The sequence below is a fragment of the Apteryx mantelli genome, chromosome Z, assembly GCF_036417845.1.
Source record: "Apteryx mantelli isolate bAptMan1 chromosome Z, bAptMan1.hap1, whole genome shotgun sequence".
NCBI classification, from domain to species: Eukaryota; Metazoa; Chordata; class Aves; order Apterygiformes; family Apterygidae; genus Apteryx; species Apteryx mantelli.
The window spans coordinates 64839732-64911820 of record NC_090020.1 but is presented as its reverse complement, the minus strand read 5'-3'; the positions used below and the strand labels follow the sequence as shown (position 1 = coordinate 64911820).

The window sequence follows — 72089 nt, the reverse complement described above, 5'->3', positions numbered from 1 at the left end:
CTTCTCAGTCACTAGTGCATGTAAGTTCCTGTCCCTTCATGCCTCCTTTGGTGCTAATAACTGAGCTATGGGATAAAGGAGAGACTTGTAGACTAAGACCAGAGAGTTTCTTTCAAGGGAGGAGTCATTTTTTTCTATGTGGTTGGAATCTACATTTTCTGCAGAGAAGAGCCATCATTTGGATATGCCTTCCTGCTGATGCACTCCAGTAGAGCAGTGAGAGCAGTGGAAGGCACACAGAAGAAGCTCAAGGTTTACATCAGCAGAGTCTGAGAAACAATGTTGGAAAATGCAATTTGTCTGACAGAAATCTACTTTCAGAGAAATTTTTGAAATTTTGACAGAATTTCAATTAAAATGAAGGATTGTATTTTACTGACATTATGTATTACTGCAATGCTCCATATGTACTGCTATGAAAATGTAATCTCCTGATAAGAAAAAAAAAGTGATAAATCTCTTTTAGGTAATAAATCATAGCTTTGTACCAGCAGAGGTACCACACTTATCAACTGGGACTGGTGAAATTTCTTAGAAAAACACGAGACTATCTTATGGGAGTATTTATCTCAGCAAACAGTGCTGCACTGCACTATTTCTATTACTGACTGTGCAACAATAGCAGGTTATATCATTACTAGGATGATCAGAGTCTTGTGCACACTACTTTATATTTAACAATAATTCTACATAGAAGGGTATATCAATTGGTACATGAAACTATATGCTCAATACTAAGGACAAGCTTGTATAGGATAAGGAATATGTAAAAAACTGGCCTTCCGTAAGTGCTCATATTCTCTTCTCGCTCCTCATTCCCCAGTTTTCCTGGGACACAAAAAACAAATTAGGACCATAGAAACAAAATTGATTAGTAACTTCATTTTTCCAAGTGCTAGTTTTGACTAGAAAGGCAAGTTTCTCCTACCAGAAATAGAATATAAAGTTCTCCTTACAGCAGTGATAACTAGGGTTGAGAGTCTTGTGTTGTCTGGCTCCGAGAAAGTCTGCTGAACATTGAACTTTCAGCTGTGGGGCATAATGCTGCACAGTCTTGATGTCCTAATACCAGTCAGGAACACAATCTAAGGATTATTAGTCTAAGTAAAAATGAACTTGTAGGAGATGTTTTTAATTTCATATTTTATACAGGCCTAGTTAGCATTCTGCTTCGATACAGCAACAATGTTGTCTATTTAACTAGGCTTTATCTACTGGGCAATTTCCTATATTTGGTGGTGCTGAGCCATTCCTTTGGTACAACTTGCTTCAAGCTGCCATTTTGTTGTTCATTCTAAATATACTTTTCCCACAGTCCTGCACTGTCTAACATTATCACAGTCCTCCAGTTTGGTAGGTAAATTGAGTGATCCAGGTTTTGTTTTCAAACTGTTCTGATGTCAGTGGTTTATGTTTACATGTGCATTGACAGATCGTTATGAGGAACTATTACCAGTAAAAATATATTTATGTGAAGAGATTGAAAGTCCATTTTCAAGCAAAAAAGCAGTACATTGTTTTCCCTGGGTCTCCTAACTGGCATCATCATTCAGAGACATTCTGTTTCCCTCTTGGCTGGTGAACGCCGGACCATTGTGGAAAGATGACTTAATAAGATGTGATGAGCTATAAGATAATAAGAAAATGAAGTTATGAGATTTTTTTAACTCCAGGGCACATAAAATTAAGTATCTAACTACAGGCTGTCATTCTCAGAGCACTGAGTGCCCACAGCTGCCTTTATTAGATTTCTGAGAATTAAATACTTCAAAGACATCTCTTCTTCTTTTCTTTCTAATTAGGACTTTTTAATAGGTAATCACAACTAAGAACAAATAAGCTACAGTTCCTGTAGCATAATACCTGGAAATTAAACACCCTTCTGTAAAATGTGTGGCAACTTCATGGGTTGTAACCTGTGGGGTGGATGCCTGGATGTTCCCCATTTAATCATTTTTCAGTATGTTATTTCTTTTCACTATTCTTTCTTCTCTGTGGCTGAACAATTTGCCAAAAAATTCACCTCATTGTGTAATCCTTTTTACAAGGCAGTCAATACAAAGAATTTGTAAGTGATGAAGGGAGGAAAGTTACAGGATAAACTTTTTTTTCATCATAACTGGGTCCTCTTGTTTCCCTATTTGCTTTGCATCAATGGCTGTTGTCCTGTGAGCAACAGAGAGAACACTGGGGGAAAGCTTCTGAGTTAGGTGCACGTGTACTGCGTATCCTGGGATTGTCTGGGTTTGCCTGCTGTTTCTTGTTTCTGATTTGGGTGCGCTTGTTTCTGATTTAGGTGCACTTCTGCTGCATATCCTGGGATTGTCTGGGTTTGCCTGCTGTTTCTTGTTTCTGTAGTTGAGGTTATAATCTAAGAATTAAAAATGAAAAATGATAGTAACTGTGACAACCTCACTAATTACTAAGTAACTGCATTTTAATGCTCCTGAAGGGCATGTCAGTGGGTTTGTATGTTATAATTCTGAAAAAAAGCTTCCATTTCTACTGCCAATATATTGAAAGACATGGATTCTTTATTTAGACATCCTAGTGCAGGCAAGCCTAAATTATCATGTAAATCATATAGGTGGTGATTGAACACACAGTATTAAACTCATGGCTAAAATTAGAGCAGTCATGAAGTTCAAATCTAATCTGTTAATCCAGGTGTGAGAAAGAGTTTAGACTGGAGGAAAAGGATTTGTCATAAATATAATAGAAATGTAAGGCTGCAAGTATCTGAAAGAGGTCATCTGGTCTGCCACCTGCTCAGAGACAGGATGTACACCATTTCTAAGGGATATGTAATCTCTTCTTCAGTCACCTTCATTGGAAGATTTTGACAAACTCTCTGTATAATCTGGTTGAGTGCTTAACTATACTTGAACAGAAAGTTTTATTCCTATAATGTACCCTGAGTCTTTCTGGGTGTAAACTGAACTGATTGATTACTTCTTGTCCAGACCTTCACAGACACAGACAGCAATTGATTGCCCTACCTCAATCCTTTTACATATGGGAAGATTGTTAGGCTATCACACTTAAGTCTTCCTGGATTAAACAAGCCAGTTTTTCCAACATCTTCTCAGAAATTGTCATCTTTCAGATAACTGATCATCTTCTGTTACTGTCCTCTGAACCCTCTTTCATTTGTCCCCATCTTTTCTTAATTCCTGCTGTGTACAACTGGCAGTGATATTCCAGCTGAGGCCTCACTGCTGCTGCATGAAGCAAAGCAGCTCTCCTGTTCTTCCACACAGTACTCTTTATAAGTACATCTGGCCTGCACTATGTTTCTTTTCCAGGAGCATGATGCTAACTTGTATTCAGTTTGGTTACACTATAAAACAGGAGAATTTTCCAAGCACTATTACTGTGTCTTGGGGTACTGCATCTGAACATTTGATTTCTCATTTGTGAGTCTAATATTGTCATTATCATATTTAATCTTGTTGACATATTAATTCTTGGGAATGGTAACTTTCTTCCACACAGCCAGTGTAGCAACAGGCTGCTTGTGCTCAGCAACCTGCCAGGCCGGCTGGTGCCTTTCAAATACTCTCTTTTCATCTTCTGCAAGAAGCAATACAGGATAAAGTTCCTCAAGTTCGAAGAAAGCTTCTCCTCTTTGAGGTCACATTTCTGAGGTAATCACAATACTATCTCCCCTCTTGTGTCCCTTTGGAATGCTCCCTCTTTTTTAATGTCATGTTAAGAAAAGGAAAGAATGCAACTGTCACAAAGACTCAGGCTTGGAAAAAAAAAAATCTTGCGATGGGCTCTTGAAGGCACTCTACAGAGTACTGTTACAAGCAAGTCCAAAGGGGATAAAATGAACTTCTCTTATCTTCCATAAGCCTTTCTATCGCTTGCCTGAATTTTCACCAATGCTGCACTGAAAAAAAGAGAAAATTATTTATACCTTTGCCATAGAAATAAGAGAAGTAAGAAATGATCTGCCTTAGGGAAGGCTCTGGGACTCAGAGGACTTTCTACAGCATTCTGCAAGTATATATTCAGAAGTTTAGTAACAAGAAATTAATATAAATACATGTCTTCAATCTGAAAGAGAACAACCTCAAAACATTGGCTACTCATTTTCAGAACTAAACATAAAAAGCAGTTTTCTGCCCAATATACTTTCACTATGTGTGTGCTACTTAGTACAAGTATAAAAAGGTTAAATATATTTAAATATATTCTAGTAGGTAGATTAAAAGTATTCTAGTTCCATTTCTTACTTTGTGCATTTGATTTAGTCAACTTCAAAACATTTGAATTCAATTATCTATATTCAGGTGCAAGAACTTTATATCAGATTCACATTGCACCGAAGGGTGATGATACTTCTGAATAATTCCTCTCCTTTTACATCAACAGCTATTTCTGAATGTAACCATTCCAGGCCTTTCAGCTAGGTACTGCGTTTTCTTCAAAGGCCCTTCTATCCATAACTCAGTATGGCTGCTTTTGTGATTTAAGCTTCAGAGAGAGACAGAACTCCCAACACTTTCTCTGAGCGGAAAAGAACTCTCCAAAGCACTAATTCCTGCTGGAGCCCTCCTACACTAAAGTGAAATCTCATCCCATTTATATTTTGACCCAGACTAATGTCTTTTGCCATGGAATCCATGCCAATGCAGCTTATTTCTTAGAAATAAATAGTATTTCAGTGTTTATCCATGTCGCCTGCCACAAAGAGCCAGGGTTCTTTAAGCGAGTTTCCCTGCTATTCACCAAATGTAAAGAAATTCTTGATTTCAAATAAAGTTAAAGTAGTTGTTCAACTGTAACTGTAGTGAGGTTAACACCTACTTTGACATGGAAGTTACAGCAGTAACAGTAATTTCTTCTAATCCTAATATTTTCTCATGTTGTTTTGGAGAAATAAGAAGTGGTAAGGCATTTGTCCAGGGACTAGAACACAGTATGGTTATTCTATTTTATAAGTTTCTCAGTTTCTGAAACCCAGAAAAGAGGAACACGGTTTCACTCTACCCCTTAATCTATTATACAGAAGAATGATGCATGGCCTGACTTAAAACAGAAGAGAGGGCACTAGTAACTTTTAGCTTTTCTGGTTATTACAATAAGAGATTACAATGTCTATGATTTTTTTATTTTAAGGACAAAACTTTAGGTTTGCTGTGCTCATAACTCAGAAGAGTTCTCTAAACATAAATAGCCTTTGTTATGATATTTTTAAATCTTCATTATGATAAATGTAAGCAACTTAATTTGTCAAATGCACAACTGATTAGAATAGTCTGCATATATCATTTCTGTCTAGTTTCCACAGGTGAATGGTTAGGATATGCTGTTAGATTTCCAAGGGTATAAAAATTGATATATCTTTTAAATTTATTTTCCTATGACACTAGTGGAGACAATAACATGCGTATGTCCATTTGCAAGTAAACTTCTTAAGTTTTCCAAGAAACCTGTTAAGCAAAGATAGATATCTATTTTAATCAAACTATTTGAAGAAAATTTCATTTTAAGGAAATAATTTTATTTAGTAATGATGGATTTTTTTATAAAGCAACTTTTATTATCTCTTTCTGTTTTAAAAGATTTTATGCAGGTATGTTCTTTAAAACACACAGGAAAAAATATGTGCCTGACTTTGGACCCAATTCTCTCTTGCAGAGGGACAAAAATGAAGAATGCAGTTCTAATGACTATGACAAAAAAGCATTTGGCCCATTATTTTTACTTGATAAAAGTATGCATCATTATAGTCACAATGTATACCACCCCTCTGTGTGCCAGTTGTACAATTAATGTACTATCAGAAGGATCTCTACTGGCAAATGTAATACCAGAAGGATCTTTACTGGTAGAAGTCTGTACAGCCAGTGGTTAGAAGCAAGTTTGGGTTTGCTGTATTATCATATTCACTTCATATGCTTCCCTTCTCCTAGGATATGTGGCATCAAAGTCCACTGACCTACTGCAGACTGTCTTTCTTTAGAAGGTCCTTTTAGCTTAAATTTAGGTCCTAACTGCTTCATGATCGAGGAACTGCCAAAAGCTTTTTTGTACTTTTTCACTTCTCTGTCATAAGTTGAAGAGCAGGCACATTCAGGCCTGAGCTCCTTGTTCTCTGTGGGCATTGCCATGCCCAGCGCTGGTTTGGGGGTTGCCACAGTATTACAGCATGTCATTCTGTCGAATCATGCAGAGATTACACTGGCTTTATGAAAGGGAGGGTAAAATCATAAATAAGTATATGTTGACAATCTATATGAATTAAAATTTCAGCACAAAAATTGTGCTAAAACCTTTGGGGTTAAGACAAAAATACCTCACGTTTGAACATCTCCTATTGCTAGTACTGAGTGCTAATGATTCAGAAAGTCACAGAAAGTTATAGGATAACTTCTAAGAAGAAGTGAAGAAACCATTCCATTTTTACAGGGCAAAATAAGTCCACATGACTCGCTGCAAACACCTTACTAACGGGGCAAAGATAGATTCTAATACTGTATTAGATTAACCTACAAGGTAGATGCATTCTTGCTAAGATTATTTTCACAGGTAGTATGACACAGGATATTTCCTTCTGATTGAAAAGTTATGTTGGATAGCAAAAGGATTTAGGAAAGGTATAGTTATCACTCATATGAATAGTCAGACTGGAACAATGTTTTATTACAAAACCTCTGAGATTTCCCTTGATGATGTGGCAAGTAGGGGAAAGGGAAAAAATGAAGAAAGGAAGAGCCAGATGAGGACTAAATATAAATATCCACAGTACAGTTGTTCTGGGCTTACCTGTAGGCAGCAGGAGGCTTGCACAGGCTCAGCTGCTTTTGCTCATGTTTTTTCTGAAGTAGTTGCCTATCTAGCAGGAATTCAGCCTGTGTTTCATACAATCAATAGCAAAGCATAATGAAATATGACCCTAGATACATAGCTGCCTTGGGCCAGACACTCAGCAGCAGCATATGGAATGAATAAGAGAGTACGTAATGTATGAGCCAGAGCCATAATGACCACACTGCTGTCTACTGCAATAAGCACATTCAGCTTTGTTATTTTTCAGTGCTTCCATAATTTTGTGACTTTTGAACTGGTGTATTTTTCTGGACAGCTATTTCAATCTTAGTTACATGTTATGACTAATCCAGTCAATGTGCACAAACAGTTATGAATTTGGGGAAGAGCAAAAGACGTTGTCGCTGTGGCTGCAGATGTAGACCTGGAATGAAGGGCATGACAAGAGAGGGAGGTGACCTTTTTCCAAACCTACTTTGTTTGTCTCGTGTCTTCTGCTTTGAAAAGACCAGCCTACATTCACACAGTAGTTCACTTTTTGATTACCTGGTATCCAGCTATTACCTGGAGGCAATGCTCTCCTTTTCTGCACACAAAAGTTTTTTAAGAGTGCACCGAATACTGGAATAATAAAGCAATAAGTGAAATAATTTTATCAGTGTACTTGCATTTGCTTTAGGGGCAAATTTACTTGACAATTACTTTTCTTCTTATTTTTGGCTGACCTTCCAAGCTAGTAGAAGTGTACAGTATCCAACTGTATGCAAAACTTCTGTATGTGGAGTGGTGTTCCTGATAACGGTAGAGGTCAGTTAGCCTCAGGTTTTCCTATTGTCTTTGGTCTGAACGTGCCCCTTTAGGCCAGTTTTATGCATGCTGCTAGAAGGATTCTTCTGAGACATGATCTAGAATTACCTCTAGAAGCCACATGGAAAAGAAAATAATAAAAGAAAAGCACAGTTGTGAAAACATGCAGACAGACATCTGTAGCATGCAGATGTGATGCTTTTGGAAAACCCTCTGAGAGATCATAGAGACAAGTGACCAGAAAAGCTGTATAAGGAGTTACCAGAGTGCTGTGGGATGATATGGGTGACCAACAGAGCAACTGCAAAATTTTGCTTAAATTTGCTCTGCTAGGAAAACACTGCTGAGAATGACTTAACGCTTTCAAATCTCGTGATGCTATGAATATCTGTATCTCACTGACAGCTCTATTTAAGCTGGACAATTGACATATGACAAGTGTGTTTGAGTTTTATAACAGTTTCAGCACCTGCATTCTCTAATACAGACAAAGCCATTATGTTCAGATATATTTAAGTCAGAAAGCCTAACCATCTATGTTGTTTCTAATCTATAATTAGTTAATTATAATCCAAAAAGTGTTGTTATTCAAATGAGTCATCAGTTCATTTGTTGAAGATAACAACCAGAATTTTACAGTAGACATTTAATGCAATGGAATTTAAAATGCTTTTGTGGAAGACACGTCTCACTGTTATTTCTCATCTAGGTGAAAACAGAGGACAGGATAAGAGACTGAGTGACCTAATCTTGCGACAAATTTTAGGAGAAGGTTAGTTATGAAACTTTTGAGTGCCTCTTTTAAAACCTTTCGTCACTCTGATAAGGCAGCTACAGAAAGTTAAGAATATCACAATAATTTATTATTCAAAAAAGTTATATGAAAATTAGCTTTTTATATTTAATAAAGCTGTGGCAAATACATGAAAATATTGTATCTCTCTAAGTAAGGCAGTTCTCTTGTTTTTATCACTTTCTCATATTACTGCATAGTGCTATTACTCATGAAGTGCTGTGTCCAGCAGAGAGTAGCTTTAAATAGATGAAAAGATGCTTAAAAGACAAAAAGAGCAAGAAGAAGGGATTTGTAAGACAGCTCAGCTGCTTTTGTAAAGGTACTGCACTGGACAGAAAGAGTTTATCAGTCTAAGTGGGCTACTGGGATCTCAAATGACTTCAGGCTGTCTTGTTTATTTACTGATTCTTAAGTGAAAGAAACCATACATATCAATATGATTACAAGTGTACTATGATTAATCATATTTACTCACGAATGCTATGAAATAGTTCAAATATTTAATAATCAATGACTTTTAAATTATTAAGTAGGTAGACTGGTATGCATAATCTGATTTTTACATTAAAATACAGTGAATTAGAAATTTTAATAAATATGTTTGTGTCTCTGTGAAATGTAGGCAGAAGCTAGTGTTTGTGGAAAAATGAATAATTCCCACTAACAGTTGAAACAGACCTATTACCTTAACATTTTCCAGTATATTTGATATCTCATTAATTCAAAAGTAGCCAAAGTTTTGAACTGAATGTAAAAACCTAAGTAATTATATTATTTGTCTGTTTTGCCAAGAACACCATGTGCTAAGACACAAGAAGTAGGCATGTATAGTGTTCTGGGAATTTTGAAAATGTTTTAGGAACCATGCATATACTTCCTAAAAAATATTCAGAGAATTTCTATCCTAGTAAGCCAATAAACTTGAATACTTTATGTAATTAAATTTTCCTGTAACTTAATTAAAAATGTACAATTAAATTTTATCCCTCAAAATTTTTATTCTTCTATTTAATATTGGATATGTCTTGTTAACTGAAATTGTGAAAAGAGACATATATTTTCAATATTAGATAAGAAAGACCCGGTACTCAGGAGTGCAGTTTTCTTTGCTGATGCTTTTCCTTTTAAAAAACAACATTTGATTAAAAAAACCCCAAACTATTAGAGATCTTTATTTGCATAAGAAAACTTCCTTAAATGCTTTGCCATATTTTTAAATTATTTGAATTTATTTACTACTACTGGTGTTCATCTTCTAGGCCCACAAAAGCATTTTCTGATTTGCTCTTTGCTCTGTGAAGGTCTCCATGTGTGTTTTGTGACAATAACAAAAAACTTAGTTTTAACACTCTATACAACAAAATAATAATTTAGGGCTTTATTTTAAAAAGTCAATTTTAATTATACTATTTGTATTTAAAGTTAAGAACATTCTTAAATGATTTGCTGGTCTAAGGCTGAAGTACTTCATACATTTCAGGATTAACTCCAGATTGATATGTATTTAAATTCTATGTTACTTTAGACAGGCACCTGATTTTATAAACTTTTACGGTTGTGTAAACATTTCAAAGATTCACCTTCTTTACCTCAGCAGGATGACTTGTCTGTAAAATGAAACATCTATTTCTGTAGCAACAGGACCCAATTTTACATAAAATTATCTCTTATTTACCTCTCAAATTTTCCAGCTTAACTTTTATAGAATAGACAAATAGTCTGAAAAATAATTTGTCATTTCTTATTTAAATGTTTCAAATGAGATGCTTTTTGTTTACTCTGCACCTAATCTTAGAACATTAATATTTTTATTTTTTCATTACATAACATAAAAGCATCAGAAAAGGTCTCATCAAGTTGATCATGAATATCAGTTAAACAGAGACCAAGCAATGGCTGTCCAAGGTTGACACAGGTACTTCTCCAAGACAAAGCTGAATTATAAAATGTATATTTATGTAGTAGAATTTATATAAAAAGAATATTATAAAATGTTCATCATTGAAGGGCTATGGAAGTATAGTGGATAGAAGAATTTTTTGTTTAATTCAGAGTCAGTCCCCCTCATCTAATTAGATGTAAATCTAAAAGATTTCTTGCATTTTGGTTTTATTTCAAAACACCTATGGGTTATTGTATCTTAACTCTGTTATAATTAAAAGAGGCCTTCTTAAAGGCACTGGATTCTTCATGATATTACATGTATCAATGCTTTTTCAAAGAGGTATTTCTTTCTGGTGGTTGGCAATAGTGTAAATTAAATGGATACGAACTAAACTAGGAAGCCAAAATAGTTTTGCTGAACCATTCTTGCTACCTTTAATATCGTAATTCCACTATAACCCTAGTAAGGAATGCATTCCATGAGTAACATGACTAAGACATAAATTTCTCGTGTAAAAAATGAAGCTGAGCAAGGATAAGTGAATTGCCTATAGCCAGCTTTTAGGAATAATAAAAGTGTTAATCTTTCACTCAACTCCTTTTATTTTATGCCTTAGCAGTTCATCAGAAAGGTGATTTATACCAGTTAGAGTCACTGTAAGTACCAACCCAATTGTGCAACACAGTTGTTGCCTCTTCTAACTTCTGGTCAGTTCCTTCTCTTCTGGCCCCTTGCGTATTCCAAGTACTATTTTCAGACACTTTTTTTTTTTTTTTTTTTTGAAAGCCTGTAGGAATTGGGAGACTTAAAATGTTCTGTCTGGGCCTAGGTGAGTCGCTCAGTGTGGAACTGAAAGTGGAGGCAGGGAGACGTGAGGAGGCCACGTAACAGCCTGGGTGAAGAGCGCGCAGCTCTCGGGGAGGATGGCAAGGTGTCAGTTTTCATTATGTATTTAGCTGTTAAAGTGTGGATTTGGAGATTATTTTTTAATAGACTGACTTTGTTGGACAATAAGCAGTTGCATGTTTAGGGGTATTTATTGAGATGTTTCTCCAGATGACTAGAAAGCTGTACAGGAAGGCCAATTTTAAATGGGCGGCGGCTTCATTTGGGACCGCCCTTGGAGGAGAAAGGCGAAGGACAATGTTTAATAAAAGTCACTTGCCTGAGGTGCAGGAGTCGTTACAAGGAAATGAACACCAAGTATGTTTTATTTTTAATAAAGTCGTATAAAGGCATGGGGGAGTCACGAGGCGAGGGTGCATAGATGCTTTTGACGGGGTGGCGTTACTTGCATGGAAGAGCTGCCGGCAGTTTGGGGAGCGAATATGAAGCATGCTTTTAAGCTGCTCTACTTGGCACAAGGGAGCCTTACGAAAAGATATTAAGTAGATAAAGCTATTACATTAAAACTTAAGGGCGGCTCGGTCACCATCTGCTGCCAAATAAGCACGTTGGTCTGCAAGCCGGGGACAGGCGAGGGGACGAGGCGCGCACAGGTGGCCTGGCGCTGTAACAGGCCTTCGGCGGGCCGGGCCGGGCCGGGCCGGGCCGGGCCGGGCCGGGCAGCGGCGCGGAGGGAGGGAGGGGGCTCCCCGCCCACGCCAGCCCCGCCGAGGTGCCCGGGCCAGGCGCCAGCAGCCCTGCGGGCGGGGGAGGACGCGGGGCGCCCAACGCTGGGCCTCATCGCCTCGGGGTGGCGACAACGGGCGGCGCCGGCGCGGCAGCCTCCGGGGAGGCGGAGGCGCCCGAGGGCCGCCGGAGCCGGGGCGGGAGGCGGGCGCCCCTCGGCACCGCCTCGGGCGCCCCCGTGCCGGGGCAGCGCGGCCGGGGCCCGCCCGCCGCGCGGGCCGAGCGCCCTCTTCCGCGGAGGCAGCTCGCAGGAGGAGGAGGCAGCGGGCGGCCGGCGAGGGCCGGAACCGCGGCGGCGGCGGCGGCGGCGGCGCCGCCGCCTCCTCCTCCTCCTCCTTCTCCTCCTCCTCCTCCCCCGTGAGCTGGTCCCGCCGTGACGCCGCGGCGCAGGCGCAGCAGCTCCCAGCGCCTGTTGTATCCGGCCGGCGCCTTTTCTCTCTTTCCCCCCTCCTCCCTCTCCCCCGTCCCTCCCTCTCTCCCTCCTCCCTCCCTCCCGCCCGCCCTCCCAGAGCCGCCGCGGTCGGTGCCGCCGCCGCCGCCGCTGCCGTGTGTGCCCTCCCTGCCCCCTGTGCGCCCGGCCGGCAGCGCCTCGGATCTCCCCGGCTGCCCCATGAAGCGATGGCAGCGGCCAACTTCGGCAAGATCCAGATAGGGATCTACGTGGAGATCAAGCGCAGCGATGGTCAGTGGGGAAGGGGCGGCGGCGCGGCCGCAGCCCCCGGCCGGGCGCCGCCTGCGCCGCCTCGGGAGAGGCGCGGGGGGAGGGGGCTGCGCGCGGGGCCCATTGTGTGCGCGGGGCCCGGGGAGTGGCCGGGCCTGGCGCGCGCTGCGGTTGTCAGGGGAGCGCTCGGGCTTGGCGGCGGAGGGCGGTTGCGCGGGGCGCGAGCGGCGGCGGCGGCCGTTGGGGACGGGAGGCTGCGGCAGTGCCGGGAGGCGGGGAGGGGCCGCGCCGCGCCGGGGGGGCAGGCGGGGGCGGGGGGTGGGCTGAAATGTGGGGGAAAAGGGCGAGATGGATGAGGGGAGGGGATGGCTGAGGGGAGAGGGAAAAAGGGATGGGATGGGCTCGTGGGGGAGGGGAAATGGGAGAAGTCTGAGGTGGGTAATGAGATGTGTGGGGTGGATCGGGATGGGGGTGATGAGGTGATTTGGGGGGAAGGGGCCTGGGTGGGGAGGAGAGACTGGGGGGGCTTTGGCAGGAGGGTGGGAGGGCTTGAGGGGAGGGGATTAGGTGATGGAGGGGGAAAGGCCTTAGTGTTAAGGAATAACTTCTTGTTTGCTCTGGCATACAAGCTGTGCTATGAACAAATGACACAACACTATGCACTGACAGAAATGCTTTTGGACACTCCCATCATTTGACAAAAAGCTTAATGTTATTATTTCAGCTGTTTTTCATGATTAAAGTATGAAAAGAGCACTTGTTTTTTCTGCCCGTGACTTGTTATTTCTACAATGAGACCCCCTTGTTGGGGAGCCAGTGTTTCTCACCCTGCCCAGCATCTCCTGGCAGGAGCATGTATGGTGCCATCTAGAAATATATGTGAATAAAGGAAGTGTGTGTATGTCAGATTTAGGGTACTAACTAGTCGTATTTGTCTGGGTGGAGAGAACTGAAATGAGAAGTTCAGTGGCTGAATCAATGGCAGGTCACTTGTGACTTCAGCTCTTTAATTTGAGGGAGAATATGTCATCTGTTCTTGGCCTGTATGAGATCTGTGAAACCTACCAAACTGGGTGGGGTTATGTTGGTGTTTTCTGGAAAGTCGTTTTTTTCTCTAGTGTTTAGGAGCTTGCTAAAGAATAATCAAATGTTTTTATAGGAAGAAAAACCTGGAGATCTAAGGTACAGAAGACAGCATGGCTTTGGCATGAGGCAGGAGATAGGCAGCAAATCTTTATACAGCTTGTCTTCCTCATGTTCCATACTGCAGTTCAACCGTACAATAAAAATCTAATACTCAGTATTAGCTGAACACGATATTATACCTAATCCCTCAATTTGTGCATAATGGCTTGTGTGTCACGTGAAGAATCTGATAGGTTTAGCAGTTATTTGCCTAACTCCTACAGATCTTTTTCTGAGGTTTCAGAAAGCCTCATCATAGCAACTTGTAAAACTGTTTTCCTGAAGCTTTGGTGAACTTCCAATAAAAGTTACTGTATGTTTTGTTTGTCTTCATAAAATAATGCATGAGAATACTTTGCTTCCTTTTTTCCTTTCTGCAGAATTCTGCTTGTAATATCAGAAGTGAGAACAGTAAGTCTTGAACATAATGATACTTATTTTTATTACTGTGAATGATTTACATATTTTGCTATATCACTTACATATGTGATATAGCACATTAAGTATACTGCACATCAGTAATATACATATCTTCACAGTTGCTCAGGCTATAGGTTTTGAGCATTTGCATTAGCTTGGTCCTCGTGTGAGCAACCACACTGAAATGTCATACTAGAATTACTGGGTTCTGGTTATTGTGATATTTCCCTGTTTTTCATTGGGACTGGTGGAGGAGATGATGCATTATGGCTCAGCCTATGGCAGTGTTCTGTGATTCTTCTCCTACTAAACTGTGAGAGAAACTCTCCTAGGTAAATGAAGGGAGCACTTTGAGAAAGAGATAGAAGGATGGTCAGCACTAGGTTGAATTTAGATTGCATTGTCTTTCAGAAGATAGGCTACCAACCTGATCTTCTAAACAGGGGAGGTTTTGCTGCCTATGCCTGTCAGCTGTGTTTTTCCTACAAACTCTCTCCCCCATCCAGTCTGACTCACAGAGGGGTCTGTGAACCCCAAAATACCACAGATTGTCAGAAATCCATGGCTGGGTTGAAGTGGAGGTGAGAAGAATGATCTTCCTCTTTCAGTAACAGTGAGCTGCCCAGATCTGCTCAACTCAGAACTGTACCTAGGTAGAATCAGGGCTAGGTATCATACCAGCTACCCCAAGTTGAAAGCACCACTAAAATCATTTAAGAAACTTTTGGAGAAAGCAGTATGTTGGCCTGGGCTTTTGTTCACATGTTGCTTTCTCTGTAGGAAGTCCTTTTTTAAAACTAATTCTTTAAAATTCCATTATCTATCTATTTGCTGAATCTAGAGGAGAATAAAATTTTATTTTGTTTATGGGGTAATTTGAAAAAGTAAGCATTTTTCCCGTCTGTTCTCCAGTTATGTTAAATACTTTTCTGAACACAGAGCTTTATTAATTCCAGAAAACTCTTAATTCTTCTTTTTATTTAAAGAATCAGAGAGAACAGTATTTTTTGTAAAACATGAAGCACCATGTAAAACATCAATTCATACTTGTTCATTACAGCAGATTACAAAGACATATAAAACACAATAAATGCAAGAATGAGACCAGAACATTCTGGAAAGGAAAGTTACATGTTCTGTCATTTTGACAAGTTCTAATTAAGTTTAAGGGTTCCATGAGAGATTTTTTATTGGACTGAGTAGAAAACAGATATTGTACAAATGAAATGCGTTATTAGAACTCATGGCCAAAAACACATGAAAACCAGTATTTGGATAAAAGTCAATATTTCCAAGGACTGATGCTGCAGAGCTGCTTGCTGGTTGTCTGTTTTTTCTCAGTGTGTAAACATTGGTATAAATGTTGTCTAGAGTTACAGGTAATATTTCCAGTTATAATTACATGGAATAGCTAGTTATGTTCATGTAAAGTAAGAGCATACTATGTGATCAGCTAGTTTGGCTTTTTATAATCATTTCTGATACGGAAATTTACTCCTTATTTCAAGACAATTTACGAATGTTGCTTGAAATATGCCTTTGCAGTCTAACTTGGAAAGAGAAAGGAACTCATTCAGTTTAGTTTGTGAATTGTTAATAATGGATTGCATTACCAGTCTTAAAAAATGTGCCTTATCCCATGGAAGCTTAGGGGATGAAATGGTGGCTGGAAAGTACCTATGAGACCAGCTGAAATGAAGTTTCCTCCTGTCCAGAAGATACTGCTTTCTGAGATCTAAATATAATCATTTGTTTGTTGATTAATTCCATTTATTCAAATAATAATTGTCTACTGCTTTACTTCTGAACTTATACCTGTATGAACAGGATATGCATGGCCCATAGTAATGTTCTCTCCACTTCTCATGCATTATCTATTTAATGATGAAAAAGACCTATACAACTATTTTGGAGAAAGGGCAACTCACTTTTTTTTTCTGTAAATGCAGTCTTTAGCTGAAGTAGGAGAACTCCGTCTTATGCCCTGCAGACCTTTAGTAGGCTGATTGGTATTTTTCTTTAAGTTTTTAAGTCCAATTGTGCTCCAGCCATTTCATCCTCGGGCTGTTCCTATTCTCTCTGTCTTTGCAAATCTGAAATACTACCTAGAAACAGAAATTAATTATATGTTTGTTCATTTGGAAAGTGCGGTACAGTTCTGGTCTCACTATGTCAGAAATAATGCAACAGAAATGAAGAGAGGGGTATTCTTGTAATTGGGAAGAGTGACTGAAGATTTGATAGAACTTCCAGGAAAGGAAAAATGGTGATTTTATAGAAATTAGCTAACACATGGTGTAGAAAAGAAAGATCATGAGTTTGTCTCCATTTTTTTCCCCCAATACAAGAATAGAAGCACAGTCAGTGAGAAAACTTTTCCTTGTTTATTCTCTTTTATCAATTTAAGTTATCACATAGATCTTTTTACCAGAGGATATTGAGGCCAGAAGCCTAGCGGGATTAAAAAAAAGGATGCTGATATGGATGGTAGGAATATCCAGTGTTACAGTAACAATTACAAAAGTGGCAGTTTTAAAAGGTAGTCGCTGTCCCTACTGGTCTGTAGTTTAAGTAACCTCTAGTTTATGTGAGTTAGGAATAAATCTTCCCTGTAGCTGTGTTATTCTATAATTGCCTACTTAAGTATTTTCTTCATTTGTCTCTGAAGCAATGAGAAATGGTCACAGTCAAAGATAATCTGTCTAGTCCCAGAAGCTATTGGCAATTCTTCTATCCTTATGTTTTCCAAAACATCATAGTAACTGTTTAGCTTTCAAACACTGACAAGACTGAATTTTATAACAGAGAGGGCTCTAATATATTTTTTTTAAAGCCTGACTTCTACAAAATTGATGTTTCTCAATGTTGAAAGGTCCATACTATCCTCTGTCTTTTGTGTAATCCTGTATGATAATCTTGATTTTTATGTACAACTCCCAATAACAACAACGATTTTATAGCAAGGTAGAAGGTATAATGATACTATAAAAATTCTGTTCAGTTTTGGGTAGTTGCCCTATTTTAAAAGCTATCGAGGGTAGTTTTAAATGGTAATGTGCTTTTACTTTTTCCTTTGGTGATATATATCTATTCTTTCCGTGTGATTAAGACTTTTTTGTTACCACATTTAAGTCATTTGACTCAATTACCTAATCCCTATGTAAGCCATACTGACACAATGTGTCTTTGTCCTTCCATAGTGCCTAGATCACACACAGAGCTTTAAGTCTGTTTTTGTCAGTTGAGCTGATGGGTCCAACATCTAGGCTGATAAGTTCTCGTATTTTTATATCCGAAGTTTTTGGGGCTTATACCTGCAGGAGTATTAACCAAGAGGGTGTATTAAACTTGCTTTGGCTTTTTTAAATCACATTTTGAGCATTCAACTTTTTGTTATTCAGCAAGTTGATTTTCACTTTAACTTGCAGTTTTTCAGATTTTTGTGCATGTCTTCTGTATTTTGTATAAATAGCTCTTCAATGACAAGAGTTGAAATCCTAATCTTTAGAGAATCTTCTCATCTTTGGTAGTTCCATGAGCATATTTAATATAGAATTGCTAGCAGTAATGTCTTTAAAGCTGTATATGGCTACTAGGATTACACAACTTGTATTGCATGTTTTTCCCCCCTCATTATGTTGTGGGAGAATCTATCCTTTATTTATGCTTGCCAGGTAAAGTTACTGCTCTTTCAATCACTCTCTATAGTGGCCTGTTACCTGGGCACACTTAAAGCAGTGTTTTCTTCTTATAGCTTTATGAACTGAAGACTTTGCCGTGCTGCTGCAGTATTGTTGAGGTGGGAAGAGATGATAAATAGTTGGGAAGAGGTCATGCCTGAGTAGAAAGTAGTGTCATCCCAGAAGTATCTCTTTTTATTTGCCCTAGAAGATGAATTAGTCTTTTGAGTTCTTGTTCACTTGTCTTGTCACTTTTGAGTCTTTGTTCACTTTGTTCACTTACTGAGGCACAACATGGAGAAATGAGTGAACGGTATGAAGTGTTTGCCAGATCATCAGCTCCTTTCCTGGGTGGCACAAAATCTGTAACATTTTTGTTGAATTGACCTGTGAAATGTGCTATTGTGATTTCTGTGTTTGAGATGTAGGTAACAGAATGGAGTAAATTCAGTTCCTTGCTGTTATATTTAAATTCTGTCTTTGTCAACATTTATTGTTGGTATCATAAAACGTGGTTTTCTTTTTAACTTTTTTTCTCTCTTATTGTTATTAACTTATCTTTTCATCCTCACCATACTGTATTGATGGAATCTTGAGATCAGGAAGAGAATGATGTGGTCTGCCCGCTGTAAACACTAAAATATAGTTTCTATAGAGGAAAAGAATCAATGGCTTTTGATAAATTAAAGGTTTAAGTTAACTTTTAAGTTAAGTGAAATTTCTGAAGTAATGCAAACAAAGTAAGATACAGAAGTTCATAGTTAGGACTCCCAAGCAGTCTTAACTTTGTCCAGTATTGAGAATCACAAAATGGTTGAGGTTAGAAGGGACCTTTGGAGATCTAGTCCAACCCCCCTGCTCAAGCAGGGTCACCTAGAGCGTGTTGCCTAGGGTGACGTCCAGACAGCTTTTGAATATCTCCAAGGAAGGAGACTCTACAGCCTCTCTGGGCAACCTGTTCCAGTGCTCTGTCACCCTCACAGTGAAAAAGTTTTTCCTTATGTTCGGATGGAACTTCCTGTGTTTCAGTTTGTGCCCGTTGCCTCGCGTCCTGTCGCTGGGCATCACTGAAAAGAGTCTGGCTCCTTCTTCTTGACACCCTCCCTTCAGATACTTGTACACGTTAATAAGATCTCCTCTCAGCCTTCTCTTCACCAGGCTAAACAGGCCCAGCTCTCTCAGTCTTTCCTCATAAGAGAGATGCTCCAGTCCCCTAATCATCTTTGTAGCCGTTCACTGGACTTGCTCCAGCAGTGCCACATCCCTCTTGTACTGGGGAGCCCAGAACTGGATGCAGTACTCCAGATTTGGCCTCACCAGGGCTGAGTAGAGGGGGAGAACCACCTCCCTCCACCTGCTGGCAACACTCTTCCTGATGCACCCCAGGATACCATTGGCCTTCTTGGCCACAAGGGCACATTGCTGCCTCATGGTTAACTTGGTGTCCACCAGCACTCCCAGGTCCTTCTCCGCAGAGCTGCTTTCCAGCAGGTCAACCCCCAACCTGTACTGGTGCATGGAGTTATTCCTCCCCAGGTGCAGGACCCTGCACTTGCCTTTGTTGAACTTCATGAGGTTCCTCTCCGCCCACCTCTCCAGCCTGTCGAGTTCCCTCTGAATGGCAGCACAGCCCTCTGGTGTATCAGCCCCTCCTCCCGGTTTTGTATAGTCAGCAAACTTGCTGCAGGTGCACTCTGTCCCTTCATCCAGGTCATTGATGAAGAAGTTGAACAAGACTGGACCCAGTACTGACCCCTGGGGGACACTGCTATCTACAGGCCTCCAACTAGGCTCTGTGCCGCTGATCACAACCCTCTGAGCTCTGCCATTCAGCCAGTTCTCAATCCACCTCACTGTCCACTCATCTAACCCACACTTCCTGAGCTTGCCTATGAGGATGTTATGGGAGACAGTGTCAAAAGCCTTGCTGAAGTCTAGGTAGACAACATCCACTGCTCTCCCCTCATCTACCCAGCTAGCCTTCCCATTGTGGAAGGCTATCAGGTTGGTTAAGCATGATTTCCCCTTGGTGAAACCGTGCTGACTACTCCTGATCACCTTCTTTTCTTCCACATGCGTGGAGATGGCCTCCAGAATGAGCTGCTCCATCACCTTCCCAGGGATGGAGGTGAGGCTGACTGGCCTGTAGTTCTCTGGTTCTCTTTCTTGCTCTTTTTGAAGACTGGGGTGACATTAGCCTTCTTCCAGTTCTCAGGCACCTCTCCTGTTTTCCGTGTCCTTTCAAAGATGATTGAGAGTGGCTTAGCAATGACATCCGCCAGCTCCCTCAGCACTCATGGGAAATGTGTAGTAAACAAAATTTATGGTCAAGCATGATGGTGTTTGTGATTTATAAGTAAAGAGTTTTTAAGAAGACATTTGCTTTTAATAATTAATTTCTCATAATGCTTCTGTAGCATAGTTAGAGTTATTGGGAAGCATCGATGCTTTCAGCAGGTATGTTTGGATGTTGCTAGGGTAGAAGGTTTTTACTGAGCTGCGATACTTTTTTGATGTCAGTTCACCTATTTCAAGAATATGAGCAAGCATTCAGGTATATGAGCAATTCTTTTTGCTTGAAAACTTATATATCTTTTTCCAGTTTTACTAGTTGCCTCTTTTCATAAGAGAATACTTACCTACATTACAGCTCCTTCTAATGTTATTTTTTAGACTTAGTTGCTATTGTATTTTCCAAACCTTCAGTATATTTTATTGTGACTTGTCATTGGGGTTTTATATAAATTGTTCTCAATACTGCACTGAACTTAGACACTCAAACATATTTTCCTAGCTATGTTGTTTGGATCAATTTTTTTTCTGGGTTTTGGCAGAGCTTTTCTATACTTTTTAAGATTTTTAGACAGGCATCATAATTAAGTTAGCTACAGTTCAGCTTGACTATTGGTGTGATTCCACAGCTGTTGAAGCTGTGTTAAATCTGGGCTGCTTTTGGCTTTCTGCTGCATCAGCATTAGTTTTTGCTTAAATATGTTATAAGTTGGTTCAGGGAGATGATTGATCTGAAAAAAACAGGACTATGAGAAAAGAGGGAGGGAGGGTAGAGAACTCAAACTGTGGTAATCCAGATGTAGATTGTCTTAAGCTGCTATTAGTTATATCTGTGAGCCTATTCTTATAGTGTGAGTACATAAGCATGTGCTGTTTCTTTTTCTGCCCTCATTCCCTTCCTTAAAACAGGCATTGTTGTTATTTCACTGTTTCGGTGCTATTTTTTGTTTTCAGTCTAAGAATTAAAATGCCTGTAGCTGGCTATATTGTTCCCAATCTAGAGATAGACAGATGGGTGACATGCTTTCCCTACAGCTTTGACCTCTGTAAAGGGATGCTTTGAAATCTATAATAAGTATACGGTTATGAGACAGTACTGACTATATCTGACATCCTGGAAATGCATTTTGCTCATATACCCAGCAAATATCATGAAAAACAGGTCAGTTTAATCAATCCATAAACCATTGATTTACTGGAAGATGGGTGGAGTACATCTATCATGTTAAATTATTTTCTAAAGTGGAACCAGTGTTGGAGGCTGAATACTGGGCTAGATATTCTTGTATTTTTTTACTCTTCTCTGCGACCTGTTCATCACCCATAGAAAACAAAGTAGCCGTAGATAGTTCTCTGGGTGGGTGTTACATAGATTGTGTTGCCATTTCTGTGTAGAGGAGTGTTCTGTAGAGTTACTTTTGATGCCTTCAAATTCAGTTATTGCTAAATACTTAAAACTGAATTTTATATTGGTTAGACAAAAGGTGATAAAGCTGTGTGAAAAATTACATTAGAATTATCTTTCCTGGAAAATTGAAGGAATTTATTAGACCTGTGCTTAATTTTTTTTGAATGTCTGTAGTGCAGTGAGTCATCTATATGAGCAGAATATACCTAGAAGACTTTTGATTAGTCTACTATTACAGTTTAAATTCAGTTTCTCTTTAATATTGCTAGGAACCCAAGTTAATTTTAGAATTGGTTGGTTTAAAGGAGTAAATAGAGGTTCTTGAAGATAATTGTTCTTCTAACCAGAAATTTAAATGACATTTTAAAAAATGAGATTTAGTTAGATTTAGTGATTAAGCCACTTCATCACAGTTTTTTGAGCTGTTTTTTGAATGGAGTCCTGTTCAGCAACACTGAGTCTGATCTTATATTTGACTCTTGAAAAAGAAGAATTAGTGATTTTGCTACTTAAAGGCTTGAATGTGATAGCAGGGGGGTTTGTTCTGGTTTAATCAAATAATGCTGCTTTGCTTAATGCTTTACAATAAATATAGCTTATTGTTTTTACTTAGTAGCAGTCCTGGTTGCGTGAGGTGTAAGCTGTTGACTGCAAACTTGAAAAGTCTTCTGTATTCCTTGCTGCTTCTGTATTACCCACAACACTGATAATCTCAGAACTCTGTAAAATTTAAAGCAAGCAATAATTAAAATGACTTCAGTTAACCCACACATAACAACAAAATTTTGACTTCATTGCATTTTTATCGGTGGATGATCATGCTTTCCATGTATGTGAAATGTTATTTTGCTTTTGCTTTCTCAGTAATTCCCTTGAAGTTTTGCGGTAAAGTGCAAGTTTAAGTTTATCATGGCTCCCATCAGTCAGTGAAAGGTCTGTCTAATCCTAGATTTCAGAAGTGTGGGTATTTTCAGTGTTTTCTGTTACTTACAGACTAATATGCAAAGAGTTGTCTTCAATGGAAGAACATACCAAATGCGTATGTGAGTGGGGGGAGGGAGAGCGCGAGCTTTGTTTAAAGCTTTCTGTTTAGAAGCAAAGTATCATATGTAGTGTATCTGTGCCCTTGCAGAGTTTGGACCTGAGATTTTTTGTCCACTTGTTGCACATCTAACAATCACTAAAATGGGGTAATTTCCTTTTGAGGATGAACTATGTAAGGAGTTTGAGATGTATTTTGTACTGATTTACAGAAGTGTTTGCTAGACACGCATAATTTACCAGTGGTAAAGCTCAATGCTTCCTCTTTGGCTCTAGCCAAAGAGCAGTGGAAATGAATTCGGTTTGAAAAGCACGTGCACACTCTAGATTTTGGAATACTCCGAGTTCCTGATTCAATTTCAGGTTATGTTTGCATGTTCTTCTATGTTGTATTTATGAATTGAGCTTCCCTGTTCCTTTTGACAATTTAATGGGATAGGAATTCAGGTGGTGATGAAAGGGGTGAATATAAATCACTGTTTTTTTTGTTTTTTTTTTTTTTAAGTTACAACAAGCTTTCATCAAAAAATAGAGACAAATTTAAATGTCATTCAAAGTTTACTTATTGTTTTGAGCTTGGACTTCTAGAACCTTGTTAAGATAAGGCAAAAATACAAGCTTTAAGCTTTTACAGAACTGAAAACTTCTGGCTTAATTTTAATCAGGAACAACAGTTGACAGTTCTATAATAAATTAAGTAATGGTAAATATTCTTAGTAAAGTAAGGGAAATATAAAAAAAAAAGTTCTGTTTGACAGAGTGAATCATAAATGGCAAATGGTACCAGTCAAAAACATCTATTAAAGGTGCTTGTAGAAATTTTCTATGTGATGTAAGAAGGTATTGTTTCTAGGCTGCTACTGTCAGATTCCAAAAAAGCAGAGAAAATCATGAAAAGGAGGTCTCTGCCATTTATTCAAGGAACAGACAAAACAAGAGAGGGGGAAGGGAGGGGGAAAACTGGCCAAGTCATCTTAATCTTTTGGCAGAGGTATTCACCACACCATTTGAATCCACCACAATCTTAAATAGTGGTTGTAGAATAATTTTTTAGCTTTTCTACAACAGGAAACTCCAATGCTGTTTGAAAGAAATACTTGACTGAATCTACCTTTGCTCCTACATACCGTAACTGTGTTGAAATTTATACTGAATACAGAGGATTTTGATCTGTAAAAATATATAACAATTGATTCTAGAGAGGAACTGTACTTTCAGAAGCAATTTTAAAAGGTTTCAAAGAAGCTACCTGCAAAATTATTCAAAAGGACTCCAAGGAACTGCTGGCTAAATGTGCAAGAAGATTTCAAATTATATTCAGTTTTAATAAATTAAAAAAAAAAGAGATGACATTGAACTATTCCTACAACTTGTTTACAAGTTGTCAGCCCACAGGAAAGATGTGAATATCATTACCAGCAGTTGAATGAAAAGCATCACTTATGCTGCTGCAGTAAATGGAAAACGTGATAGATGACAGAAAATACTATTATGTCATACATTAATATTTTGTTCTCATCTAAATAAAGTTAACAACTGGTTGTTTAATCTTCCTCAGACCTCAGAACTGCAAGGGGGAGTTCAGATGAGCCATGAAAATGGCCTATGGGTACTGGAAAACTTTGTGTGAATATTGAAAAAGGCAGGGGGTTGTTTTGTTTTGTGCTGCTTTTACACTTTGGAAAGGAGATTGCCTTCTGGATCTGTGACAAAATGAAGATTGTTCTACAAAAAGTCAATGAAACCTTTGTTTTCTTCTGTCTGTAGAAGTTTTTTATTGGAGTAGGACAGTATGTTTTTTTTTTTTTTTTAATCATGTATGAAGTGCTTCTGCATTTTTGAAGGTTTCTCCCCCTCCTTAAACTAAGTGAAACACTACCCTTAAGAACTTAAGAAATGCCCTAGTGGCCCTTCAAACTGCTGGTTCATCTAGCCCAGTGGCAGTAGGAAATGCTATTTAGTGAAAGCCAGCAGGCCTTGCCACTGTCTGCAGTCTGATGCCTTTGTGTTCCCCTAATATCCAGAATTTTAGTAGGGATGTTAGAGATATGACTCTGCCTATGAACCTGTTGTCTGTGAATTTATTGAATACCTTTCAGAACCAACACTCTCTACCTCCAGAATCTCCTGTGGAAGCAAGATCTGTAAGTTCACTGCTTGCTGTATAGAAAAGTACATTGCCTCTTCTGTCTGCTTGAAACTGATCTCCTTTAAGAGAGTGCTCCTCGTTCCAGTGTTACAAGGTTTGGTGAATAACAGTTTCCACTCATCCTTTCCGTTATGATTTTGTAAAGCTCAACCAAATCCACCTTCAGCCTTCTCCCTGAAAGTGAGAAATCTCAGCATTCTTAATCTCTGCCTGCTTCATCCTCTTGGTCATCTTAGTTGCAATTCTCTTTACCTTCTCTAGTTCTGCTGCATCTTTTTTAAGGTATGAAGACTAGAGCTACACACTGTACTTAAGATGTGGGTGCACTAAAGCTTTATGTAATTTCAAAGTGACACTCAGTTCTCTAGCTTCCTGATGATGGCCAACATTTTACTGGCTCTTTTTTTGTTGCAGCTGCATATTGAGGCAATGATTTTAGAGAACGGTAAGTGACAACTTTAAGGATCTCTTTTTTGAGTTGTAACTGCTAGTTTCAGTTTCAGCATTTTGTACACATAAATCAGAGTATTTTTCTCTGAGTGCCCTGTCTTTGTTCTGTCTACATTGAAGCTCTTCTGCCACCTTTTTGTCTACTCACTCATTTTTGAGAGGTGCTTTTGAAGTTCCTCACAATTGGCATGGCATCTTACTACCTGAAAGGCTGTCTTGCTGAAGGATGAGACCCCAAATCTAGTATAATTCAGTGTAATTGAGTATCTGGCTGGAACTAACATTTAAGTTTTGAGCTGATGTTTTGGAAGGTCTCTATCACAAAAGAAAACACTGTTCTGCTTTCCCAGTCCCCTCCTTTTATGCTTGTTTGCATAAAATCTTGCAGAGAGGATTAAGATGTTTCACAGCTACTGAGTGTTATGGCTGTGTATGCACTGTAAATTTATCTTGCTCCTTATTTTAGTCTAGAGTCCTGGTATCATGATCATTCTCACTGCACACATGCTAGTTCACTTCCAGGCTCCCATGTGGAGTGGATCAGATGGCTACCTTCTATAGAAAACCCAAGCATGGTTGCCTGGGTGGTGAGAATAGGCCTGAACGATGTCATTTTGGCTATCACTGCCCAGGACAGTGCTGCTGCATTGTGGCGGGCATTGCACTTACAAGTTCCCTCGCACAGCCCGGTGTATCCAGCACGTGCTCCTGTTCCATGCTCTCATAGTGTCACAGTGGCAGGCTGTAATGCAGCTTTTTCACTATTTTGGATAGGTCAAAGTGAAATACCATAAAAAATTAAGAGGTAGGTCTCAGGGCTATAGGGGTGCTCCTTAGGACCATAGGGGCACACATATACAAGCATTTCAGTTCAGATCAAGAATGCACTTTGGACGTGTATCTTTGGATTGTCCCGTACTTACTTGCACTGTGCTTTAGTTCACTTTGAAAGTGGCCTTGGAGCATACTAAATTCCTTTTGGATGAAATTTAGCTGGAAGACGCACTCCAGAAACGGACGTAACGCACTTCAGCAGCTAATGGGTGTTCAGTCTGGGGCACCAGATGAACTAGTCTGAAGTAACCTCCCAGTCCCCTCCAAAACACACAGAGTATGAATGAAAACAGCACCAACTGTTTTGCTTTGTAGATCTGCTCCTGTTGCAGTACACTGCTTGCTAATGTAGACAAAGCTGAGGGATTTGTGCTAAGCCCTAACTGGTGTAGTTGTGAGCAGTGGTGCAAGGTGGTGTCCTGGGGGTTGTGGATGTGGCCCAATCTTTACCAGTTGTCCTAGGAGTTCTGTCCCTGGTGTGGTCTGAAAAGAAAGCACAGAGATGGTCTCCACGACTTGGATTTTTTTATTTCAATCTAGTAATGGCTGCTGCTGGAGAATGAGAAGGATGTTCCTAGGCTGTGCCATTGCTGTAGTTTCAGCAACAGCAAAGTGATAGATTCTCATAGAACTTGCCTCCCCTCTCCCCAAAAAGAAAGATCCTTCCAGTACAACAGCAATGACAAAACCAGCCTAACTGAATAAAAGAATTTTATGTCATGGAGCAATAAACCATCACATTAACATCAGTTTCAAAGGTGTTTTAAGCTTACCCTCCTTAATTTTGCTCTAAACAGGAAAAAAAAGTGCAAATCTAATAGCAGCACTCTAGGAACTAATAGTGCTTCAACTGTAGAAGTATTAACAAACAGTGGAGGGTAGTTGCCTGTTGCTGAGGTGTTTCTAGCAATCTTAGAGATAAACAGGTTAAATGTAGTCCTGAGTCCTGTAACTCTACAGTGTGACATGACTTCAACTTGGAGGCTCTGTGGGGCTGTGTCAGTATGTGAGAGGCTTTGCGTAGCATTACCAGTATCAACCCACTATTGAAGGTCAGTCATAAGTTTCTCTGGATTTCAGTAAATTGTTTCATACAACATGAAAAATGGTTAAGATGAAATTTAATAAGAGAGCTATAAAGCATAGACAGGTGATGATAGTGTACTTGTAGTTCTCCTTAGTAGTATTCCCTTTGGGATCAGTTTTGGGACTGGTTGGATGTATTTTTTAATCATTATAATTATTCATTACTGGTCATAACACAAATAGTAACATTGTTCTGGGGAAACTCGATTACCCTGTGAGAGTGGGAGTTATCATCTCTATGGAGAATTATATCATGCAGGAAGAATAGGAAATACAGAATAAAACAGTTGGGATAAAATGTAACAGCACAAAGTAAATGATCATGTGCTTCTGCTGTAATTTGGGAGATCATAAACAGTAAATGACAGGAGAAGAATCTTTGTTTGAGCCTGTTGAGAGTGAGGTGCTAGTGCAACTTTCTGGGATGAATAGCAGAGGCAGACAACTTGATACTATAAAGGTTAAATGTGTTCAGTTTATTAAAGGAGTTATATGACTTATGATAGTATGTATTAGATATGATTGGACAGGTAGTTTCTTCCCAATCTCATTTTCTACGGCTAAGTTATATGTGGAGAACTTGTCTGCTCTTAAAAACAATAGGATGCCATGTGTGGTACAGCTGAGAGAACTTGCTGCTCAGTGCACCTCTTAGCCTGTGTGACGTGATGTTTATTTATGAATTGAGCTGCTTTAGAAACAAGTCTCCTATCACATTCTGACACCTAGAGAAGCAGTGTGTACCTGTAGCTTCCAGATATTAGAGCTATGAGTTTCACTTTCCGTTTACTTGTGAAGCCAGTGGGGTGATTTCCATAGATTTCAGTGTCAATTACATCTTCTGAAAGTAAATAAATGAAGGGAAGATACTGTCAGAGGAGCTCACTAATGAGAAATAATGCGTCTTGAAATGTGCTAAAAGAGCATTAGCCCCCACTCCCAAAAGCAACCAGACCTGCTCTGAAAGGAAGTAAAGACTGAAGTTCCTCTTACTGGAGAAGCCACAAGAAACTTGTATTCTGAATGTAAAGGGAAATTTATAGACCAACTTGGAAAATGGAAGATTAGCAGAAAAAACAAAAAACATGAACTGGAGTCAAAATTGTGACATCAGCCCTGAGATACAGCTCAAGGTAACATATTTAGAGAAGGTGTACCACTACAGACAATTAAGAAGTTGGACTGAACAAGTAGAATTATATTTTAATGTTTGGGGGTTTTTCGTTGCTGTTGAATGCAACGAGGACCAAAAAGTTACTTGCATGTTGTTTGCTGTGTGAAGGACATTAAAAGCACTCTGTATTTTGAAGCTAAATAGGACAGTTGAATGGTATGTGTGTTTTTTTTTTTCTCTCCATTTGTTAATGGATTGGCAGTAAGAGCTGTGAACTTTGTTTTTCTAAAGCACTACATTTGATTGGTTTTGCACAGAAATTGGGTGCATATCTTGTATGGGGAGTTTCTCCTCAATTTGGTAGCTTTCAAGATGTGGGGAAAGAGTAGGTTAAACTGTATTTTATTTCAAAACTTAAATATCCAAGCAGATATGAGAAACTTGATTTGGCTAGATACTAGCTTCTGTTCTCAAAGTCCCTATCTGTTATGTTGCGAAGGTTTACAGAGCTCATAAAATGCAGTTGGAGTGTGCTTGTCACTTGACTCAGATGTTTCTGTAGAATTTAAAAACTGAAACAAAATGATTTGGTAGCAATCATTCACAAAAATATTAAATGCATCTTTAATTAAAAATGAAATGGATGGTACTACTTTTTAATATTTAAGAAATATGTTAGTGACCCATTTGCTAGTCTGATAACACTGAAACTATGGTAACAGCCAGCATAATGAAGAAAGCAGGTTACATGGCAAAAATAAAAAACTCTGTGATGGGTAAAACAAAACTAAAACAGCTGTGGTAGATGCAAGGATGGTAAAGGTAGATTGTCATAACTGAAAAGTCTCAGGCAGTTCATTATACCAGGGCTACTTGTTTGTGGATAAATGAAACTTTGAAACAAAATAAAATCAAGCATGTTTAGTGCTGTGGAAAAAGAAACATCTGTCAATAATAACTACCAGTTCTTCCTTGAAGATTAACAGAAGGGCTGTATATACAGTACAGGGAGCAACATGACAAATGTTGATCACGTGAATAAGAACAATGGCACAGTTAACATTACTGGAGAGACCTAGATGGGAATTCTCTTTCTCCTTTGGGATTTTTTCCTGGAATTCTGCTATAATCATCATTTGGGGGGTGAAGAATTAGTCCCCCCCCCCTTTCCCCAGTTCTGTAAGAGCAGGAAAATTCTTCTGTCAGAATCATTATTTAAATTAGAGCCTATAGCACAGAAGAGCATTTTCTGGACCACTGTAATTCTGGTATACACTCATTTTGGAGTTCCTGATTTGCAGCTGATCTCTTTCTCTATTAAACATATTTTTTTGTGCATAACTTGTGGTTTGTATTTTTTTTTTTTAAGAAAGTGAAGAAAAATTTGTTCTTCACAATTTTAATTGGTGAGTATCAGGCGGCAGCGGGTGAGGGTACAGCATGCCCAGAAGTCCCTTTATGAGGTAACATTGGTGTTAGTCCCTCACAAATGTGGTTTAAGAGAATCTTGGCTATTTCACAACTGGCCACTATAATCCTTTAAGGAATGGGTAGCTCCTGTTGCAGTGATCATCCTCAGTAAGGCTCTGTAGCAGATGCTCAGTTGTGCTTTGTTTTTGAATTCATCTGTGAAGCACCTAATATTGATGCACTTACAAAGGCTAAATGCTAGACTCACTGGACCACTCTCTGAGCAAGGACAGAGGATGGAACAAGCTGTGCATTTTCTTTCCTGAAAGTTGTGTTCATTAACATTGCCATAACCTGATCCTATTAATACAGTTGGCTGGTTTTGAGCTGTAAAGACTTAAACAACTGTGTGATGTTATTAACATGCTATTCTGAGTCCTGCTACCATTTTGGGGAAGGAGATGGTCAGAGTGGAAATTAGGAAACTTTCCTTTCTATAGTCTGATCAAGAACTTGTGTGTAAAGTTGGAATTATTGACTCAAAAATGTTTCTAAGACTTCATAAAATATCTGTGTAAAAAGTGCAAATACAGTGTCTCTTTAGGCCCACATACTCTATCTGGAAGGTTGGGGAAGGCTGTGGTCCTTTTTCCAGCCTTACTTCTTGAGTCACTTGAGAGCATGAAAAGTTGCTCGAGTCACATGCCAGCAAATGCTTTAGCCCAGATTGTAACACCAACCCATCTTTAACACTGATAACTTAAGTTACTGAAAAGTATTAGAAAGATGAAAAGCCTATGGTTTTAGTCCTGTAATTGATTGCTCCTTCAAAATTGTGGTAGTTTCAAGAAGTTTTGCAGGCAGAAAATGTTCATTTCACTTAGAGGTAAGGATCAAAATACAGCTTGGTGTTGCTGTTGCTTAGCATTTCTGACTAGTTTGAGAGTTAGTTAAAATGTTGGGTTTAGCTGTGGTTATTTGCTTTTGCTGCTTCTTCCTAAACCTTTTTCTGCACCAATAGCTAGACTAGAAACTCTAACAACAGAGGTGATCCTTCTGATGTTTCTGCAGATATTTATACTTGTTTTCTCTACTTCTGGTTTTCAAATCTTCGTAAGATGGCTAGGAAGAGAGGGAATGGAGAGTTATGTTCTTCACTTGTATTGATAAGAGTGAGAATATCATAGGTATGTGTGTTTAAGAATTGTGACTCAAAGCCAGGGTAACTGTAATGTGGCACCATCAAATATATTTGCGTTGTCTTACTGTCGTATTTGCAGCAATGTTTTCTGCATGCTGTAGTTCGTAGGAGATAAGCCAGGTGCCATGCACTGTACAGAAGAATTTATTTATAAAAATAATAGCCTTTTCAAATAATTTCTCAATTAGTTTGGGATCTATAGCAGTGTAACTACTTCCCAGAAAAAGTTTTGCCTGTGATGTGAATTCTAATGTGAGGAGAGGAACTGGAAGTTGAAGAAACTCTGAGTAAAGAATCAATGTATTAGCACTATGGCTGTACTTTCTTCTTTTGTTTTTGACATGTGTGCGAAGATAGTCTTTTATCTTTTCGCTTGTCCCTTTTTTATTTTGTCATAATGCACATTCGTGAACACGTTTACATTTCAGGTTTTCATACTTTAGAAAATGCATTAGGAATCAAGGACGTTGCCTCCAACCACTCTCTGCAGATTCGTTTGGCTTTTATGCTTTAGCATTTGCAGCTTGGTCTTGCTTTATATGCTAGACGAGGTTTATGCCAGCCTAATTGGTTGCTGGCATTCCTGAATTTCACAGCTGCTGTATTCAGCTGTGTACTAGAAAAATATAATGGAATACTGTTTGCAGAGAGCAAGAGGCAATTGTAAAGATGTAAATTTGCTCTCTGGCAGTTCAATAACATGAAAACTTTTAGTAACACGTTAAGAATTTTGAGGAACAAATTGTGTAGGCATATTGCCAGTTTAAACATTATAGTATACATTTTCCATTTAAACTGAGAATATTTGGAAGTTAGACATAACTTTTATTTTTGTTAATGTTGTTTACGCAATCCTGACTTTCTTGGCCAGAGAGCAGATGAGGATTGGCATAGAGATGGAAGACTGGTTGTCAGTCTTTTGTTAAGGGATGTTGGCTTACTGTGTTTGTGAGAGGATTCAATATTTTTTATTTATTCATCAGCCTGCTTTGATCTCCTTTCACTTGTTATGGCAAAGATTTAAGCCTTAAATTTTAAAGTGTTATTTCTTCTGTGTCAAAAAGTAATACAGAGCACAGGAGCAGGTAATATGCCTTGTTTGGTGGCTCAGTGACTGACAGTGTCTCAGCTTTCAACTTTTAATAGTGGTTTTCCTTCAAAATTTAGCATGTTACCAGATTTTATAAAGATTATAATAATTTTTTTGTATAGAATATGTTTCTCCAAACTTATATTTTTCATGTATCAGTTTTCTCTTGATTACAGGTTGACAGCTGGCCAAGCCTTAAATAGTAGCAGAAGATTATACCAATATAAGCTTGATGAGTCTTCCAGTTCCTACAATGTTGAAAAGGTTTAATGCCCTTGTAGATCCAGAATGCTGTTTGTAGACATGGCAAAAACGGCATCGCTACAGGAAAGATGTGGCTTCTATTGTTACTTTGCTAATAAACCAGATAGCTAATTAAAAATTTTTAAAACAGTGGTTTTGTACAAAATTGGGCCACTAGAGTTATTACCTAAAGAAAGGTTAATGGAAGGGTGTTTTGAAGATCTTGCACAAAGAAAACTTTTATGGAGGTGCTTGTCCATAGAAATGAAGTGCAGGAAGGCCATGCCCAGCGAGCCTGCCTTAGCATCGTCACCAGCAGAATTAGGCCATGACCCTGAGGGCAGGATGTGCGATTGTGCAATGTTGTTTGGGTGAGGAAACTGGAGGGAAATCTGTGCACCTAGGGGAGGGCATGGCTGTTACTCCTGCCCGTGCATCTTCTGTGCACTTGCTGCTGCTCTTTGAGTTCCAGCTGGGGGATGCCCCACTGCACCAGTTTCACTGCTGATAGTCGCTTGCTTTTTCTGAATACATGTCGATGCACGTTCAGGAAGGTGAAAACTATGACCTTCATGCGTGTTGGCTGTTATGTATGTAGTGAGCCCAGTGTAAATAGTGGTAGGGTGTTTGTTATTATTTACTCACCCTGTCTTAACAGCTTAAGCAACAACTGATATCAATGCAAATTGGTCCTGTGGGTATCAGAAAAAGTGAAGGACTCCAGACTTTCATTGCAGCATATGCAGGGGGAATGTAAGGAAGTGGAGAGCCTGGGACTTGAAAGAGCATGATACTAAGGAAACAGGAATGGAGGGATTTGTTCAGAAAAAATACAGGTTAGAGGAATAAAAACTAGCAAATGCTAGAGAAGAGGAATCAAGTCCGGGAAAAGAGGGAGGAGTTCTTGGTTTTTGTTTGTTTGTTTTTGTAGAGAACTACTTAACGTTCTTCAACAGGGGATTGAACCTTAGCGCTATACTTTGGGCAGGAACAAGTCCAGAGGTTACAAATGGTTATGTAAGGTTATGTTCACAGTAAGGTAAGTATTGTACATATGAAAGCACTGCTGCCCAGGGGAGCTAGCTGCTATGTAAGCCCCTGTGTTTGCTGCGTTTTGACTGAGTTTTAGTTATTCTTTCTCCTGAATTTTATACTGGAGTACATAGATTTACTGTTACCTTCTATGAGACTTGCAGCCTCTTTTTTTACTTAAACTTAACTGGGAATGAATGATTAAGTAGCCTTTAGAATAAAATGAAATATTAAATATATAAACATGTGCTGCATGTGTTGTAAAGCAAGATTATGTGGGATTTCAGTTAAGGTTGATGCTGAAGTTTGATCTCTGAAATAATCACTGAAGTGTGATGGGCAAGTAAGCTGTGGCAGGAGTGGATTGATGTGCCTGAGTGCTGGGGCAGAGGTGACCGGCACGTTCTGCTGCTGTAGAACGACCAGGTTGCTCCTGTCCCCCGGTACCTCGTCTGGAAGCTGTACAGGTGTGTAGGCTTGTGCCCGAGGGAGCTCTACTGGGCTCCGGCTGGCCTGTTAGAGATATCTGCAGTGCAGGTAGGGTTGTGGGTTGGCTGTAAGCTATAAACAAATAAAAATGGTGTGATTTTTGAGGGAGTTCATGCACGGATTAACTACAGTTGTAATGAAGAACTTCTTTACAACTTTAAGAGTAAGCATTTTGTATGCTGAGTTTATAGGATTTTTTTTTCCCCCCTTTGGGGAGTTAATATAAATAAAACATGATTTAGGATTCCTTTTTACTGCACTGTCTAAGTTTCCCTCACAAATGTAATATAGAGTAAGGGATTGCATGTTTGTGTTATGGCTCATTAAAGGAGAGTTTTAGAGGAGTGGTTTTACTGGACTTGTACTCATTAGAAACCCCATTCTTGGTGCTCTTAGGGCAAAGCATAGATGTGAAATCAACGTGACACTTGGATCTGGATCCTTTTGTGTCAGTGCATGGCTGATCTGTTATTACAATTGCTCCTTACTACCATGTGTAGGAAATACGATAAAGCGTGACAGATGATATTAAAAGAATTTGTGATGCACTATGTATTTAAGATGAAAAATCTTTCTCCCTACAGAAAGTGTTAACAGTTGTTTCTAAAATGATGATCTGAACTGTTGATGCAGGGAATTTGATTTTAGTTGAATGATCAATTGTTTGAGTGTTCATCAGAAATGGATATCAGAATGCAATTTCAAGGCGCTTTGCTCCTGTGTCGGAATATTTAATGTTGTAGCAGCCTGTGAAGGGAGGAAGAAAAACCCCTTTGTGTAGTGCACCACAGTAAGCCTTCCCTCCCATAAGAGATTCATGGTGCTGGAATTGTTATCAAAACTTCTCAAAGAAAAGAGGGGTTAAATTGTGTGTTTTTCACATGGTATTCTGCTTGCTTACCACTCAGTTTTCTGTTTCTTCAATTTTTCATTTGTACGCTGCCTTATTAGAACCTCCCTTAGTGGATCAGATTTGAGCCAATTTGCAGTATGTGGTCAGGGATCATCTTTTATTTATCCTTTTTTTTTTTTTTTTTAACCCTCCTTTCTGCTTCTCTCTTTGTTTCCTTGTACAGGGATTAAAATAATTTCTGGGAAACTTTTCCACATATTAATAAATGATTATTTGCATTTACTTTCTAGGTCGAATTCACCAAGCTATGGTAACATCTCTAAATGAAGATAATGAAAGTGTGACTGTTGAATGGATTGAAAATGGAGACACTAAAGGCAAAGAGGTAAACTTAATTATTTTAGAACTTTTTTTTTTTTTTTTAAGAGAAAACTGCATACTGCTTTGGAATTTGCACTGAAAGCAAAAAGAAAATACAATCTTATATTATTTTTTAATTCTTTGGTTCCAGACTGTTGGACAAACCTTGGTTTCTCTTGTATTAAATTTGACTTCCTGAGATCTGTGTCATAGCTTTTAGATAGTGCTTTTCGTCTATTGATTTTGAACCAGATTAGAAAGGCTGTCCTCATTATACCCTTTTTACAAGTAGAAAAATCAAATTGTTGAGGGGGACAATGACTTGCAATTCCGACAGGAAACTAGTGGGAGGACTAGGTTAGAAATCTTTTGGTGTTTGTATTATTGTGGAACTGAACTTTTGGTTTATTTGTTTATTTTTATTGCACAATAATTTTCCAGCCTTGTTTTCCTTGAGAAACTGTGTCTCTGTGCCCTAGTTATGCTTCGCTATCCCCTCTCCCTGTAAATTTTGGACCTGTTAGCTAATGTCAGCTGAGATTTGGATAAGCACCTCAGAAATTACACTTCACCAGTTTTGTGGAAACAGGGGAAAAGCAAAACAAAAAAATTATGAGAATGTCCTGCTGATGTAAGAGCTTATCTGTCTGGACACACAGAACCATACCGTAGCGAGGTCTTTGAAAGATCCAGCCGGGGGAAATGTCGGTCTAGAGACCAAGGCATTTAAGATCTCCAGGAAACCAGGTTTCAATAGTTCTGAAACCAGTTATTTTTGAGATATAATCCCAATCCTGGTCCTGGTCCTGGTCCTGGTCCTGGTCCTGGTCCCGGTCTCAGCCCTGGCCCTCCCCTCTGCTCCCTTATGGCATTTTGAATAAGTAACACTTACAAGAAAAAAAAATAGGTGATAAGTTTGACATGGTTTCCACCTGTGCTTTTATTTTTTGAATTATTTGGGAAATTTCTAGTAATTAAGGTGTCTTTATTTTATAGAATGTCTTTCATATTCTACAGTGATTGTCAATTTACCACAGTAATACTAGCTACTTTTGTTTTAATTTTATCCCTTTACAAAATTATGAATATCTACTGCTAATTTTTAATTCATCTGTTTTCTGAAATGCGTATGTTTTCAAGTAATACAAAGACCAAAGCTTAAACTGTTTTTAGCAAATGAGAGGTTTCACGTTATAGATTTAACCAATTGTGGTGTAAAAACACTAAATATATTTATTGTGTATTCTCAAACTTAAGAGGAGAGATGGAGAGGGTGAATTTATCCAAAGGCTTATAAATGTGTGTTACATTCTTTCAAACAGATTGACTTGGAGAGCATATTTTCACTTAACCCAGATCTTGCACCTGATGAAGATATTGAACCTAGTCCAGAGACACCACCACCACCTACTCCCTCAGCCAAAGTAAACAAAATTGTGAAGGTTGGTAATACCTGAGCAACAGGTACATATTAAACTTACAGTACTCCTATGCATGTTATTATCCTTGAATTTTTGAGTCTTATTTCTTGTCTGTGGATCTACTTGATAAGTGTTTTCCCTTTTTTTTCCTGTGGTGGATAGGGAAAAGATAAAAGATTTTTAAGAACACGTCTGAGAGAGAGGGAATTGAGGACTAATGTTTATATTACTGAATATATCTCAAGTAAAAACATTGAAAAGGTTTTTGAGGTTGTTTTGAAACAGTACCTATAGTTCAAGCACTCCTCATTCTGTGCTTTTCTTGGAGAGATTTTGCAGCAATCACCTTTCTGTATTGCTGCCATCATGTTATTTTTATTCACTGGAAATAAGCAGAGGTGGGGCTGCAGTTTACATTTTCAATAATAAGGTGATCAAATAACAGAGATTTCTTTCTTTATAGAGTCGACGGACTGTGGCACCAATTAAGAATGACACCCCTGCCAGAGATAACAGAGGTAAATGTATCTTTCCATTTCACGGGACTAAAAATATGGGAACACGTCAAAGTATGGGAAGATGGGCTGATCTAAAATTCTGTAGTAATTCTGTATTTCTAGTTCAGTATGTACCTATAAGAAGTGTAAAGGACATAGCACATGATTCCTGGAATTATTCCTATGAATATTTAGAAATGGATACTGTACAAATAGTATTTATATGCAAGTGCCGTATAAGCAATATAACATTAAGAAGGTTAAGCTGAATGAACTGAAGGTGCAAAAGTTTGAAGTTCATTAATTATGCTACATGAAATCATGTGTGACTTTTCCAAATTGAAGCATGCTCAGTTTGCTTCAGCTTCACAGTGCTTTAATATACACTAAGTGGTGCATTTAAAAGTTCTTACACTTTCAGTTTTCTAACAGTCCCTGTGTAAACATTCATTCAAAGACTACTTAAATCCTACAGGTTATTTCTCAGTATACAGTCAACAGCAAAAAGCTATATAAAATGCTGAAATATCACAGGAGGGTGGGTGAATGAAATATGTATTAGCTGAATATAAATATAATGCATCTAGAATATAAGAAGGAATAGTAATTGCTTAGTAAGTGTTTACATTTTCTCTTCAGTGATTAAGCTTAACTGACTTCTATTGATGATGGTGATGGGATTCTTTCAAACATTATTGTTTAAATTAATGACTAGATTCCATTCCATCTGTTTAAACTTGAAAAACAAGTTGGCTTGCTTATCTTTGTTTTTGTTGCAAGTGTTCAGAATCTCTCTGGAGGACCATTGAGTTCGCTTTCTCCCTTCTGTCATTTGCTTCTGGAGGTGTAAACAAATTAGAAATTCATCAGGACATTTTTTTTCAAACTAATTTGGTCTATATTTGAGACATTTTATTGATGTGGTTTCCTTCTCACTTTCTGCCTTTTTATAGTTTTTTTTATTTTCAACTCTTTCTACTTTTGTTTTGAAAGTTTTTCTACTATTGGTATTGCATGATTACATCAAATATCCATAGAAGTTGTCATTTGTAGTAAGTAGAATAAGCCCTGTAACTTGCATTTTTAGTGGGGACTGTACATGTTACTATTCACACTTTACCTAAGAATTTGTTCTTTGTTGGTGTTGTAATTAAGCTTTTCTTAACATACTGCTTTGTTCAGTGTATTTAATTCATGCTATAATCTATATCTCCTATCATCTTTGGAACTGATTTGGGCATTTGTCTTGTCTATTCCATTTGATATTTGTTTCCATAGTTGTCTCCATGTTGTATACTGTGCTGGCCTTTGTTTGGAATGTCATCTCTAAACTAATAATCAGAGCTATTACCTTCACCTTCATACTCCTCCTGGCAGATCTCTGTAGTGACGTGTATAAGAAACTGGCCAGCTGAAGTGGAGCTGTTTGAAGCAACTCTCTGAAAAAAAGCTTAAAATATTCAGCTCTACTGATGAGGCCTGCACGCTCGCTGCTCCCGCAGAATTCACTGAGAACAGGCATCACTCTGCACCTTTAGAAACTGCCATCTTTATCACATATAAAATCAATGCATAAATTAGTTAGACATATTGATTGCATACATCACCTGCAATATAGTATCAAAAAGGGTTGTTTCTTCCACTTGTAGATTGTGCTGCACTTTGCTGCCTTTCATTTATATCCCTCTACTCCTCCAGAAGTTGTAGGTTCGATGGGTTGGAACCATTTTGTAATTGTTAGAGAATGTGAAACAGCAGGGCCTTGTTTCTAACTAGGGTTTTGGGCATTGTCACAGTATAAATAAAATTTCAGTACTTCAGACTGTGGTACTGCAGATCTCCCAGTACATATTTTATTTTGTGCACATAATGAGTTGTACTGAAGTATTTAAAAACATGCATGTGTGGCATTGGTATTTAATAATTCTGTTGCGTTGGTATATAACATTAGGTAAAAAAGGCTACATACTGAATGTCTTTATTAATAGACTTTCCATGTGTGTGTTTTTTTCTCCCTTAGTAAATTGCTGTTTCTTGAAAGGGGCCTTGTTTTTATCTTATCATAATAAAGTATTTTGGAGTTGGACAGAAATAGGGAAAATGTTCTTTCATACCTAGATCAGCTTTGTGCTTTTCTTTTGCAGTGGTTGGTTCTGCACGTGCACGGCCTACTCAGCTTCCTGAACAGTCTTCCTCCTCACAACAGAATGGTAGTGTTTCAGATATATCTCCAGTTCAAGCTGCAAAAAAGGAATTTGGACCCCCTTGTATGTAAATCGTGTATCAAGGATTCATTCATTCTGGGCATTACATGTACATTCTCTTGGATAATGTTGTTGTCCATAAATGACAAATGGTCTATATATGCAGTTGTCTGTAGGCTTCCTTAAGAAGCTTTTTCAGAGTGCTGTGGCTAAACAAATGTTCAGTTTTGTCATAGTCGTGCTAGCATCTGGAGTTTTGTTTTTCCTTTATCTTTTTTTAACTATGGCTGTTCTTTTTTTAATTTGCCTAATTTTTCTTTGAATTCAAACCAAGAGATCACATGTATTTGTCCAAATATTTTTTGAGGGTCATTTTCCTTATATTTTTGGTTGTGTAATTATTGTCCTGTTCCCATGATTTTTTCTAATTCAATTATTTTATAAATTTTAGAAATTAAATTGCCGTAATAATTCTGTACTAATACTGATTTGCTTGAAAAGTTAGTTGATATAAATACATGTATTCTAATTATTGCTAAATTAATATAATTGAAATGTTGTAGTGTAAATACTAAATTCATGCAATAAACTGAAGATATTTTTAAATTATATCATTTTCTTTAAGCACGTAGAAAATCTAATTGTGTAAAAGAGGTTGAAAAATTGCAAGAGAAACGTGAAAAAAGAAGGTTACAGCAGCAAGAACTTAGAGAAAAAAGAGCTCAGGTTAGTATTTTTAGCTCAGAGACAGAAAACGTATGTCAGCAAGAGAAGATGTATGCAAAGTTTTTGTGCCTTTTGCAGTCTTCAATAATTTTTATCAACTGTTACAATCTTGAAATTAAATGTTTTCATCCTATTTACAGGTTTGATAAATACTTTGGTGCATAGTTGCATTGCTCTGGTAAATATTATTTTAGGCATTTTTTCCTCTCTCTTTCTTCCTACAGAAATAATTGCTTGTGGTTTCTGTAATGTCTTATCTTTCCCTAGTTATTTAAAAATCAAGTACTGGCGATAACTGTTTCTTAAGGGAAGATACATTGATAAAATATAAACAAACCTTTGGCTTTTAGATAAGTTTGTTATTCTAGGTGAAGTATTGCAACATGGTCATAAATTGTTCTTTCTGATCTTTGATGCTTAGTAGCGGAAGTATTTGAGACTCAGGTTTGAAGAATGATATTTTTTTCTTTAAACCTATCTATGCATTTTGAATTTAGCTTTGCATCATGCAGGCAACTTGGCAGCGAGTTTTTAGAAACTTTGGTGAAAGAAATGAAGTTGCTAATCCTATTAGAAAATGTCTTAATATTAAATGACTTTCTGTCACAGTAGTGTAAAAGCTTTAGCAAAGCTAGTAGCATAACCTTGTTGACAGGCCTGTGTATATGTGTTAGTCTCTCTAAAGAGGTACTACCAATCCACTAATGACATAAGAATTACCATGACTAAGCTGACCTAAAAGGATGAATGTGGAATTCGTGTTCTCTAATTTTCATCCATTTAAACAAATACAAAACATTACCGTGTCTTTGTCTGTGAGGAACAAATATTTTTTGTTTTATATATTAAAGTTTTTGACATGGTACTACACCTAAAATTTTCTTTTTTTTTACTTCCAAGAAGACTCCCTTTGCATTTGAGTCTTAAGCTTCTGTATGAGGAAGTTCTTTTTGTCTTGATGATCTTTATGTATCTATGCTTTCTGTTGCTTTGTGTGTTCTGTTGTTGTTGTGAAATACAGCAATAATTAGGCAACCACTGTCCTCAAATAGGGCAGAGCTTAACTAGAGTTTGGAGAATATTAGACAAATACTTTTTCCATAAGAAGCAATAGTCCTTTCTTAATTTTAGAAGGAAACATTCCAGCAGTAATACATTTTGTATGGACTTACTGTAAGTAGATTTTAGTTCACTGTAGTCAGAGTGAAAAACTTAAAGGTGCAGTCAACTTCTAATTACCAAGGCACAGTTTTACCTGAGGTGAGGATTAACCATGTCACAGATGCAGAGGCATAAGCTGGCTTCATTTCAGCTTATTAACCCCTATGCAGTATTGTTTGAAAGTGCCTATCCTGTTTCCACAACCAGTGGTGGTGCAGAAGCAGTTTTAGCTAATTTGTGGGGAGCTGCCAAATGTTAATAAGGTCTGAGCACCTATCTATGGCTATGTATGTCATCATTAGGATGTCCTGAAATTGTGTAAAATCTGACAGTACGGGGGAGAATTGACAGGAAAGGCATGTGAGTGATTCCGCAGAGAATCAGCTTAGCTTACGGTGAGCTCAGTTGCTCTGGTATAGCAAGACTTGCAGGGTCTCCATGCATGGCCTCTTACTTGTCTATTCAGTATCTTGCTGACAGATCCAGGTCTAGGGATGGGAGGGCTTGCGAGCTTGGATGTAGGATATCGTGTATCCTGGGGGTCGCTTCTGCTTTTGTTGGAACTTCAAGTGTTGGAAGTATGTTTCCAATGCATCTGAATAACTGTAGGAATTAACTCGGGGCTAGTAGTAGGATTAACATCTTGTAATTGACTTGGATCCAGCATGGGTGCGTTTAGAGCAGCTGGGATACTTGCACTGTATTCTACAGTGTATTTTGTCGTACCTCTATGAATAGATTCTATCCATTTGTCCATTGAACTGCCTTATCTCAGATTAAGAAGAATTGAGCGTATAGTCTATATGTTATTGTGCAGTAGTTCAGGAATACTTCTTTACTGTGAAGATGCTGGCAAAAGGCAGTCATTTCTCTTTCTTGAACAGACTTTTAATGAGACCTCAATTAAAGAGTGTTTTGTATTACATGCCAACCGAAAATAATCTTGCAATCAAGACATTTCTGGTGTTTTGGAGAAATATTAATATTTCAGCTAATGTGTATTTTTTTTATAAGTTAATTTGGAAGGTATTTAAATGAATCTGTTTCAGAAAAAGAATGTATTTTGGAATTTCTGTTGCTTACTTTCCTAGGATGTTGATGCTACAAACCCAAATTATGAAATTATGTGTATGATAAGAGATTTCAGGGGAAGTTTGGATTATAGACCACTGACAACTGCAGATCCTGTAAGTACCTCAGGAGCTGTGAATTTTTTCATCCCTTTCTATTTCTGATATTTTTTTTTATTTTTTAAAAGCTTGAATATACTTGAGTCTATAAATATCAACAGTAAGTAGTTTAATATATATTAGTATTCTTTATACCATGGGTTTATTTTTTCAGTAATTTGATGATATTGAAACTAGTAGGCATTGAAATTCCTAAGATATGATATTAATAATTGTTAATTATTTTATGTCACCTAATTATATTCTGACTATAAAATAATATCAGCAGGTATTAAGTAATCTGCCTCTGTATTCTAGATTTTCCTGGAAGGCCAAGTGATGTGCACACAAAACCCTTAAGCTTCTCTGAAAAACCTAGTTGAGTATAAAGATTAATATTCAGTCTTTGAAGGTGGTGAGGGCCTTTGATTTTCAGAGAAGTTGGAAGAGTAGAATTCTCAAATGACATAGATTATCTCTGTATAAATCAATGAAATTGTGACAAACCTCCATAGCATGACACCATCATTAGTGTATCTACACTAATACAACTGTATTTGCTTGTTATGTTCCAAGATGTACCCGGTACTTCATAGGATCAGACCACTAGGTGCAAGGGAGGCTTTTTTACTCTTCATGTATGGTTCTCCCTTTTGGATTCATGTTTATTGTGCAGATACAATGGGCTTTTGCAGGTTCAGATGACTCACCGTCTTGTAAATGCCTCTTCATTTAACTGATCAGTTAATTAATTTTAAAAATAGAGATAAAATATCGTATAACTGGAATTAGGGTGTAATTCGCTGAAAGATTCTTTTCTTTGTAGATTGATGAACACAGGATATGTGTTTGTGTACGAAAACGACCACTCAATAAAAAAGGTATGACCATATAAGTTTTTGCAGGAATTTCTCTCTGGAAAATCTGCTTCTGATAATAATATTATTTATATTAAGAGGGGTAGAAATACTGGTCGTATACTGGAAATGCTAAATAATATGCATGAGGGAACCAGAAAATTCATAGATTTATAGATAACCTAGGTAAAGACTGGGTGAAAAGTAGTTTAATTATCACCATTTTATAGATGGGAAGCCAGGGCACAGAGGGACAGTGCAATTTTTTTCCAAAGTCATCTAAGATGTATTTAGTTGATCTGGGAATTAATTCAACTGGAATTTCCTGAGTAATTTTACACTACTTTAGGAACACCATTCTTCTTAGGTGTATCTTAACTATCCTTTAAATGATCTCCTGATCAGAGCTACTCAATAAAATTTTTCCACACATTTTTTACATATGTATCTTTATAGTTCCAAGGGGTCTTGAATCAAACATTGCAGGAACAATTTGGGTGCCTAAACAGAGGTGTCTTATGACATGATAGATGCCCAAGGGTATCCAAGACATCCTCACAGGGCTAGTGGATTACAGACAAACTGGAGACTTGTATCTCCTGAAGTTGCAGCTCAGGGCTGGACAAGTTACCCTAGGGCATATAAAATGGCACTAAACACCTATTTTTAGGTACTGGAATCAGTCCCTAGTAGCCTGTTTTTATATATAGGAGTATTGTTACAATGTTTTTCTTACTGTCTGCTCACCAGACCTGAGCTTGTATTCCAGAAGAAATTTAGGTTTTCAACTCTTACTAAATCCCAGTTTTCCCATGAAGTTCTTTACTTTCAGTGGGAAATTAGGAACTGCACTTACTTCTGAATTGGAACCCGTCTGAATTCAGCACTAAAGTAAGCTGATTTTCACTTTGAAAGATGTTTCTTTCCCTCTCTTTTTGTTATATTTTGTTTAGCTAAAGGACTCAAAGAGCATCACTGTGACTCTGAAACAACATAGGATGCATTTATTATTCTTTTACTATCAGAAGTACACACTGAGGAATATTTTAGCAAGCATATCCAGGGGGATATGGGAGGATTGTATCAGAAAGGGAAAAGATAAATTGATGTTGTGTATAGTTAGTTTTCTTTTCTCTTACTTTTTCCCTCCAGGTTGTTGCTTTCCTGACTCTTTTTTTCCCATTCCCTGTATTTCTCCTGTCCTCTTTCTTTTCTTGACCTGAAAGGAATGAATAATTTCAAAATTTGGTTAATTGAAACTATTGTGCATAACCTATGTAATAAAGGCATTCTACACACAGTTCCTATAGTAATTCAATTTCCATTTTAGCGTTTTTATGTTATCTTTAATAAAATATGGCTTAGAAATCCAATACATCTTGGGCGAAGGCCACTTTCTATCTGCACTGAAGTTAAGAAAGTGAAATTACAGTAAATGACAGTAAGCTGTCATGAGGCGTGAGTTACAATTCAAAAGTGGATTTTGATTCTGTGCAGGCTGCATATCTTAGGTATTGGTGATTTGGAGCCTATTATGAAAACGGTTCTAAGGAGTTTGTAGGAAGATGAGTGTCTAAGTAAAAAACGAGGTTGGCTCTGAAGTTACTTTGCATTTTTAAGAATAAATTATAATTATAATAAATAAGAATAATTTAAAAAAGGAATTAATGAACATGCACTTAAATTTTGAAGTTCACAAGAAGCAATATTTCTCATGCCACATATTAAAATTGAAGAATAAAAAAGAATTAAAGATATCAGTGTTTAATCCCCTGAAGAGGAAGAATACAAATGTATTGTTTCCTTTATTATTACAATAATAACATATGTCAGAAACATTGTTTTTCCCTTTTCATGTTCTGTATTTTGAAGTAATGTAAGATGTTCAAATGATCTGATAGAATTCAGGCATACAAATCAAATTTTGTTAGTCTTACAAACACAAAATCCTCACCAAAGTCCTTAGGTGTTGTCAGCACCAATTGTTGATTGAGAAGTATATGGCGGGTTTCAGAGACGTTATTCAGAGACACAAATTTTCATCAGCAAGAAACACAAGTTGTCATAACAAATAGCTGGGAGCAGGTAAATGTCTTATTCCAAGCAATCATTTAAGAAAAAACAGCTTTTGACCGTTTTAACTAAAAAGCTTTTGCTGCAAAGAATTGACCTTCATGTATCTGTTTTCACCACTGTTCTTTACTTCTTCTCTATGATTACTGCAGAATAATTACATTTTATTTTATCACAGTACAGTTGAAATTTGATTATATAGTGACATGAATGCATACTCCTGCTTGTGTGTAACGTCATGCAATGGTAACCATGGTAGTGTCTGATCAGGATGCTTACTGATGTTATGATTTCTGTCTGATTTTATAAAGCCACATCAAATTGTTGAATTGTATGCCTTAAGAAATTTTACATAGAAATGCAAGTAGGACCCACTAGTGATCTTGACTGTATGTACAAAGGTTCTTTATTTTTGTGCATATCATGGATCAGTGGGTTCTCTGTGTTTTGCTGACTTGTATCTCATGCAATTAGCCGTAAATTGTAGGGCTGCGTAGTAATTATAACTTGGGAACTCAGTATTGAAATCACATCGAGATGGCTTTTGTTCATTCCCAGTGATAGGAAGCATCATTAGTTTTTTCATCTTTTTCTGCTTGCAAGACAATTTTTAGAAAGCGTTTTGCTCTGAAGTAATTCTGTATTAAAGACTTAAAATTTTGGTTCCAGTAGTAATCTACAAAGGAAAATCTCTGTGTAGAATACAGGCAAAAATTTTCTTTTTGAAAGCTGTGAACATTAGACTTTAATTTTAAGGATTTAAGTAAGATAGAAAGAAAAATTTATAAAATGAAAAATTTCTCGGGAGGTTGTTAATTTCTTTGTGTTTTTGACAGTCCAAGTAGCATTAGCCTGTAGGGTCCAGTGTCTCCAGAAGAGCAGTTATTTGTAAAAACTCAAAGTATATGGTAGTAATCAATAGAACAGTAGATGAACCACAGGGAAAAAACTCAAATCCATTATAGAATACATTGTATGTTGTTATAGAATACATACCAAGCCATAATGGTAGTACTATAATTAGTGATCTTAGTTTTTCTAATCAACTTTGGAGTGCTTCTAATAAAATCTCTTATTTAGCAGATTACTATCTAGGTAGCAGAAGCTCAGATTCATTCCAATGTTGTTACTTGGAGGAGCTGTGTTATCTTAGATGTTATAAGAATGTAAACAATGAAAAAATGTAAAAAAATATGTGTTGCTAGTTAAATATATATATATTTCACTTATTTTATAGAAACTTTAATGAAAGACCTTGATGTAATAACAATTCCTAGTAAAGATGTTGTGATGGTACATGAACCAAAACAAAAGGTGGATTTAACAAGGTACCTAGAAAACCAAACTTTTCGTTTTGATTATGCCTTTGATGACACGGCTCCTAATGAAATGGTTTACAGGTATGTGTATATGCTTTTTTTTGTGAACCTTTTCTCTCATTTATCTCCCCTGTCAATAACTGTGGGCTTACCTGGGTGATGGACTTCACTCGTGTTCTCTGTGTCACCAGATATATATATTGCCACCTCCATACTTCTGTCTGTATATTTTTGTTTAACTCTGTTTATACTGAATTTCTCATCTGCATCTTCATCTCCACTTGAATTGACCATATAGTTCTCAATCCAAGCCTTGCCTTTTCAGACTGTAGTGTATGTTGTTTGCCTTCTCAGCCACTGAATTTTTGAACAGCGTTGTTGGCTCTCCATTTTACTCAGGGTTATTGAATTATTAGTTTGTATCCATGAAGCACCTGAGGCACTAATTATTATTTTTGGTCTTCTAGAAACTCAGAATGAAAGGACAGTTCCAGCCTCAAAGAGCTTGCAGGTTGAATATAAGATAAAGAGAACTGATGGAAACAAATCAGAAGAGGGTGGGGAAGAAGTAGAGAGAGAGGTTGTGTTTACTGTGTGATATATTGCTGAGCTGCTTGAGCTAGTTTGGCTATAGGAAGCAATCTAGCTGATGTAGCACAGAGGTACAGGGGAGATAAATGATCTTGCTCAAAAAACTGTATCTTTCTGATTTAAAAAACAACAACAAAGATACCCCCAAGGTATCTGGATCTCCATTTTTTTCTCCTTTATTCTTCTGTTTCACTCCCCCAGTTGGCACAGAGTAATGCACACAGTGCTTTCAAAATAGTCCACCAAGTATTGAGTTAACTTGTTTAGAACGAGCTCTTTATCTGTGTGCTACAAGTCAGTGAGTAGGTAACAGTAACAGGCAAATATGGACAGAATTATAATCTTGGTACACAGTCTAAATGCTGTGAAACTTTTTGCGAGGAATATTGATTGAGAAAGGAATTTGATGGAAGATAACTTTCCTTATGTTTGAGAAGTGCTTCCCATAACCTTAAAGAGGAATGGAAGAGAAAAATGTTGTTTTTTTTTTATCCAACAGCTGGAAAGTGAAAGTCGATGTTGTGTCCTGATGAATGTTGGATGCTAATGTTCTGTCTGTGCATAAGAGAAAATGCATAATAAAAGAATTATAGAAGGTCCTTGAAAATGAAAATTGGTATCTTATGCTTGATATAATTAAGAGGGGAGAGATAGCAAAAAGAAAGTTTTTAGTCTATTAGTTTAAGAGTCTTTCATAAGTGTAAACTTCAGCAAAGCTATGCCCTTGGAGATTGCTGTCTTTAATGCTTGTCTACTTCTAGCATCTTTTCTTTCACAATACAGAAAATCTGTGGGAGAGCCATCTAGGTGGCGACGTGTGCCTTTTGGAATAGTAACTGCTTAACACCAATCCTTTTAATCTCCATCATTCCTAGTTTTCCTCATTTATGTTTGCAAACATAGTGATTAATTGTGAAGGGTGTTTTTTGGCATACAAGTTTATTATATTTTTGTATTGAATTTCTTCTGGATGAATTTGATTGCACAATAAGTTAGTGATAATACAGGAAAATACTGAAAGATGCTTATATTCATACTGAAAGAGTAAATATCAAGTCTGTGTAGTACAAGCTTCTTTCTTCTCCCATATATGACACAATGATGATTATTAATTGAGGATAAACCATTTCAAGTCCTCCTGTACTAGAAGGATTAAGAGCAAGATAGGTACACTCTCACCAGAATTTTGGGGTCACAGTGGAAAAAAATTTTGTGATAAGTTATTTCCATTTTTTTTCAGCATGCTAAAATGCTGTTCTTCAGTTTAGCAGGGAGAAATGTTCTGCCCTTTTTCTTTTTTTGATTACTTTTTTTTTCTTAAGCTATGTTATAAGTATGTCTGAATATATGAGCCACAACAGTGAGTTGCAAATTTCCTTTAGTATTAAAAAACGCACACTAGTTTGAACTGAGATGTCTTTCAAAATTAGAAGTGAACCACAGTTTATATTTCTGAAAGATCGATATTGTAAATAAAGATTATTAGTGGAAGGAAAGTTGGAATGTTTTGATTTGGTACCATTTGGAGTTGTATAATGCCCTATCAAACCTTTCCTAGGTATATTTGTATTTTGCCTTATTTTAAAATAGATATAATTAAGTTCCTCTATTATAAACCACCAAGATATCTCTGTTTAATTGGGTTCAAAGGGATTTAATGGAGTGTGCTTCTCTAAGTGGATAGATTGCCTGAAATTTATTTTTTAAATATCAAAAGAACCAATATCTATTTATGGGGAAATATCCTCTTGAGGACAAAGGAAATAAATATTTGGAGAGGAAAAAAAGGGAAGAACCATGGCTGATCATGAATCATATGGTACTTTTTAAATTAAAAAATGATGATTCAGTTAAACTTACATTTTGCATAAGCCTTGGTGACTTAAGTGGGCCAGTGTTTTCCATATTATATCTGTAAGTAATCTTGTGTTTATTCTAAAGTGCAATGAAACAAGGTTGTAACACCTCAGTTCTTTTCTAAACAATCATTCTTGTTTCTGTCACTAAACATATATTGCATGGAAACATCTGGAAGAAGTTTAAAAAGAAGGATTGTTGATGCTTCCTCCATTAGAGTTACCCTTTGCTTTTGGAGATTTTATTGAAGTAATGGTGATAAGCAGCTGGAGTAGGAGCAATAGGTGTGCATCTTTTTTTAAGTATCAGTTAATTCTCTAAAATAGAAAAATGAAACTCCAGGATTTTCTAACACATCAAATAATCCTTCAGGGGTCACTATATTTTTCCTTTCTTGTGAGCTTGGGTATATGTTTTCTTGAGCATTTTCTCAGTGTGTGTATGTTCTCAAAGTATTAAGAAGTGCAATGCTGTTTTGGCCAACTGTCACCTCAAGTAAATCTTGGAAGCTAAGTTAAAAAATAGAATTTTTGTATTGGCAAAACCTAAGTATTTATCTCTCCTACTGTCCTACTTCCATATCTTATAATACTATGTTTAGGGAGCTGCAAACTCCATGTAGTTAGCAGTGCTGTGTTGCATCATTAAAACAAGGATTTTTTTTTCTTTGGCTTTAATAGATAATAAAATTGTTTTTAAAAAAATGGGAGAGATCTTGTAGCTTTTGTTTAATCATTTAGGATATTTTAATGGCTTGAAACTGGTAGCCTCTAGTTCAGGATTAATTTGGAGATGTCCTGTGGCCTCTCGAAGTACAGAACCAGTTTTGTCACTTATGGCCTTAAAATGTACAGGGACCTTGTGGTAGTGGCGTCTTAAAGCTTCTTACATATTGTTTTTGTTTGTTTGTTTGTTTGTTTTTTGCTTTTAAGGTTTACAGCGCGACCATTAGTGGAGACAATATTTGAAAGGGGAATGGCCACATGTTTTGCATATGGGCAAACAGGCAGCGGAAAAACCCATGTAAGTATTTCTTCTACAAATCAACAACACATTTCTTTTTATATATAATATACACTTAACTAGATGACTTCTAATAAGTAACAAATATGTAAGTTACAATTCTGTGATCTTTATGGTGTATTTTTTTTTTTAATTTAGACTATGGGTGGTGACTTTTCAGGAAAGAACCAAGATTGTTCTAAAGGAATATATGCACTTGCAGGTAAGTGACTTTATTGGTCTTTTGGCTTTTTGCAAATTAGTTGAATTCAATAAATTTTCCACTTCCTGTTGTACAAATACAAGGTCTTCATATTTTGCATTACAGGGGCTTTGGTAGCATCAAAAGTAATTCTTAAATGCAAAGTCTTTATTTTGATATATGTAGATTACTTAGAAAATATAAGAAATGTAACTAATGAATAAGGTAGTTAACAATTTCAGCATCTTCTGTAGCTTGCAATGTGTTTGGTTTTAACTGCAGTATTTTAGACTTGGTTGACTGACTCCACCAGCTTTACCCGCCAAATATGAGGGATGCTGTAAAATAGGCTATTATGCATTAATGAACCTTTACTAAGCAAAAATACATAACAAGATTTCTTTGTATTTTGGAAATGTATCCACAGCTCGAGATGTGTTTTTAATGCTAAAGAAGCCAAATTATAAGAAGTTAGAACTTCAAGTATATGCAACATTTTTTGAGATCTACAGTGGTAAGGTAAGTACTTGACCTTTTTCTGAGGAGGGAGGAATTTCTCTGTTGCAAAGAAGGATTGTGAGCATGTCATATAAAAGCTTTTTCTTTTTGTGTTTTCCAGTCATGTCTTTGGATGGAATGCTTTGCATGTTTTGATATGGGATTTGAAATAAAAGGAGTTAAAGCTCCTTTGCTTTAACTGTTCTGTTTCTTTTTTTCCCCTTCTCCCTAAGGTTTTTGACTTGTTGAACAGGAAGACAAAATTAAGAGTGTTAGAAGATGGTAAACAGCAAGTTCAAGTGGTGGGATTACAGGAACGGGAAGTCAAATGTGTTGAAGATGTTCTGAAGCTTATTGAAATAGGCAACAGCTGCAGGTATCTCCCATGTCTTCCACCAGTTTTTCATTGCAAATTAGAGAATCAGAACATCTCTTTCAAATTGTTTATGTTCCTTTATAGTGATGGCTTTTTAATATGCAAGGTTTTTTTGGTGATGTTAGCTGCAAGTTAGGAATCTTCCTGCCTTTTGGATAAAGGTAGTTCAGTTGCTCTGCCTCATAGAGAGAAATAAGAACTGATTTTTCTACTGCATGCATTTATGTAACCAGCTTACTGACCTAACTTCACATCACTAATAATCTGGAATTCTGCCCAATTCTTAGTTCTTTAGAACTAAGGCATGCCTTGATATATAGTGACAGAGGTTAAGTGTAATATTTTTACTTTTCATTAAAATCCAGTTTCATTGTTTTCACATATTTCACATAGACTGCTGCCTTTTCAGATAAAAATGCAAACGGCAGTTCACACATGAACTGTCTGATAGCCTGAAATATTTGAAGATCTGGTTATTCTTACTTTTAAGAGAAAGGTAAAACTATTAATCTTCCATTTCTGTTTGAAGAGATGGAAAAATAGGTATAACTGTACTATGTGCATCATATTATTAGGGTCGTATCTGTAGTGTTCAGAAGTATGTTAGACACACTGTCAACACATATAAGAAGATAGAGGACTTTGCCTTGGAAAAAGTAACATTCCAAGTATATTTAGTATTATATTTATATTATAATATTTATATTTAGTATATTTAACATGTATGGTCCTTCATGTATTCCAACTAGTATTCATATGTCCTTCCCTTCTTTCCTTTTATTTAAAGGACATCTGGTCAGACATCTGCAAATGCACACTCATCTCGAAGCCATGCAGTGTTTCAGATTATCCTCAGAAGGAAAGGGAAATTGCATGGTAAATTTTCTCTGATTGATTTGGCTGGAAATGAAAGGGGAGCAGACACCTCCAGTGCAGACAGGCAGACGCGCCTGGAAGGTGCTGAAATCAACAAGAGCCTTTTAGCGCTCAAGGTAACTGAAATGTTTTGATTGTATCCAAGTAGGTGGAAACCTTCTTCAGATAATAGCAATGACTATTAAAACAAGTGTTTTCACAGGCTTTGCTTGTCTACATTGACTACTGATGTGACAGGTAAAATAATGTATTGATTTTCCTCTAAATGCCTGCAAGTACGCTTGGTAATTACCTAGTAGAAACATTGCAGAAACATTGTGCTGTCAACTTTCATGTAGCTTAAAAACACACACACACACACACACACACACACACACACACACAGTAATTGATGTGAGGACTGTTCTGATATACACCTGTAATGGGAGGAGAGATAACTTACTTTGTTACTCAAGGTCTGAAATACTAACTGGAAATATTCATATTGATCTCAGTATATTAGTTTTTTTAGAACAGATTTAAAAAAATTTACGTTTACAGCATGTTTATTTACCACTGTCTATCAATGTTTTCGAAGTAATTCGCTAAAGAAGAAAACAACACAGCAGTATATCCAAAAAGAACTAATAAATAGATTAAAACAACCCTTGAAAGCTGGAATCCATTTTTGAATACTGCGTATAGCAAATTGTCTTAACTGATACAATTGCTTCACAGATTTTCCTGTGTTAATGCAGAACACAAGAAAGTTAACAAATATTATTTAAATTTTCAAATGCTTTTTTGTCCTGTGTTTTATAATGTTCTAAAGAGATCCAGCCTAAATAAGGCAAGTCATTTTTTGGTCTCAGTTGGAGAAACAGTAATTTTGAATGTCCCCGAATTTATCTCTCATTGTTGCTGAGCTTTGCTTAGGTTGATTTCTCTCTGCACCAGGACTGTGATTTTATATGAAGAATCTAAACCCCAAATCACTGTGCCTACTCTTTTATGCCCAATATAAACTTGGGAGAAGACTTGTATCTACCTGTAACTAGATCTCACAAAACACCACAAAATTGTAGCGTGTCATTACAGAATTTTATGGCATGTTGAAAAATTGGTAGCAGCAATTCCAAAACTGCAGTTTATTTTGATTTAGCATCAAAATAAATAATGCAGGGAATATTTTGTTGACTCTATCACTTATTTTCAAATGTGATTGAATAAAAAAGTTTTGGTTTTGCTTTGTTAGTTTACTTGCAGTTTTTGTACTGGCTAGTGCCTTTGATACAATACCCATATTTAGTTAATTTTTATATAGCTTATCTTTTTAATAATAGTGAAGAGTTCTGCTGCTGCCATACTGGTGGTTGTGATCTAAATTATATTAATTACGTGGGGAAGGAGAAATAAAAATAAGTCAAGGTCTTCCAGAGGTCTAAACAGCGGTACAATAACACATATCTCTTTCTTAATGAAATGTTAATTCTCCATTTCTCATTTATCCCCAAACACATTATGCAGCTTCTCCATTTGTAGTCAAGACCTTTGAAGTTATTAATTATCAAGTTCAAATTAAGCTAGTATGTTCTGAAGAGTGGTGCTCACACAAGATTTGCTATTGGCATGCTGATATCAGTCCCTGTGTTAAATGTTTTAACCTGTTCATATTTTTGGAATAAGAAGTTAATTCTGTAATGTCTCTACATGGAAGTAGTCTTGTCATTTTATTACCTGGTTTTCTGAGCTGTGATGAAAAGCAAAAGTAGTTAAAAACTCCGTTAATTTAGAAACTGGCAGTCCCCTCCTATAATCCTCTTACTCTTAAGCAAACAATACAATTTTAATTTTTCAGAAGTGAGCAAACTAAAAATCATTACAGTAAATTAAAATATTTCAATTAAATTTGTTGGTTGCAGTATCAATAATTAAATGTATACATTTGTTACTGTTTTTAGTTTGTGATGTCACTTGTTGAAAATCTGTTGCCCCTTTCCTGTCTAATCTGCTTTTCTCCTTAAGTAAGTATAGTAGTAACACACAAATAAATTCAGAAATTTCAAGGAATGCACTGCCTTGCTCACCTATAAGTATTGAGTCCTTTTTAGCATTTGCATGTGAAATTCACATTCAACAAGTTTCAGTCTTTCTGTTTATCTGAGCTGTGTCCATTCTATAAAATTCAGCTAGTGAGTTTTTAAATAATCACTTTAGTTTAAGCCTACTTGCCCTTGTGTTTGTTCTGTTCTCTGTCATTGCAGTTTCACTCTGAGCCCGTTTTAGTTCTGTTTTATGCTGTTTCACAGTTGCAGTGCTTTCTTGGATTATCAGCCTGCAGTTTCTAGCCTGGCTTTTTTGAAAGAAGCTGTTTCTAGGAAATTTCAAAAGGCCACAAGGATACATTTGCAATTGGAGGAGTAGTTGAACTGTTTTAGGACTATATACATAACACTAAAGCGTTCCATCCATTAGTCCTACTAAAATCAAAGCTAATGTAAACAGCTCTTGATATACAGTTGTAGAAAGTTCGAAGAAGCTCTGTGTGTAGACTTGTGTTAAAACTGTACCAAGGAAACCATAAATCAGAAGAGATGTGTGGACAAAAAGTATTAAGGCAAAGCCAGAAACAGGAATTAATGACTAAAATGTGACAATGACAACAACAACAACAGCAGCAACAAAACAGAAATTTAAATTTAAACTTTTTTTGTGTAAGAAGTAATTTATTAGCTGACATCAGATCTCTTAGTGGGTAGAAGTGATGTTTAGATTAATACCGTCTTGGTTTGCACTGTTGTACTTAGCTGCTCTATAGTAATTGTATAATTTTACTTCTGTACAGAACTCTCCAACCAATTGCAAATATTAGTTTAGCCTCATACCCTTCTTGTGAGTGAAAGAGGAGGTGTTATTCCCAATTTTTAACATTACCAATATCTTAAAACAGGGGATGACTTATGTTTTCAAGTGTCTTCTGATTTTGAGTATTTGAATATGGAGCTATACTAACTATGTTTGTGAGCTGTGGAAGCTTTCAGAAAGTTTAGGCAGCAGTGTTTTCTTCTAAGTTGTAAAGAAAGTCAGTGATAGAGCCAGCAATCAAAGTTACTGCTCTTAACTGATAGTTAATACATCTCACTGACCACACTTCTGTTGGTGGAGGCTGTACATCATTCAGGCTTTTGCAGCTGATGATCAGAAATTATTGTCAGTCTGGAGGTTTAACATCAACACTAAATTTTGTTGTTGTTGTTGTTGTTGTTGTTGTTGTTAGATACAATAAGTGTAAACACTTTGGCTGAGATTCAGAAAGTTTTTGGTCTACTAAGTCATGTATGGGTTCCTAGTTTCCCACTGAATTTAATGAGAGACAAAAGCCTAACACTTTCTGAATTCAAGCTTTAGTGGTAAATTTAAATGATATCTTAAGAACAGCAAGATATCCAGAGCTTGTATTTTCTGAATTTGAGTTGCATTTGTATTATTTATTTTTTCTTTGGGATGAGGTGAATAACTACAAACCTATTTGTTCTTTCAGGAGTGCATTAGAGCCTTAGGCCGAAATAAACCTCATACACCATTCAGAGCAAGTAAACTTACTCAGGTGCTAAGAGATTCATTCATAGGAGAGAACTCCCGTACCTGTATGGTAAGTTTGTTTCGTTAAATGTGTGTTATAACATATATAAAGAGAAAAAAGTCTAGGAGTTAAAGCTCTTATGCTTAGAATTGGCTGCTTTCTGTTGGCGACATGGTAGGTTTCAGTTTATCCATTAATTAGCACTGTATTTGGAGCAGGTCTTTCAGCAGAAACGTTCCAGATAACTTGCTCCTCTTTTATTCTTTTTATTGGCCTTTTTTATTGCTTTTTCTAGTGGCTGCTTGAGATTTTTTTTGAAAGATGTCTTAATTAAATTAGAGTTTTGGCTGTTGAATCAGAATTTTGGGAAGGGCTGTGTAAACTGGAAGTAAGTATACAGGTGAGAGTACGATCTTTAAATGACAAAGGCAAATTTAGAGTTGGTATCAAAGGCATCAGAACATGCTAAAGGCTACTGAGGCAGGGAGTAGTTGGAACAGATGGGGTGAATAATTGTATATATGTGTATTTGCATCAGTATGAAAAGCAGAATTCTTCTCTCAGATGGTGGAAAGGACAGATAAAAGCACTGGTTTTCAAGTGGTTTTATTTGTACATTCTTAATATTTCTTCTTATGGAAGTGCAAACTCTCTATAGTGAACAGCAGCTGTTGGACTTGTTTGCATTTGTTACCTTTTACAAACTCCTTGGAATTAGTCTAGGAGCCACAGAAGTCTGCAGACCACAGATTGAAAACCACTGAGTTAGGGCAGCCTAATCTTCTGTTTAGCTATTAAGTATGGTCCTAATTTGAAAATGGTGGTAAAACAGCATTTTTGCTTCACCCTTATTCTCCATCAGTACTGTGGATGGTGGCCCTTCAGTTTTCTCATGAAAATGTAGGATTGTTTTCTTCCCATTGAGACAAAACTTTACAAATGCTGTTCTGGATCAGAAGGCTAAACTGTGCATCTCTGGCTGATGTATCCACACTACTGAAAAAGGTGTGGAAAGTTAGCCTGTCTGGAACTACTCTCTGTACATTCAAGTATCAACACTTGTGAATGATTTACAAGTTCTCACCATCACCCCCATTCTAACAAAATGTCTCTGATTTTGTGAAGCTTTTTTATTTAATTATTACTCTTAGTTGTCATAACATTTGTCCTGTTTAAATGCATTAAGAGTGTCATCAAGAATAATCCATAATCAGTTCTCCTGGTCTTTAGTTCCAAATAAAGCCTTTATTCCTTTTTTGTATATTCTGTATAGTACTGAATCAAGTAAAAAAATTTGCTTCTGAAAGTGAGTGGAAATACGACTGAATTATTTTTAATTTTTGCACTCGCATAACTGCAATCACTTTACAATTAAGAATAAGAAAATCCTTTCATTCTGAGACATTACTTTCAGGTTCATTCTTCCTATTATTTTTTTCATGGAGTTTCTCAGTAATAGGACCATTTGTGATGTTCTGCTTTTAGTGTGTAAATTCAATTTTTATCAAGAATTTTGTTAGTGAAGTTTTTTCTCAAGATGCTGATTTGGGGAAAAATACTTGGTTGATTATAGTTTACGCTGAATTATGGTTGAAAGACAGGAAGAAGGAAAGGATGGAAAGAAAAGGAGGGAAGGGAAGAAAAGAAACCCACTATACATTTTTATGATTACTTAAATTGAGTTCTCACATTTGCAGCGCTTGTTCCTGCAATAACTAGGTGCAAAAGGAAGCTCAGAAGCTCCCTTCTAGAGATTGGCAGGTTTCTGAGCAGTATGTGTTGAATTGAGGGAAGGGTAGGAGAGACTTCAGACCAGGATTATCTCCAGTCCTCTCTGGCTCCCTGGAAAGAGGGGAGGAGTTGTGCCCTCCAGTGATCATGTGCTGGCAACAGTGGATCCTAATCATTTTTAGGAGCTTCACCCATCTTCTGAGTCTTCCTTTTGCCCCTTTTATCAAGACAATTTATTCAGCCTTCTATTGTGGTATTTACAGTTGTTTCTTTGTCACGGTGTGCCTGGCTTTTAGGCATGTTCGTGTTTAGGTTTTATATAATATGTTGGCAAAATGTTACTGAAGAAATGTATGATGAAGGAAAATGGCAAGTCTTAATGGTTTATAATTGCTAGAGCTGAACAGTATTTTATTGAATTAAAAGAGTATTTATCCTGCGGGTGCACTGGCTGCTTGTTTGCAGCAGAGCCATTTCATTAACTGTGGTGTTTGGAACTCCTAAAAATACAAGCTAGTTTAACAATGAGTAGTTTCATTACATATTTCTACAGTTCACTGTAGAGGTCACTGCTATATTCTCTACAATAGTATCTACTTTATAAGAGGGGAATTACAGCATGGAAGAACTTTTCGGGTACTGTACTGTTACAACTGCTACAAGGTAGCATGCAGATAATGGTAGTATTTCCTCCAAATATTTTAGCCTGTTACAGGCGACATAAATTAAAGATATTGAAGTACAGAAATATTACTTGATTAGAGAATATTGTTTATTGAACATGTAAGATAATTCATCAAAATTTGACCCCTCTTAAGATGCTGTTGTCCTCTGTCAGTGGGAAAACATTTATTGTAAAGGGATTCCTTAACAGGAGGAATCTCTGGTACAGTGTTCTAATGTGCTGGTAGAAAGACATTTTGCAAATATGTTTTTCAATACAGAAAGCATATAAAATGATGTAGTAAAGACTTGTGCTTCTAACTTTCTAACAGATTCTTGAAGTGTGCTGGTATAAAATATCTTCTGGGCATTTTTCACTAGCTTTCCGACATAACAATCTCTTAAGTGGGATGTTCCAGTCAAAAAAATTCTTTTGTAATTTCTACACTTAATTCTTATCTGACTTTGCCTTTTATAGTTGACTGACTTTCTGTTACACTTTTAAAAGTTACACCTTTGGGGATGGAGCATTTGCCTCTGTATGTAAGATTAAATTAAGGTTAAGGTAGAAACTTAACCTTTTTGAAAATAGTTTTTGAAAGTTTTTGAAAATAACTTCCATGTGGGTAGTTAGGAATAGGATCTGTTTCATTCTAAAGAGCTCCAGAGACATACAGTCAGCATAAATACGTTGTTTTGGATTTTCTTAGTTGTTGCAATTTCTCTAAAGCTGTTGTCCTTAAATAGTTTCAAAGACTATTTTGGTTGTTTTTAAAGAGTTACATAATAGGTAATCTCTTCGTGAAATCTGGAAATCTGCTGCAGTATAAATTGCATCCTTTTTTCAGTAATGTATCATCAGCTGAAATCTGCAAGGTAGCTACATAGAATAGTTTTATCTTTTAAACAGTACCATACCGGTAACCTGCTGCAGTTGTTGAAGTTCCAGACCCCTCAGTCCTCCAGGCTGGGAGTCGGAACCTGGTGACTTCAGTGTCCCAAAAGGGACGTCATTCCCACTCTGATGGCTAATAAACAATATAGACACATTCAAATTAGAAAGAATGCTAAGTATTGGTCTTAAAGCTACTCTTGACCATAGATGGTGCTGCTTTTTCCATCCTTCTCATCTGGAATTATGGATTAGGATATGAGCCAAGGAGAGGTTGCAGGCCTCCTGTCCTTCTTGTCCTTGGGTTGTTGGGGCACAAGGGCATGTGTTTTAGTGGACATTGCTATTCAACAGACTGAGTCATGTGCACAGGGTTCCCTCCCTCGAGGAGTTATCCACACAGCAGACAACACATTGAATGTCACTTTTCTATAGCAACTGTTCCTTATATGCTTGAAGAAGTTGCAACCCCCCCCGATGTTATGACAGTTGCCATGTGTCATGTACTTTGAACGTTAAACTGACAGAAGAGTTTTATGAGATGCACCTTTCACATAACAGTGACTCTGGAAGGATTTTAGGAACTGGTAGGTTTTGTTGAAATCTTTATAAAGAAACATGCAATCGTATGATCATTTTAAATCTACATTTCTTCTTGTTTTCATTAGTAATTGGTGTGTACCAGTATTAGAGGTTTAAACTTAGTATATGTGGTAGCAGGCTCTTTAGACTTTCCACCCCCTCCCACCCCATATTTTTCCTTTCTCCCCAGTAGGAGAAATTCCTCTCAGGATGACTACCTCTGCTCTTGTACAGTAATGTCAGCAGCAGGATGCAAGAGAAGACCAGGATTATGTAATCTCCGTCAGTTTCAGTCTCCTGATGCTGTGCTGCCAGAAAAAAATGTTAGTTTGTAGGATCATAGAGGTGGTTGTCCTGGGTAGTGCCTTTATGGCTCTTTTGAAGGGAGCACAGATGAAAAAATTGGACTGCTGAGAGAAGCTAGGACAAATAATGATGCCACTGTTACCTGATCACAGTTGTTATTTTTGCTGGGTGCTGAAAAGAAGGTGAGATTTTCGGGGTATTTTATTTAACTGGAAAAGAAAGGACTGATAGACTCCAGATGTGTTTGATACTTAGTTACCTATCAAGTATTTACAGATAATTTCAATTTCAGGGAAAAAAAACAAACCACCTTTGTTCAGGAAAATTCTTAAACACGTGCTTAACTTTAATCTTAATAAGTACTGTTCTGGACTGTGGTCAAAGTAGATCTCTTAAATCAGCATGAAGTATGCTTGAATGGAGAACAGCTTTCAAAGATTAAAAAAAAAAAAGGTAATTATTTCCGGGATCCATTAGAATTATTTTCTGCTGTGTTGCATATTTCCCTTTTTGAGGGGTCTTATTTTTTCAATTAGAGTTTCACATTTACATATTAGGTTATCAAGACTGTCAGATGGGGGAAATTGACTGAAATTTCCTTGAATTCTTGATGCTTTGGGTGTGATTAAAAAAATTAAACTGAAGCTTTGACTTGACATCTCTCTTCTTGAGATGTCATTGTATTAAAACATCTGTATGTAGTAGACAATTTTTTGTAGAAGATCTCATATGAAATTGGAGATAAAAAATAAACTTAATTTGAATTCATCTACCCTTTCATCTCTATAAAATGGTTTATTAACTTGTGGCTTGTTTTCTCCAGATTGCTACAATTTCTCCAGGAATGGCATCATGTGAAAACACTCTAAATACATTGAGATACGCAAATAGGTATGGGAAATACTATTGCTTATAGCTATACTAGCTGTTGATCTCTGAAATTTGGACTACTGTTGATCCACGATGTGTAATTATTTTAGCTACTTCAATAATTTTAGTGTACTTGCATTTCTTAATAAAATTGAGATCAGAAGACTCATCAGGGCACATATTTAATTTAATTTGTCACTTTTTACAACCATTACAACAGAATCAATAGAAACTCCATTTAAGCAATTATCCACAGATGGATATAGTGTGGAAGGCAAGGAATGTGGAAAATGCCCTTATTAGTTTTGCTCCTGCTCTGGAGACATCACCTCTTGGATTAGAGGTAGTTGGTGTTCATGATGATTCCCTAGAGTGTCTGCTGAGATAACCTGTCTGTTATGTAGTTTCTCACTCCCGTAGAATTGCTTGGAGTTGCCAACCTGTTTTATATATACCAAGTGTATTTATCAAGTATATATGTTTACCAAGTATAATATGAAGCATATTTATATACCAGTTATTCTTATCAAAGTCTGCAGTTGCTGTGGCTCAAATTTTATACTTCCTAAGTTCAGGCAAATACCTGATACACCTAAGTGAGGAGTCAGTTAATCAAACAGTGACTTTGTAATCAGTGTAGAGAAATTAGCACCTCCAGAAGTTGATTGATCATCCCTGAGATTTGTACTGCTCTCTGAAAGTGTTGGTCTCTCTCCAGTGATTGTAAAAGGAGCCTTCCACAGCTGGAATTCTCCTTAGTCTAATGTCTGCTGGGATGGGGTGGTCAGGTCCCCTGTGTGCCTGCAGTCAGAACTGCCCGGGGGTTTCCAGCAAGACCTAGAGATTTCTCCCCCTCTTTGCTGAAAAGAACAAAGGAGGAAAACAAGCATCTTAGCCATTGGAAATCCTGGTTTTGCCAGAAAATGCTACCACCTAGTGGGCTGGTATCATTTTTTCTTGCCTGAGAGAAATTATGATAAGGACTGAACTGCATCTGCTACTGCTCGTCTGGGGACCTCCAGCTAGAGACTAATTGGGCAAAAGGGACCGATAGGACGGCTTACAGCAGGCTTCCTCTTAGAAACTGAGTGTGTTCGTGTCTGGATCAAGGGAGCTAATAGCAAATCTGTCCAACTCAGACTGGTCTGGGTGACTTCCATCCTTATGAGTATGGGACATCTAGGTCCCTGCAGTAACATAGGGAAGGAAATTTCACTTTGGTCAAGATGGTTGGATCTTTCTACTTCTTATACAATAAGAACTGCAAAAGTGATTCCAGAAAAAGACACTCCTTAAATTTGTTACAAGGGGGTAGTGGGTCTAATGCAAAAGATGGCTTTCAAACATATAGGTAGTATTGGTGGCCACTTCCAAAAATATTAAATACCTATTTCTAGTATACTATATAGTTATGTTGAAAATGTTTCTTTCCCTTGGTATTAGCTTTGTATGTTGTTACATAGTAGATGCCTCTCACTGTAAAGTTACCTCATGAGTTTTGTTTAGTATTTTAACTTTTTCTAGCAATATATCGTTTTCATAATAAAATGAGTTTTTAGGTGCTGAGTACTGGTGTGTGTGCAGTGTAAGATATTGGGCAGTATATAATTTAAAGTATTAGAGCTGTAATGGTTTGATGTTTTGAAAGGAGCGATTTAGTGGAATATTGAATGTAGACCAAACTTTATTAACTACACTGAGCAAAATCTGGAATTACTCCTCTGAAAACATTTTTATTACAGTTTCCCACAAAAAGCAGCACTGGTTTTGTTAAATTTTGTTAGTGATCTGTAACTCAAATTTGCAGGTTTAAATATGCTGACGCTCCCTTACTTATGTTTTAATTTTAAAAATAATTTGTTTTCTTGTTATACTGTTAAAGACAAATACTAAGCAAAGAGTTGTCATTTTAACTGTCTTTACGAGAACATTTTCTTTTAATTTGCTGCTGTATTTTACTGCTGCAGAGTAAAGGAATTCGGAATTAGTCCTTCGGACATTCCCTTCTCACAGGGTAGTGGCAGTCGCTCTGATCTCTCTCCTTCCTATGAGTATGACGACTTTTCTCCTTCAGTCACCAGGTCTACTTCATTCTATACATGGAATCTTTATTTTTAAGTTTTCTGTTTGGCTATCTGATTTTACAGACCAACCTTTCATTAGTCTCCTTGCCTTGAGTCGCACATACTTGGTTTTTATTTTGTGTGGTAGGTGATGGTTCTGCATGGTCTGCAATCATCTTCCCATTTTTTTGTTCATCTTCCTTAAACATCCATACTTTTTATCCAGGCTCGCTATTTTCCTTCATACATTAAAAAAATGGTGATGTCACCTTTGTACATTTAGTGGACCAAATTGTGACAAGTCTGTGTTTCAAATAATCTGAATATGTTTTTTTTTTTTGCTACCTAATTAAAAATAAAAGGAATTTTAATACATATATACTTTCATTCCAAAGATGAATGAAATACAATTTCCATATTGGTAAAAAGCTGCTACTTTAAAAAGCTTTTTTCCCTTTAAATATGAAGAATTTGTTTTAATACTTGCTATAAATTCAGACTTTGATGTGTCTGCTTCGTAAACTTACTTTTAACTGGACTTTTTTTTCCTGAACCATGTTATCAGTCTCAAACTATTTTCATTCTGTGAGAGTCTAACATTTTAATAAGATATATTCAGCTTTGAGATTATTTTATTTAAAAGGTATATTCATTCTCTGGGGTACTTGACTGAAAATTATTATTTTCTTCAGAATTCTTGGGGGCTTTGCTTATGACAGCTAGTGGGGTACTGATTTTTTTTCTTTAAAGCGATACTGTCTGCACAGAAAAAGAAAGATGGTCAGATTTAGGGTACTGAGCATATGAACTTGTCCTTACAATTTTCAGATATTGTTCACTTGTTAAAGAGTTATTAACATTGACGATTTGGGTATTTTTCCCTTCTTAATTGTTAATAAGTAGTAAGATTTCAATCAAAAATTGCCTTTTGCTTTAATCCACCTGTAATCGTTGAAACTCAATGGACCATGCTTTTTAGGAGCCCTTTTGGCATTGAAAGTACATTAAATTTGTGAAGCTGACATCATCATCCTTATTAAATGAAGTAAATTGCATATAAACCCAAAGAGCTTTATTTTTTCATTGTGACTATTTTGTGCAGGAAGTTACTAATTTAAAAATGAAATATTTTCTGATTGTAGAGTGAAGGAGCTGACGGTTGATCCTAGTGCTGCAGGAGATATCCGTCCAATTATACACCATGCTCCAAATCAGATCGATGACTTGGAGACACAGTGGGGTGTAGGGAGCTCTCCTCAGAGGGATGATCTCAAACTACTTTGTGAACAAAACGTGAGTGGTTTACAGCGTTACATATAAAGAGGTGTTGATAAGTACAATGATAGAACCACACCAGAGTAATGTGTATTTATAGCCCATTAGCAATATCATTAAGCCCATTAGCAGTATCATTAAGTAAATACAGCATGACACTTCGCCTTTTCATGTTATGATATTATGTTTATTTCCATATAAAAAAAAAAATTCTTTGAGGGTGAGAATTAGAATGTTTTATGTCTCTTCCCTGCTGATTAGGGCTTTTAATATCTACGCAGTGTCTGTTCTAGGCTCTAACATTGTTTTGTTTGCATTTTTCCTGTATAGCTTCATCTCTTATTATGTAGTTAGAAGTATCCTGGGAAGCCTATCCTTTTTATTTATCACTCAAGTGTTTCTGAACGTTATTTTCCATGCATGTAACACTTATTTCAAGTGAATTTGATTTCCGCTGCATTTAGAAATCTGGCTACACATCATTCTTCTTTCTCCACATCCTGATTTTCATGGAAGTGAAACCCCAGTGCACTGGCTGGGAAAGAGCCACAACATGTTCCCAGGCTGTCTTTCTGGTCTGGATGAATGGGGAACTGGGGCAGAGGCATCTTCTGAAGGACATTTTTCCCCCACTGCTGATTGTCAGCTCTAGTTCTGATTCCTTTAGTGTTCAACAAGAATTAAAACCCAGTTTGTGGAAATGCTGGTCAAAGATAAAAAAGAAAAATCCTTACTATCCTACCTTATTTTCCTCAGGATTCTCTGCTTTCTCAAGTACCTCTCCATGGTGTTTGCTGTGTTTCTCATTTTAGTGTCTAGTTCTTCTTCCAGGGCTCTATTTTCTAAGAATATACTATGTGATTCTTAGAACTTCCTACTGGACAGTCCTTCCACCTAAATATCCTTTCATATCATACTTTTTCCTTGTTCATGTGGAATTTGATTAAGCTCTGTAGTATATTTAAAAAAAAAATCAAAGGCAAAATTGAATTTGATTTCCTGAAATGTATTGAATACAATTTCTGTTCTCTTTTTTTTTAAAAAATGTTGTCTGTCTATTATGCTATGCACAACAAAAGGCCCTGACAGCAAACAAGAGTTTTCTGTAGGTGGTAAAACCTACTAGAAATTACTATTCTCCCCTTGTGACTTCCTTCTTCTACTATTTTAACTTGTTTTCTTTATGTAGAATATTCAGTTTTTCAGTATTCACTAGGATGACTGACTGGAAAATTTTAAAGAATATGAATTAAATTAAACTTTGTCAACATTTTGATCTTATTCCCCTCTCGCCTAATTTCTGAAGATTTTCATGTCAGAAATACAAACTTCTATGTCCATTTTTGACAAATTCTGCTTTCCATGTATTTCTTTTCATCTTCTGTGATGGAATGGAGCATGCAATATATTTCCTTTAGCCAAAGTTCTTTCCAGTGTAACAAACTTAACTATTGTTTTTAGGAAGAGGAAGTTTCTCCACAGTTGTTTACTTTCCATGAAGCTGTGTCACAGATGGTAGAAATGGAAGAGCAAGTTGTTGAAGACCACAGGGCTGTCTTTCAGGTAAAAGATGGAGTTCTGTATTGTTTTATACTAATCCAGGAATTCAGGTTTCTCCCAAAAAAGTACATGCACTTAAGATACAGGATAACATCTGGTAATTCTGCTGCAGTCAAACAGGGATTTCTAAATTGTTTTATTACACTAAACCAATTGTAGCAAACAAGCAGGAACCAGTTTAGAGCCATAACCACCACTCTTTGTGCTGGTGGTGAAAGAGAAGCGTATTTTTCTGTCATCCCCAAAATCTACTAAAATTTTCATTTTCTTCTCATAAACTTTATAAATGGATTGTGTTCATCATAAGAAAAGTTCCTATATTTTCCTTTAGTATTATTTTCTGTTTTAGTCCTTTTCCAGTGTTAGTGATTGTGTTTAGTAGTTGCAAGGAGCTTTCTCAGTTTGGTCTTGGATTTTCAATTTCACTGTCTAATCTGTGACAATATTCCTATGCCAAAGCAGGCAATTAACAGTAATGTTTCCATCAGCACCATTTCTGTTGACAGTATGGTCATCTCCTCTGAGATACTGTGTTTCCCCAGAAGAGACAGAAGTATTTCTAACTGCCTGCTCTCTTGCTTTGTAAAGATATAAGTAAAGGTTTCCTCTTGCTACTAGTCAGTCTTTGGAAGGAATGCTGACAACACAGCGCAATGCTGTGTGCCTTGAATCCTTTCACATTCACAGAATAAGTTGCAATAAAAATAAGTATGAATTACTAGTCTTCAGAAGGAAATGCAAGTTGCTTCTATTTGTAACCTTAGATTCTTAAGGCAGGCTGTCCATGTGGCACATCTGCTGCAAGAGAACAGCAGAACATTAAACCTGTTGGGAATACACACATCTCCTCAATTAAGGCATCTAACTTAGTTGAGCATTGATGTGTGTTTATATAGTATAGTAGGGTGCTAAATAACACATTTTAGAACAGATGTAGAGATTTAGTAGTTGTAAAACACTGGCCCTGAGGTAAAATGTGCAACAGTGTGAAAGTCATATGGCATATGCTGTAGCTGTGTCCTAATGCTTACAACTTCTGGAGAGACGAGCTGCATGAGTTTGATGTTACTGCCTGTCTGTGTCCATCTGGCTTTCTGTTGGAGATTGCAGCTCCTCACAGCAATCAGCAGCAGGAAATGTGTCCAAGGCTCAGCTCACTTCATTCACAGCGTAGGTTGTTAGAGTATACCATGAGTGAAGGTGGACTGCACCAATACAGAGTCTATGAGCTGTACCAGGCAGAAGTTCTTCTTGTGAGAAAAATGTCTTAGAATAGATCAATAGTGCTCTAGAGATGCTTGTCTCTCCTTGATTCTTAGATGTGTATGTTTACATTAGATGAGATGAACTCTGATGTGAACTCCACCTGTCCTGAAAGCCAAAAATCATGCATGGGGTTTGCACTGTGCTTTTAATATCGCTTGGACTATTGAGCACGGAGGGAAGGACTTAATTTTAGTATTTCAGACCCAGCATGCACAGAACTCTGTCAGCTGCTTTCTCTTTCTAAATCAAGGCATTTCTAACAGGATCAGTTCTCCTGATCATAGCTTTGCATTATTCTGTAAGCTTTAAGCTCCTGCTTGTATTCTTATTTGCTGCAAGACCTTTCCCCTTTTCCCCCCTTTTCCCCCCACTGGGGTTAACCTGTGGCTTTTTCTTGTTTTTATTTTTTGGTAACATTCAGAGTGCAAAGGTGCCCAAGAGCTAGTTTAGCTAACCTTTACAGTACTCTCTCTACATGGAGAGTTAGCTTGTAGAATAGAGGGCTTCTTTTATACAGCTTCTCTCAAAGCTAGTTTTGAGTATGAACAAAATTACCTTGGCTCCTGTGCTGTAGTAATGAACCTGTGATCATTGTCAGTGGCAACCAATCCATACTCAAAACTGAAACCTGACTTCAGAGTTTGGTACCTGCCTAACAGGGCCTAACAGTAGCATAAATTCTGTTCTCTGGGTTTCCTAGTCTTACATCCAGTGTTCTAAATGTTACCTAATGTTCTAAATTTGAAGAGAACTGGGATAGCTGGGGTTAACCTGTGGCTGATACAGGCACTGGAATTAAGAAACTACGTAGAGAACATACAAGTACGCTGAATACTTGTATGTAGAAAACATACAAGTTTGCTGAATTAGGAACAAGGATTGAAATCTGTTACAGTGTAGCGACTAGACAGTGAAAGCATGGTCGTCTTGAAAAAGGGAGTAAGTCAGCTGTTTGTTTTGAAATTTATACCTTTGTCAATGTATTTAGTTGTTTCTTTAACTTTCGTCTAGGAATCTATTAGATGGCTGGAAGATGAAAAAGCTCTTCTTGAGATGACAGAAGAAGTAGACTATGATGTGGATTCTTATGCTACTCAACTTGAAGCAATTCTAGAGCAAAAAATTGATATTCTGACCGAACTTCGAGGTAGACTGATTTTAATCACTTTTGTGTGCATTACTAGCAAAAGAATATGGTTTTGTTTTCCCTTATGCTGTCCTGTAATGTCCTGTGGAAGGAGCAGTTGCTCTGCTGCCTACGAGCAAGTTCACATTTGTTCAGTTCATCCTAGTTTACAGGAAAAGCCTCTGCTTTACCTCCAGGAAGTACAAACTTGATCCTGCATCTTTCTTTTTCTTTTGCTTTGTTACAGAGCAATAAAGGGTGGAAAAAGAAAAGCCAAAAGGACTGTAGAAAAAAAAGGGGGGGGGGGAGAAAAAGTGAAGCAATGAGGAACGGGTAGTAGGAACTCCCAGTTGCCCTCTCTAATGTGACAGGGAGGCTGTTGTCATTTTTCAGTCTGGGTATTTAGAATTGTATTGAGCCCTGAATAGCTTGGTTATTAGTGTACCTTCTTCCTCATCAGCCTTCCTGCCTGCATTTTGTCAGCCTCTCTTTGCTGAAAACAAATAATGGATAATTTTTAGTGCCCAAAGTTGACTCTTCAGGATGTCTTCTAAAATAAGCTTGTCAGCTTGGTACCTTATTCAGATGAATGGGAGTATATGGAGTCTTCCTTTCTGATTTTATGTGCTGTATCTCTTTGGACTCCAGCACATATACTAACTATATTGATGAAAATTGAAAGGTTTGTGGGTTTAGTTTTTTGTTGTTGTTGTTGGAACCATGTTAGCACCTTAAAAGATAAAATCTTAGATTATACTCATTTGGAGTATCTGCTGTAGGTTAGAAGAATACTTCAAGCAAATCAGATGTGGCTTGCTTACCCTTTCAGTATATATTGGCCACAGTATACTTTAGCAAATAACTGGAGGTACTTTCTTATGCTTTTTGTGAACTAGATGATGGTTTCCACTTCACAATAAGACAATTTGAGACACCAGCGGTGTCAAAACACCAGTTTGACTCCTGATCTTTAAAAATTGTTAGATACTGCTTTTGAAAAAAGGTACTGGAGGCAAAGGCTCTTTAGGAGAACCTTGCTTCTTTACAGTCAGTGATACATACACAGCTTTACAGGAGAGAAGGACTTTAAGTCATAGATTCTTTTGCCCAGCAACATTTGTGTTCTGTTCATGGCACACAATGGTCACTGAGTATTTTAGCTTCTATTCCTGTCATTTTGGGACTGATTCCTTTACAGTTTCATTTTGGTTTTGCTCTTTCTATTCTTGAGCATATTACAGGGGAATAGGAAGGAGAGGAATAGAAATATGAAAGAATGCCATACTTCCTTTCTGAGGTTTCTCCAATTCTCATGTTAGGAATGGTATATTTATCTATTTATGGTGAATATCTTCAAAAATTTAATCATGAATGCCTTTCTACATTCATGGTAAAATATAGAATAGAATTTACTCTGCTGGGTTTTAGAATGTACAGGAGTGACATTGTACACCTAAATACAATTTTGGATGCCTTTAAGGGTGGTTTGGAAGCTGCTGGGAAGGAGAAGGAAGTATGCTGTGTACTCTGTAAGGCAGAAGCAGAATGTAAGTGTGAACAGGTTACATGCTGGGAATGCAACTTTGCAGTTTCTAAATCTATCCTGCCTAGAGACAGCAGAAGCATCTAGGAAGGGACTGAGTTGCTAAGCAACTTGTTTGTATGCTGAGTATTGAATTTAAGCCTATCTCAATCCTCTTGTAGTTTGTAGCCTCAGCTTTTTTTTGTAGAGGAATGTTCTTTTTTGTGCATTAGGGCAGGGATGTGGAGCATCAATGCTTAGTTGCAAGATCTGTGTTGAGCACAAGCACATCAGCACTCATTCTCTCTTTTTCATTAAAGATAAAGTGAAATCTTTCCGGGCAGCTCTACAAGAGGAGGAACAGGCCAGTAAACAGATCAATCCGAAAAGACCACGTGCCCTTTGAAATGGGCCTTTGCTGCTAAAGGAATCCACGAACCTGTACTGCTGTAGCACACATTTGTTACAAAACCCAGTGGCCGTAAGAACTCAACTACTTGAAAGTGTAAAAAACTTTAGAAATGTCTGTGGAAATGTCCTGTTTCTTATTCACCTGAATGACATTTTCAGTTTTGTGTGAAATGCTCCTATGATGTCTACAAAATGCTTCTAGACCAGACAGCACAACCATGCAGGGTTCAGATCTGTGAAGCACTTTGTTTAAAATATTTCATTTATTCAGATTGTGAATTTTATGTTTTGGAAATATTTGCCATGTTTTTAATAATGAAGTAAAACTGTGGCCATTAAAAATGTCACAGTATTTCCTTTTAACTATGTTCAGTTTTGTTACAAAGACCAGCTGTGCAGTTTTAAATTGTGTTTGCGTGCATGCACACCTCACTAGTGGTTGTACATAACTTCTCTTCTACAGACAGCTGTGCTCACCTCTTCCCATTCTGTGCCTTGATGAAGGCTACTTAACCCTAAACATCCTCTTTATGAAGCACAGCCTTAATAAACAACATTCCTTATTTGTCAATGTAAATTACTTTTAGTGTGTGTACATTTTTAATGTGTTTTGAGACTTTTTTTTTCGGTGGCTAGTTCATTTCACAGGATGTGCCATATCATTTGAACAGGAACCGCAAGAGCTGTTAGAGTGGACAAACAGCTGGACATTCCATCCTCCTTGTAAAAATCTGGAATCTAGATTTATCTGAATACCATAAAGAGTGGCTATATAATTCTAACATTTTCTCTGTAAAAAACAAAAACAAAACAAATATAAATTAGTTGATGTATAATAAAGGGTAATGTTTAAGTACTGAAGAGAGTTGTATCTTAGGATAATGCAGATATACAATATGTGGTATGGTGTGATAATGCTGTCAGAATAAAGGTGCTGTCTGACCTCTACATATGGATAGGATAACTGTCAAAGTTCAGGGATCCAGCTAAAGAAATACATAGTACCCTTTTACATACTGTTAAAATTTGGCTTTTGATGCATGACAAACTTACATGTACATTAACTGTAGTTTGCAGGTAGTTGAGTAGTTCTGTTGCTTTAAAGAAAGTAGCTAATACCTATTTTTCCCTTTGTGCAGTGCCAGCAGCTGAAAAGTGGGGTGAAATTGCATCATTTGAGGATTTGCACAATACCTCTACCTAGTGCTAATAGAAATCCCCCAAGTACCTGAATTCTCACAAATGGTGCCATGTGTATCGGCACTTTTTAGGTGGTGGCACTCAAGTTATTTTTGCAAGTCAGTATCCAAAAAAAGATTGACCTTTCCTGTAAGAACTTCTTGTCAAATGAAGAATTGTAGACCTCTCTAGGAGTTCTCCCTGTTTCCAGGAGTTCGTATCAGCAGACTTTCCCTTGGAACTGTTTAAAAATCACTTTTGGAATACAAGCCTGTTTGTGCCAGGGCAATAAAGGGAAGGCAATGAAAAGAGAGTTAAATGAGCCAGGAATTCTCGTAGTGTTTAATGTTTGTATCTCCCATAGGAAGGTAGGCTATGGGAAGCTCTTGTCGCATCATGGTTAAAAAAAACAAAAAAATCCTCCTATGTGTAAACATGAAAACTGAAACAACAATGTAGATTTTACACAATGTGTTTAATAAATTAAGCTATTAAATGAATTACAGATGAGAATTTACTTCTATGCAAGTTATATTTTGCTTTGGGAAGCGTTTTATTTTGTAAACATGTCTGAGTTACATTTTGAAAAATAATTCAGAGGCCTCTGATTTCAGAATGATTATTTACTTTTGGAAATGACCATTCTGTGCAAGCTTGTAATTTAGGAAGAAGTTCCCTGAAGCATTTTCCTGACCTTAGTTTTGCAGCAGCTCTTGATGAAACATCACTGATCCTTCTGGAGCATTTGTTTAAGAATGTCACTCATCGCAGTTAAAAGGGGAGAAGAAAGGCTTTTTTTTTTTCCTTCTTCTTCTTTGGAAGTTGCTCTAGAGGAATCTTACTTTCTAAATCCTCCAAAGGTTGAGACATCCAACATGAGAATCAGTTCACTGCTATTCCTCCATGCAAGCCTACAGCCGCAGACTGTGGTTTATAGCAGGTACCAAAGAGGAGAAGCAGAAAAGAGGCAGTTAGAGTTCAGCAGCTTTTTACTAAGCTTTGTAAATAATATATCTAGTCCTGTCAGGTAGCAGATATAAGATAAAATTGTGTGTCTAGCAAGAGGGATGTTAAGAAACAGCCTTTGTTACACACCTGTGGTGTAAAGATCAGATCGACACCAATACTGAAACAGCGAGAATTTAGATACAAAACTAATATGGCTTTTTATGGCACTTTTAAGTCCTGCAGCCCATTGCTATGATGGGCTGAAATTACTTGAGTTGGACTCAGAGGAACATATTTTGTTTCCTGTCCTGTAAAAGCGTTTGAAAGTATTTGAAAAGCGTGACACAGATCTCTACCATGTGTTACTTCTATATTGGTCTTGGATATTTCTGTGCCTACTTACCAT

General features: G+C 37.2%; 1 protein-coding gene across 4 annotated transcripts; it reads left to right on the top strand.

The window, feature by feature from the left end:
- Positions 1-12418: 12418 nt before the first annotated feature.
- On the top strand, positions 12419-71235 carry KIF2A (kinesin family member 2A). 4 transcript variants are annotated; one of them, XM_067316305.1, is made up of 21 exons: positions 12419-12582; positions 34829-34923; positions 36221-36340; positions 36783-36837; positions 38961-39026; positions 39646-39746; positions 41999-42094; positions 42903-42957; positions 46244-46406; positions 49706-49796; positions 49935-49998; positions 50405-50496; positions 50709-50851; positions 51639-51843; positions 55248-55358; positions 60287-60354; positions 62301-62414; positions 63539-63689; positions 65133-65234; positions 67509-67644; positions 69466-71235. In XM_067316305.1, the coding sequence occupies exons 1-21, from the start codon at positions 12519-12521 to the stop codon at positions 69549-69551; spliced, it is 2178 nt and encodes a 725-aa protein (XP_067172406.1). In that variant the 5' UTR covers positions 12419-12518; the 3' UTR covers positions 69552-71235. The 4 variants fall into 4 exon arrangements, with proteins under 4 accessions (XP_067172406.1, XP_067172404.1, XP_067172408.1 ...); XM_067316303.1 differs by having other exon boundaries at positions 38961-39083; XM_067316307.1 differs by lacking the exon at positions 62301-62414.
- Positions 71236-72089: the final 854 nt, after the last annotated feature.

Coding starts and splice junctions, on each gene's coding strand:
- KIF2A (XM_067316303.1), top strand. CDS start 12,519: ATGGCAGCGGCCAACTTCGGCAAGATCCAGATAGGGATCTACGTGGAG. Junction 12,583..34,828: donor GGAGATCAAGCGCAGCGATG/GTCAGTGGGGAA, acceptor TTTACTTTCTAG/GTCGAATTCACCAAGCTATG. Junction 60,355..62,300: donor ACATTGAGATACGCAAATAG/GTATGGGAAATA, acceptor TTACTGCTGCAG/AGTAAAGGAATTCGGAATTA.